Genomic DNA, 72,089 nt, shown 5'->3' with positions numbered 1-72,089 from the left:
CGCCCTTGGTTCCCACATGGACTCCTGCTTTGGAGGCCCAGGCCTGGAGGAACCATTCAAGAATGCCTGAAGAGGTCCTCTGAGTGGCCTCTAGTGTACAGCTGGCAGGCCCTGAGGCCCATTCGGGACAGTGGAGGTAGGGCTGGGTGGTAGGGCAGCCCCACAGAGTTCAGTCATTTCTGAAATTTACCTCCAAATCTGACCCCTAGATACCAGAATTTCAATGGGATTATTTGGATTGATTTCCACAACACCCAACTTTAACCCCCAATCCTGACAAGGCTAGTCTGTGCATGATATTCATTAAAATATTTGCCAAATGTCAGCAGTTTCTTTTACATTTATATACTCACCTATTCTTTCCAACCACCCTGTCAGGGCTGGAGGAGCTATTTCCCCACTTTAGAGAAGAGGAAATTAAAGCTCAAAGAAATTAACATGGCTTGGCTAAGACCCCACAGCTGGTGAGTGGGGGGAGTCAGGACTCAAACCTGGACCCCTTCCAAGATCTCATGTGATGCTCATTGGCAGGGAGGGATGTCATCACCCTAGGCAGAGCTACTCCACGCACAACCGCCTCCCCCATGGCCTGTCCCAGTAACCAAATTAGCATCCTAGACTCATCCCTTTGAGTAACAGAGTTGAGGTGTTATACATTGGCTGGTGTGAATTCATTCATCAGATCACCTCCTGAGATCACAGCACCTAGGATGTGGGCGTCATGCCAGGAAGAAAAGGAAGATGCAGGCAGGCAGCCAGGTGCTGTGTGGAAAGGGGAGACTTGCCAGGTGGGCCCTCCTGGGGGACTGAGCCCCTTAGGGCATGGGGATCGCTGGAATAGAACCACGACCAGCAAAATGACAGTAGGTCTGCCTTCCAACTGTGTCTAGATTCTCTGTCGCCAAAAGGGGTCAGAGGTCAGGTGCAGGCATGACCCCTCTGGCTGCATTCACCCACTTGCAATCCCAAGGCCAACTGTGCTCAGCAGAAGGACAAACATGAGAAAGGACAGCAGAGATTAGACATGAGATTGTCACTGACATTGGGGTCTTCCCTAAAGCCACTGACTGTCGGACTCTGTCATGATCTTAGAGAGACATTAGCTCTAACCATGTTTTTAGTCATTCATTCCTTCATTCACTCGTTCCTTCAAACAACATGCCCTGAGCCCCCCCATGCTGGCTTCTAGGGAGCCAGTGGGACATGGCCACACCCTCCAGGCCATCGCTGACTTCCCAGCCTCTTCCTAAAACCCCAAACTCCCTGGTCAACTTGACCCTAGAGTTTCTTAACCTAGGATCCATTGACTTGTAGAAGCAATCAATGGAACCCCTGCACGTTTTTGTTTATGACTATGAAATTTTCTGGGGAACAGCCCTTTCCTTGGCTTCATCAGAAACCCACAAAATGACCCGCTGCTGAGGTCATCCCCAGAGCAGTGTGGCAATGTTATTCTTCTGCAGAAACTTCCAACAATACACAGTGTGCTGGAAATCCTTCCCATTTGCAACAACAGCTTCTTCTATAAAAGGAATGGCGGCACTAATGAACCACGCCTGTAGTTTGACTTTCTCTATATAATAAGTTCATTTTTTAAACAAGGACTAATTTTATTCACATTTGGTAACAGGAAGCTAGAGCTGTCAACACAGACGTTTATACATGTCATGAAGGTCCTAAAATAGCACTTGAAGCCAGCCACTGGATTCCATACAGCTGATGCCTTAATGGAACCATTCTTCCCTTATTACAGAATAGTCTCCACATTGATAAACATGTTGTCAACTCCAGCAAAGAAACGTAGATTTGGGGTTTTTTAAAATAGTAGCACTGCTGTCTTGCAGGAATAACTGTTTACATTCTATTTTCAGATTAATATTAGATTGCTATATTTTAAGCAGAGTTTTAAAGGGTGAGAGCCTGTTTTCCTCTGCAGAAGTAAGATTCATTCACATTGTTTTAAAGAAATGAATCCAATCTGGTTTGATGGCTTCCCTGCCAGTTGCTAGCTATACTGAGGGTGTTAGCAGTTAATTTGGAAACTCAACAAAATCATAGCAAGTGAAATAACATACAGAACTTGATATGCAGATTCCCAATAGTATCTGTACTTAGCTACATTGCTTCCCCCTGAAAATTTTCTGAGCTCAGAGCAGGGGATTCACCTTGCGGCTAGCTTCCCAAGAATACCTGGTATCTTGAACAACCCTCAAGCAATTATTGAGTAACTACTGTATTGGGCATTACTAGAGGTGCTTAGGAAAAGACAGTTAAAATCTAGCTGTGAGAAGGACTGACATATATGAAACAAACAGAAAGCAATATAAGATGGTAGGTAATTAAGTATTAAATTATGACTCAGAGTGCTATTTGAGTTTAGAGAACAGAGATGGCAATGTTGGTTTGATTACTGTGATGCATTTGAAGTAGAGGTAAAAATTGAGTTGGACCTTGAAAGATGATTGTAGTGATAATATTAAAACCAGTACCATTAACAGAAAAAAATAAAGTAAACAAATAAAGTACCAATTTTTACAACCCATTGCCAGCAAATGCTTTGTATGAATTATCTCATTTAATCTTCAGAGCAACCCATTTCACAGACGAGGAAACTGAGGCTCAGAGAGATTAAGGACCTTGGCCAATGATGGAATCAGGTTTGTCTGCAACCTAAGCCCATGTTCTTTCCAACATACCACATATACCACCTCCCCAAATGTGGGCAACAGCATCCTTCCTCTTCCCTTGATGAAAATTATCTTTTAATATTTTGGAATTGTAAAACTAGAGTAATGAGACTCAAGAAGAGCCATCCTCTGGCTGCACCTAGACTCTCAAAAGGTAGACATGGTTCGTTAGCTGAGTCAGAGAAGATCTGGTCATTCACCTGACTCAGACTGTGTCCTAAATCCCCTAAGGAGTGGAGCGAGAGGTAGAGGACTTCCACAAACTAGAAACAAAGAATGGGAGCCAAAAGGAAGTAGGAAGAGGCAAAGAAATGTCTAGCTTTCTAGGAGACCTGACCCAACGCTAAGGAACTCCAGGTAAAGATGAGGGCCCCCAATGAAGCCACATGGGTACCCGGGAAACCAAGTCTACATGCTATTCACCTAGGATGACAGGTGATACAATCCAGTTTAACCATAGGATATGTGGTACCCAGCCCCCAAGATGGCCCCAATGATCCCACCTCCTGGATTCACACTCTGTGTAGTCCCCTCCCACATTGCATCAAGGTTGGTCTATGTGATCAATAGCATGTGATGGACGTGATGGGATGTCACTTCTGAGATTAGATTCTAAAAGACTGTGACTTCTAGGGGCTCTCCTTCTTCTTCTTCTTCTTCCTCCTCCTCCTCCTGCTTCTTCTTCTCTCTCTCTCTCTCTCTCCCCTCTTCTCTCTCTCCCCTTCTCTCCCTCCATCTCACTAAAGTCAGCCACCATGTTCTAAGCATCCCTACGGAGAGGCCACAAGGTGAGAAACTGAAGCTTGACAACAACCATGTGAAGGAGCTTGGAAGAATATTCTCCAACCTGAGTCAAACCTAACATGACTCTGGCCCAGGAAATGACTTCATTGCAAGCACATGAGAGACCTTGAACCAGAACCACCTGGCTAAGCCGTCCCGATTCCTGACCTCAGAAACTGTATGAGATAATAAATGTTAGCTATTTGAAGTAGCTAAATTTTTTAATTTTTTTCTTTGGTGAGGAAGATTAGCCCTGAGCTAACATATGTTGCCAGTCCTCCTCTATTTGCTGAGGAAGACTGGCCCCGGGCTAACATCTGTGCTCAGCTTCCTCTATTTTATATGTGGGGTGCCACCACAGCATGGCTTGATAAGCAGTGCGTAGGTCTGCGCCCAGGATCCAAACCAGCGAGCCCCAGGCCACCGAAGCAGAGCACACGAACTTAACCACTATGCCACTGGGCCGGCCCCTGAAGCAGCTAAATTTTATATTAGATTTTAGATAGCTAATACAGAGTGGGATGGGCATTAACCGGAAAGAAGAGATGCTCCTGACAAATACAGCCCAAGAGAGGGGAGTGAGCTGTGTGATTCTCCCACCTCCAGGTTCGGAAGCTCACTCTCCTGTTTCAGGTTTCCTCATGAGCGATTCCTTCTGCTTGGGGCATCTTCCTCCACACGTCTTCCCGCCTGCCTCGCAGGTCTAGACTGGAAATCACTCCTGCAGGAATCTCCCCTGGCCTCCTCTGCTGGGTTAGCTGCTCCACCCTCTAGCACCCCACTGCTCCTCCACACCCCGTGCTTCCTTTCGTCACAGCTGTGATTCGTTAGGGCCTGTTTACTTGTCTGTCCCTCACATTAAACTGTGAGCAACTTGGGGCAGGGCTGATCCCAGCATCTAGTTGAGTACTCAGCACATAGTAGGTACTCAGAAGGACTTCCAGGAGCTTAAAGCCATAGAGGCTCCTAGAGAAGAGAAACAAGCAACTGCAAAGCAAATGGAGACTGGCTTGGAAGCAAGGGAGAATCTTCGGGACACACAGGAAAGGGACTTCCTCTCAAAGAAGCCAGGGCCAGTGCAGGGGTCAAGGCAACCAGGCCGCCTGCCTCAGAACAGAAACACCATTCAGATGGGGCTGAGGAGGGTGACTTGGGGCCCAAGGCCCAGCCTGAGGCCAGGAAGCCAGCTCTGGACAGGACACAGCATCCAGCCAGGCCTGGACATTACGCCAACCCAATCGACCTTGGCCTAGAAGCCAGGCTGTCTTTATTTAGGATCCAGACAGAGCTGTCATGAGGGAAAGGAGTCTGGGGCCAGGTGTGCGATCAGCAGGGTCAGCCAGTCTAATCAGGACTAGGCCTTGGTTAATCAGAAACTAGGTTTCTAGAAGATGCGTAGGTATAGGGCAGTGGAGGAGGGGGGCAGTGCAAGGGAGAAGTTTTCCATTTGTTTTTAACTTTTAAGATTTAATTTGGGAAAACCCAGCTCAAACTCATAAGAAAGGGATTTTTCCTATATCATGATCAAGACACAGGGGTAGGGAAGGAGGTTATCCTGGGAATAAAAATCCTCTTGGGTTCCAGTGCCTCCCTATCTGGCCTTGATCTGCACAAATACCCTCAACCCAGGCAGGTGAGGTTGGTGGCAACAGCAGCAGCACACCAGCAGTCTGAGATCAAAGCTCCGCGGTGAGTTGATGATTGCATCTCAGTCCTGGGTGCGGCCCTGCTCAAAGGCGACAGGCTGTGTTATGATAAATCACTTCCCAGCAAGCCAAGCCCTCCGTGCTTAGCCCACCCAACTCCAATCACCACCCGCCGTCCTCAGAATGTATGTACCCTTACATCCCTCACCAGGCTCGGTTTTGAGACAACATAGGTTTATATTTATACCCTATTTCAGTTACTTTAAGGACAAGAGAAATCAAGTTATAAATATTTCCCCCAGTTTGTCATCTGTTTCCTTACTTTGCACATGGTATTTCTTTGCCCTATAGAAAATTTTCATTTCTATAATCAAACTTATCAGTCTTTTCTTTTTGCCATCTAGGTTTTATGCCATGTTTAGACAAGCATTCCTCATCCCCAAATTATATCTTTTTAAGTCTCTCATGTTTTCTTCTAAAATTTTTATGGTTTCATTTTTTAAATCAGTTTTATTGAGGTATAATTTACATACAATAAAATGCATCCATTTCAAGTATACAGTTCAATGAGTTTTGACAAATGCATACAGCCAAGTCAACAGCAATATGATTAAGAGCATTTCCACCACCTCACTGATTGTGTTCCCTCCATTGAGTCTCCATCCCCTTTACAGTCAATCCCCACCTCCAACCCCCACCCCAGACAGTCACCTATCTGCTTTCTCTCCCTTTAGATTAGCTATGCCTGTTCTAGAATGGCATACTGGAACAGTACAGTATGTCTTTTGTATCTGGCTTTTTTCACTAAGCTTAATGTGTGTGAGATTTAGCCATGTTATTGTTTGTACCTTCTTTCTTTTTTATTGTTGAGTAATATTTCATTGTATGGATAAACCACAATTCATTTATCCTTTCAACTGTTGGATATTTTCCACTTTTGGGTTACTGTGAATAAAGTTGCTTGGCTTCACTTTTTTGTTTTGTTTTGTTTCTGAGATTTATTCTTTTTTAATAGACTTTATTTTTTAGACCAGTTTTGGGTTCACAGGAAAACTGAGTGGAAAGTAAAGAGTTCCCATATACCGCCTGACTAGACACACACACACACAACCTCCCCCCATAGAGCGGTACATTGTTACTACTGATGAACCTACACTGACACATCTTTGTCATCCAAAGTCCATAGTTTGCGTTACAGTTCACTCTTGATGTTGTATATTCTATGGGTTTAGACAAATGTATAATGACTAGTATCTACCATTACAGTATCGTATAGAATAGTTTCACTGCCCTAAAAAAACTCTCTATGCTCTGCCTATTCATTCCTCTCTCCCCCAACCCCTGGCAACCACTGATCTTTTTACTGTCTCCATAGTTTTGCCTTTTCCAGAATGTCATATAGTTGGGATCAGACAGTATGTAGCCTTTTCAGACTGGCTTCTTTCACTTAGCAATATGCATTTAAGGTTCCTCCATGTCTTTTCATGACTGGGTAGCTTGTTTCTTTTTAGTGTTGAATAATATTCCATTGTCTGAATGTGCCACAATTTATTTATCCATTCACCTACCACGGACATCTTGGTTGCTTCCAGGTTTTGGCAATTATGAACAAAGAGCTATAAACTTCTGTGTGTAGGTTTTTGTGTGGACATAAGTTTTCAAATTCTCTGGGTAAATAGCAAGGAGCGTGATTGCTGAACCACATGGTAAAAGTATTTCAGTTTTACAAGAAACTGCCAAACTGTCTTCCAAACTGACTGTACCATTTTGCATTCCCACCAGCAATGAGCGAGAGTTTCTGTTGCTCCACATCCTGGCCGGTATTTGATGCTGTCAGTGTTTTGGATTTTGCCCATTCTAATACATGTACAGTACTCTCATTGTTTTAACTTGCATTTCTTTGGTGACATCAGATGTCGAGCATCTTTTCATATGCTTACTTGCCATCTGTACATCTTCTTTGGTGAAGTGTCTCTTCATGTCTTTTGCCCATTTTTTAATTGGATTGTTCGTTTTCTCATTGTTGAGTTTTAAGACTTCTTTGTATATTTTGGATAACAGTCCTTTGTAAGTTACGTGTTCTACAATTATTTTCTCCCAGTCTGTGGCTTGCCTTCTCATTCTCTTGACCCAGTTTCACCTTTTGTATTTAAATCTTTGATCCGTGTGGAATTTATTTTGATCTAAGAAGTGAGACTGGGAATCCACGTTTTACTTGTTTCTTGCAGATGGATAATCCAGTAATATCAACATGATTTATTGAACAATTCATCTTTTCCCCACTAATTTGAAATGCCACTTTTATACTAAATTCTCATATGTATTTGGATCTAATTCTTTTATACAATTCTCATATGTATTTGGATCTAAAAAACAGAATGCTTTTTAAAGTCTGAATCTAGTGGTTACCTAAAACAAGAGGTGCCTATATATTACCTAACACTTCTTCAAATTTGACAGGTACCCAAGTTATTTTCATGCATGTGTTCGCCATATCCTAGAGTTTATCGTAAATGGTGGTTGTGAAAACTACATTGGACTGGAATTTTCTCAAGGATGAACAGGCGGATCCCTGAGAACAGAGACGATTAGCCTGGGAGCTCTTTGAACTTGTCTGCTCTCTCAAACCGGCCCTTCCCTAAGGGCAGCAAGCCATTTACCTCCTCTATCAGTAGGCCACAATAAGATGTTTCTTCCTCCATCAGGGGAAAAGGCCCTTTTGCTCCTATTAAGATGGGAACAACCTGGGGCAGAGGCTGCTCCGTCTCTGAGAATCACTGGATACCTGCCCCACACTGGCCACTCCCTCCTCCTTGTTGACTGTTTCTCAGAACAGTTCCTGGCCCTGGGGCTCCCTGGGGAGAAGGTGGCAATGTGTGCTGTGGGCCAAGTGAAAATAAAGACCACCTCTGTTTGGCGTCCATGGCTGACATTTCTGCCGGCCAGCAGAAAACCACTTGGGGGTGGAGGGTGGCCTCCTCTCACCCGCAGCCAGGCAGCTCAGGTCAGGTTTCTCCCCCTGCTCAGTGGCTGGGGCAGGAAGAGGAGGTTCAGCTTGAGCCCTCCACGTCCCATACCCCGCCTCCTCCTGGACTGCTTCTGCTTTCCCAGCATTGCCAGCTGCCACTCTCCACCCACCCCCCCAGGCGTCTCCCTCCCTTTCTTTCTCTCTGCATATTTTATTTTCCTTTTCTTAAAAATAAGTTTGCAGCTCTCCTCAGGAGGGCTGAATGATGGAGCTGAGCAGCGAGTCCTCCGAGCGGAGTGGTTATCTCTGCTGGGACAGAGTAGAGGATCACGAGACAGAACTCACCTCAAAACCAGAATTGGGGAAGTGTCAGCACTTTCAAGTTTGCCATAAGTCAGAGTTACTCACTGCTCCCCAACTTTGTGTTAGCAAGAGTTCATGATCAACACTTCATAGAAAACAAATTAATAAAACATGCAATTAAATGTTCCTCTTTAGCAACGCTCTCGTATTAAAGGCCCACAGCCGCAGGTCTCCACTGTAGGGCTCACTCTGCCTGCAGATCTGGGATGGGCTTAGCTGCTCAGGGAGATGAAGGAGCCAGCAGCGCTCCTCTGAGCCCGACAGGGAGCAGAGAGCAGCCTTCGGAGGGCCCAGGGCAGGAGAAAGAGCAGGGTACTGCGGTGGGCTGTCAGGTGGGGGCTGGGGGGTTAGAGAGTGCATTTCCAGCTCTGGTGCTCACTGATGATCCTCTCTACAATGATGGCGGCATTCCCTCTCACGGAATTGTCTTGAGAGTGAAATGAAACTGCATATAAAGCAAGTATCTGAGACATAGTGGAGGCTCGATGACGGGCACTCATTATTCCAATCAAGTCATCCAAGACTCATTAGAATGACCTTGCTCTATTCTTGGAAAGTGTTCTACTCACAGCGATGATGGATCTTGGTTGAAAATTACATTTGTATAAAAAGTACCTTCTTCCCCTTCCCCACTCACCTGCTCTTCCCCTCAGCAGCCTACTCATCGTTTCCCGGAGAGCACTCTGTCCAAGCCACCACCTCGGTAGCCCCTGACGCATTTCCTGTTGCCTTTCTTGCCCTCCCTTCGTCCAGTCTTCACACACCATCAGAGTGATCTTTTGAAACTGAAAACTGGGTCCTTGCACCATTGTGCTTACAACCCTCCAGTGGGTTTCTACCCAAGAATGAAATCCTTGCCAGGACTTTCAAGTGCCTAAGGAGCTGGCCCCTGGCCTCCATCCAGCTCCATCACCAGTCTTTCCCTGCTCACTCTGCTCCTGCCCCACTGCCTTCCTTTTCCTTAAACTCACCCAGGGCCTGTGCACTTGCTATTCCTGGAAATGCACTTCACCCCTGTTATGGGCTAAATTGTGTCCTCCCAAATCCATATGTTAAAGTCCTAACCTCCAGTACCTCAGAATGTGACTGTATTTGGAAATAGGGCTTTTAAAGAGGAAATTAAGGTAAAATGAGGTCTTATGGGTGGGCCCTAATCCAATATGACTGGTGTCCTTATAAGAAGAGGGGACTAGGACACAGACACACACAGACTGAGGGACAACCATGTGAGGACACGGTGAGAAGGCAGCCATCTGCAAGCCAAGGAGAGAGGCCTCAGAAGAAACCAAACCTGCCAACACCTCGCTCTTGGTCTTCTAGCTTCTAGAACTGTAAGAAAATAAATTTCTGTTGTTTAAGCACTCAATCTGTGGTATTTTTGTTATGGCAGCCCTAGAAAATTCATACAACCTCCATCTTCAGATGGCTGGTTCCTCCTTATCATTCTCAGCTCTCAACATAGATGTCATATCCTCAGAGAGTATGTCCATCACCACTCAGTATAAACCACATCCTTCCATCATTTGTTTTTCTTCACAGTATGAAATGATTTTGTTTGTTGACCAGCACATTGTCTGTTGTACACTAGAATATAAACTCAGTGAGAGCTGGCACCTTGTCTGTCTTGTTGCTCTGCCAGGACAGTTCTTGGCACAGGGTAGGCACATGGAAAATATTTAATGAATGTCCTGGATGCCAAGTGCGAAAGAGGCTACCAACCTGGGGAAGTGTGGTGCCTGTTGTGTGCCAGGAATCCTGGCGCTCAGGGAGCGCATGAGCCTGAGGAGTGGACAGGGCCTGATCTGCAGCAGCCAGCACAGAGCTGTCAAAGCACAAAGGAAGGGAGGCAGGCATTCTGACACGTCTGAAAGCCCAGAGGAGTGAAACAACCATGTGAGTGTGAGTGTGCGCCGGCCAGCAGTCAGTTGGCCTAGAGGGACCTGTGCTTGTGGGAGGGGTGGGAGAGTGGGAGGGAGAGGGACTTCACCGTGAAGTGCCCAGCTGAGGGAGCTGAACTTTCTCTCTCCCCACTCCTCTCTCTCTCTATTCTTCCTCTCTCTGTCTCTCCTTCCTCTTCCTCCTCTTCTTCTTCATCTTCATCTTCTCTTTTTCTCTATCTCTCTCTCTGCCTCCCTCTCTCCTATAAGTATGAAAAAATAAATAAATCCAACCTCATAGGTGTGTTGTGAGAACAGAATGAGATAACATGTGTGAAAGCATCCACCAGGGGCCGGCCCCATGGCTTAGGGGTTAAGTGTGTGCGCTCCGATGCTGGCGGCCCGGGTTGGGATCCCGGGTGCGCACCGACGCACCGCTTCTGCGGCCATGCTGAGGCCGCGTCCCACATACAGCAACTGGAAGGATGTGCAGCTATGACATACAACTATCTACTGGGGCTTTGGGGGAAAAAAATAAATTAAAAAAAAAAAAAAAAGCATCCACCAATGTGTCAGATCGCTAATTGATAAAAGTTAGTTGCGTAACTGTAATAAACATTTCATTTCTTGGACTTGAATGGATGGTGCATGATTTCTCACACACACCCACAATTTTACCATCTTATCACTTGACCAATCACCTACTATTACCTACACACATCTAGTGACTCACCACATTCTGTTTACACATCCTCTCTTTGCCCATCTAAGAGTGGAATCACACATACACTTAATTTATAAGAATCAAATTATATGAGCAGTGGATGCCCCCCAGCCTGAAACAATCCTATAGTTCAGCTAACATGACAGTTCCTAATTTAATTCCATTGTGGTCGGAGGGCATAATTTGTATCACTTGAGTTCTCTTAAACTTCCTCAGATATAGTCTGTTGGCCCAGATTGGGGTCTATGTGGCAAATGTTCCCTGTGCACTTGAAAAGAATATGTATTCTGCTGTTGAGAGAAGTGTTCTATAAATGTCAATTAGGACAAGTTGGTTGATAGTACACGTTGGTTGATAGTATTGTTCAGAGCTATTATTTCTTTGCTGATAGTCTACTTGTTCTATCAATTATTTAGAGGAGGGTATTGAAATCTCTGACTATAATTGTGGATTTGTCTATTTCTCCTCTACAGTTCTATCAGTACTTTGTCTAATAATACAGCCACTCCAATTTTCTTTCAACTAGTGTTAGCACAGTACATCTTTTTCCATCTTTTTACTTTTAACATATTTGTCTTTTGATATTTAAATTATAGGCAGCATATAGTTGGGTCTTGATTTTTGTCCAAGTTGACTGCCTTCCTCTTTGAACCAGGGCATTTACATTTAATATGATTATTGATATAGTCAGTTTTAAGTCTATCATCTTGATATTTGTTTTCTATTTGTCCCATCTGTTCTTTGTGCCCTTTTCCCTTTTCCCGTCTTTTATTTGATTGCATATTTTTTATGATTCAATTTTACCTCTTTTGTTGGTTTATCAGCTATAACTTTGTTATATTAGTGGGTGTTTTAAGGTTTACAGTATACATCTTTAACTTATCACAGTTTATCTTCAAATGATACTCCTTCAGATATATATATAAGTGACTTATAATAGCATATTTTGGGTCATATTTTCCTGCCTCTCTGTTTGCCTGGTAATCTTTGATACCAGAAATTGTGAATTTTACCTTGTTGGGTGCTGGATATTTTTGCATTCCTATAAATATTTCTGAGCTTTGTTCTGGGATGCATTTAACTGCACACAGTTTAATCCTTTCACATCTCACTTTTAAGAAGTATTAGGCAGGACCAGAACAGTGTTTAGTCTGGGGCCAATTCTCCCTCCCTAGTGAGGCAGGACCCCTCTGAGGACTCTCCCCAGTGGCCCACGATTTGTGAGTCTCCATTCTGCCTGACGGGAATAGACACTATTCCTCCCTGTGTCAATGCCAAGTACTGCTCCCTCTAATTCCATGAGGTTTTTTCACTCCCTCAGGTAGCTTCCTCATGTGCACACACTGACCAGTACTTAACTGAAAACTGAAGGAGGACCCTCTGCAGGTATCTGGGGTTCTGGATATTCTGTCCCACAAACCCTAGCTGCCTTTGTCTCCCTGGACTTTCACCTCCATATCCTCAACCCAGACAGTCTACAGGCTCTGCCTGTTTCCATCTTCCTGCACTGCAGCCTGGAAACTCTCCAGGAGATAAGCTGGGGCAGTTGTAAGGCTTCCTTTGTTTGTTTTTCATCCCTCAGGAATCATTGTCCATCATTGCCTGATGTCAAGTGTCTTAAAAACCATAGGTTTATATATTTTGCCTGGTTTTTAATGATATTTCTGATCCCTGTTACTCCATCATGTTTGGAAGTAAAAGTCTTACAGAGCTAAAATTATGGGAAAGCTGTGAAAACAACTTTAAGTATTTCCCCATCAATGAAAAGATGAAAAACAAATTGTTTAGCTGTGGCCAAGAAATTGGACAGCAATGGTTTCACTGTTATCCCGGAAGAAGACATTCAAGGATTAACTGAGGAGCAGAGAGAAACATTAAGTACAAAAAGTTTTTAGTATTCTGTATTTCTGGGACATTTAAGGGCTTTTACAAGGTAATTCTGACGATGGGGTGAGGGTTTTCCCTTCCAGCACTGATCTTTAACCCTAACAATGAGATTCCAATTCTGTTCTCCATTTCCTTTCTCTGCACTCAACTATCAAGCAGCATGAGAGGGCATGGAGGAGGTGGAAAGCTGAAGAACCAGTTCTCGCCACCCCAGGCTCAAGGGAATTGGCCACTAGTGAAATGAAGCTGTTACCACTCTCTTCCTCACCAAACATTTGTCAACTGCTGCTTCTCATCGCATTGCTGCCAAACCAGAAGTCTATCCTGTTAACCCCCGGCCCTTGACCCTGGGTACTGACCCAGTGCTGACTCCTTGTTGGGTACTGTGGGGGAGAGAAAACATCAACTACACGTTTTGGCTTTGGAGGCTGAAAGACCCAAACCAGCACATGTGAAAGCATTAAAGAACAGTCCAAGTGAAACCAATGGACAGTTAGCCATTAATGATTAGGTGATTAGAGACTAAAGTTTTTTTGGCAATTATTAATTGTAGTCTTTACTTGTTCGCCCACACATTGTCAGCTGTGCTGCTTAGGCAATATATTAGGCAGTATAACTCCCACTAGGTTTCTCATGGATAACATCCCTGAGGCTTGGGTCACCATGGTAATGGATGCTTGAGTTGTTTTTCAGGAACTAACAGTCGACCCCTGGCCAGTTCAGGCCAGTCAAGACCACCAGCCCACCAACTGGGCCTGTACAGGTGCTCGATAGGTGAACTCCTGATGTCAGGGAACTAAAAACCCCACCCTCAGATCATGCTAACATCACCATTTTGTGAACAAGCATCCTGTGAAGAGCCATGAAGCTTGCCTGTGCTTGCACAGATCATCAATTACCTCACTCCTCCTTGCCTCCAATCACCTATCCCCACACCTCAGACCACCCTGCCCCTCTACCCCATAAATATCCCTAGCCCCCATTTTCAGGGTGGCAGATTTGAGATTTATTTTCCCGTCTCCTCCTTGGCTGCCTTGTGAATAAACCCCTTCTCTGCTGCAAACTTGTCATCTTAGTGATTGGCTTTTTGTGCGACAGGCAAGATAACCTGTTACCAACTGTTCGGTAACAATTTGGTGAGCCAGGCAGGAGGAAGGTCCAAATGGAACTTTTTCCCCTGGTTTGTTGGCCCCTTGCCAGCGTGGAGAGCCTATGGATGAGTCTGAGCAGCTGCCAGGACCACGTGCCCCAGGGACCATTCCGGGATTTTTCCCCAGCTTGTGCCGCCAACCCCCGCGTATAATTTCATTTTTTGCAATAGAGAAATGGTTTCTGGGTTTGGAAGACATCTTTTCAGTGAGTAACTTTGGTACAAGTGATCAGATTCTTACTTCTTCTTCCTTCTGGTTTGGCTTTCATTGTGAAGGTCTTGGTTTCAGGGACACCCTTTGGTTCAACTACTGAAAGAAAAGAATACGTGGTTTGGCCTTCATTGTGAGGGTCTTGGTTTCAGGGACACCCAATATTAAGGAAGAATTAGAGGATCTGCTCACAGAAGTTCTCTTAGTTGTGTTTGGTTTTTCGAGATCTGGTTCTAGCTGGAGCATAAATATACTTTTGATCTGCCATGTCTAAATTCTGAAACAATGGAAAACACTAATTTGATCCCCACATGTAGCCCCTTGGGCTGCATTCTCCAAAACTGGGCAACTTTCAGCTACGAGTCCATGAAAAGGAAAAAGATGGTATTTTTCTGTAACACAGTGTGGCCACAACATTATTCAGACTCCAGAGAAAAACAGCCTGAAAATAGATCCTTAAATTGTAGTACAATCTTGCAATTAGACCTGTTTTGTAAACGGGAAGAGAAATGGGATGAAATACCTTATGTTCAGTCTTGTATGTTGTTATACCAGAATAAGCCTATGCAAAGTAGATGTAAGATTATGGCTCAACAATAAGGAAAGGAAAAAAAAAAAACCTGTTTTGCTTGATTCCAATGAAAAGGAAGAGTTTATTGCTAATTCAGTCGAACACTCCAGCTGCTTCTCCTCCATCCCCATAAGGTGGTGCTTCCCCTCCGCTGCCACCACCACCTGAGCCACAACCCCAGGCTCAAGCCTCCCCGGTCCCCGAGAGTCAAAATATAGGAATGGTCTCCCCCTCTCATACCTGCCAGGGTCCCCAATTTGGCCAGGGAGCTGCCCAGACCCAGGCAGGGTAATATCCGTTAAGGCAAGTCGCTATCAGAGGTGTAGATGCTGTGACCCAGCAGTCGATGGAATTAATTTGGGTCCATTCTCCTTTTTCAACTTTAGACTTGTTTGACTGGAAGAATAACATGCCTACCTAAAGAAATGACCCAAAAGAATGGAAAATCTTTTTTCATCAATTTTTGCTCCCTGTAACCCAACTTGGGCAGATGTAGAAAACCTACTGAACACGCTACTCACTTCTGAGGAGCACCGGATGGTTTTAGAAAAAGCTAGAGAGGAAGCAAATCGGCTACATGCAGAAACCCCAGGCAACCCTGTGAGGGCTGATGTGACAGTGACAGTGCCAACAACTGACCCCAACTGGAATGTGAATGCAGGGGATAGAGCCAGACTTGGACATTATCGGGACTGTGTTTTGGCAGGGCTTCAGAAAGGAGTCCTAGAGCAAAGGAGCTTAAATAAAGTACAGGAGGTAAAGCAAAAATCTAATGAAGACCCTACGGAATTTTTAGAAAGAATTTTTGAGGCATACAGGCAATATTCAGACATAGATCCGGAGGCACCAGAGAATTTGGTAAATATAACTTTTATCACCCACAGCACCCCGGATACTCAGAAAAAACGACAAAAATTGGAAGGGGCTCTAGGGATGCCAACATCTCAACTAGTTGAAATCTCCTTCAAAGTTTTCACTAGCAGGGACCAGGTTCAAGAAAGAAAGGAGCAACGGAGGATAAAACAACAAGCCACCCTGCTGGCAGCTGCCCTGACTTGAAGACCACCCCGCACTCTGCCACACGGAAGAACCCTACCTAAGGCAGGCGGTCCTGGGCCCCAAACTTAAAATCGCAAGATACACCCTACTGTGGGACCCTGCCAATGTGCCTACTGTAAGAAGGAGGGCCATTGGAATAGGGAACGCCCCCGCCTAAGTGAAATTCTGGAAGAGGATGGTCAAGAGGCAGCACACCAAATGCCTGAGGTCACCAATAGTGATCAAAAATGATGAGGCCCAGGGCCTCCTTCCGACCTCACTGACCTTGTCACAATTTCCCACTTGGAGCCCCGGGCTACTATGACAGTGGTAAACAGACTTTTGGACTTTCTGATTGATAGGGGGGCTACTTACTCAGTTTCGAATGTTCAGCTTTCTAAACTCCCTGAAAAACAACGCTAGTCACTGGGGTCTCAGGAGAAAACTTGAAAAAGTCATTTCTCCAACCCCTAGATGGCCAAATGGGAAAACATACGGAAAATATAGTTTCTTGTACATGCCTGAGTGTCCTGTTCCATTGTTGGGATGAGATCTGCTGACCAAATTAAACACGAGAGTGACCTTCACGCGGGACGAATGGATATTAAGGTAACACCTTAACATGCTTGTGCCCTCCGAGAAGCGCTGTTGCAACAAACCAAGGAACCTCCAATAGAGATTCCAGAAGAAATCTTACAAGAGGTAAGACCAGATGTATGGGCAGATGAGAGGCCGGGCCGAGCAAAGACAGTGGTGCCTATACACATTAAAATTCGTTCCGAGTCGAAAATTCCAAATTTGAGGCAGTACCTACTACAGGAACATGCCAGGCGAGGTATGCAACCTCTCTTGACTGCCTTTCTCAAATATGACTTCATCTGCCCTTGCCGGTACCCATATACCCCAATTTTACCAGTGCAAAAGCCTGGCACACAGGAGTATCACTTTGTGCAAGACTTAAGGGCAATTAACCAGATCGTGGAAGATATCCATTCGGTGGTGCCCAACCCTTATACCTTGCTTACCACCTTGTCTGGAGATTTCAGCTGCCTTACAGTTCTGGACCTCAAAGATGTATTCTTTTGCAGGCCCTTGAGTCCTAACTCCCAGGAGCTGTCTGCTTTTGAACCGGGAGGATCTGGAGACTAGAGCCAAACAATAATGCTGTTGGATGGTCCTCCCTCAGGGCTTTAAGAATGCCCCCACTATCTTTGGTGAAATCTTAGCCAGAGATTTGAGAGGTCTCCAATTGAAAGAAGGAGCTCTTCTGCAATATGTGGATGATATCCTGATTGCTATGAAAACCAAAGAGACCTCAGACTAGAACACGATTCTGACTCTAAATTTCTTAGCTGAGCGAGTCTTATAAGGTCTCCAAGAAAAAGGTCCAGATCTCTCAGCTATCTGTTCAAATATCTGGGTTTTGAACAGTCATAGGGGCAAAGAAGCCTACTCCGTGACAGGAGAGAAGCACTGCCTAGGGTAGCAGTGACCACTACTAGGAGACAACTGTGAGGATTCCTGGGCATGGCAGGAATCCTCGCTCTAGGCCTCCCAGACATTAGAAAGTCATTTGACCTGTTTGTTCATGAGAGGCAAGGAGTTAGCCTTGGGGTACTGACCCAGAATCTGAGTAACATGAGAAGCCTAGTTGCCTATTTCTTGAAACAGTTGGATAGGCCCGTCTGCCCAAGAGCAGTAGCAGCCACCTGTGACTTGTTAAAGGAGCCAGAAAAGTTTACTTTGGGTCAGCCCACCACCGTGCACACTCCTCACTGTGTACTTTCTCTTTTGGAACAAAAGGGAGGATACTGGCTCTCCTCTGGGAGGCTAGGCAAGTACCAAGCCATACTGCATGACAATTCTAACGTCACTCTAAAAGCAATCTCGACCTTAAATCCAGCCACTCTACTTCCCACTAGTATTGAAGAACCTGGACATGATTGTATTCAGATAATCGAACAAGTTTATTCCAGCCGTCTCAATCTGACAGACCTGCCATTGGAAAACCCAGACCTTGAGATATTCATGGATGGGAGCAGCTTCATGGGCAAGGACAATGAGAAGCTGGATATGCAGTGGTAACCCATCAAAAGACTCTGGAAGCAGAAGCCCTGCCGCCAAGTACCTCCATGCAAAAAGCAGAACTTCTAGCTCTGACAAGAGTCCTCTATCTAGGTAAGGACAAGACAGTGACCATTTTTACTGATTTCGAGTATGCTTTCTTGGTGGTCCATGCCCATGGAGCCATCTGGAAAGAAAGGGGATTATTAACTGCAGAGAAAAAGGAGATTAAACATGCTAAAGAAATTTCAGATTTACTAGAAGCTGTCCCAGAACCAAAAGCAGTGGCCATTGTCCACTGACCAGGACACCAAAAATCAGACTGTGTGACTGCCCAAGGGAACAACCGGGTAGAAACTAGTGACCAGCTAGTGAATCAGCTGTGAAACTAGTGACCAGAATATAAGTGCCTAGGTGCCCGATAATGGCCCTGATTCCTGAAGTGGATTTGATGAAATGCACACAAAATACTCTCCTGAAGACTTAGAAAGGGCCAATGAATGGAACTTTATTGGGATCCCGCCTATTCTCAGGATGCCAATGAAAGGTACACCAAAGAAGGGGGATTTATAACAGACAAGAAATAATCTTTGTCCCTGAACATCTTACAGAAGATGTAATAAGTCATATACATCAGAGCACCCACTATGGGAGGGATGCCACCCTCCAACGGATTCAGAAATTCATTATAGGATGAAATATGCAAAGGACCATTCAAAAGATGATTCAGAAATGTATGCCATGTGCCGAAAATAACTCAAAGACGGGCCCCCACCAATAATGAAAGGAGTCCCATCCAGAGGCACCGGAGCTGGGGAAGGTTGGCAGATTGGCTTCACAATAATGCCAAGAGCCCTCTGGGGATTCTAGGTATTTACTGGTGTTTGTGGACACATTTACTGGCTGAGTAGAAGCATTTCCCTGCCAGTCTGAAAAGGCCTCTAAAATGGTTAAAGCCCTATTAAAAGAAATAATTCCTAGGTTTGGATTACCTATGTCTATTCAGAATGACAGTGGAGGGGCATTCATAGCAGGGATTACACAGGAGGTATCTGGTGCTCTGAATATTCACTGGAAACTACACGCTTCTTGGCAGCCACAGTCCACTGGCAAAACAGAAAAGATGAATCACACCCTTAAAAAGACTTGAGCTAAAATTTGCCCAGAGACTAGCCTAACTTGAGACAAGGCCTTGCCAGTTGCCCTGCTCCGGGTGAGGGTAGCCCGTAGAAGCAAGCTCCAGTTGAGCCCCTGAGCAATGTTGTATGGGAGACCCTTCCTATATGTTAAGTATGGCTTGGGGATCCAGAGGGAACTTGGATTAAAGAACTAGACACTGTCAGGTATGTACAGTCTTTGGGAGCTACTCTAACTGCTATACACAAGCACGTTAACGTATCGCACAGACATCCCTCTACGTCACCTGTGTCCAGGAGACTGGCTGTTATTAAAGTCCTGGAGAAACAAGAATCCAGAGGACCAACTCCACTCCCACCGGACTGGGCCCTATGAAGTGCTGCTGGTTACCCACTCCTCAATAAACTGAAAGGAATTAAGCCATGGATCCACCATACTCAAGTCAAGTTGGCCCCATGAGAACCGTCAGACTCACCATATCCTATCTACCAGAATGCCACAGGAAATGGGAACCATGCCATGGAAGAACATCATAGCCAAAATCATCCTAATCTCAGCTGGTTCCATACTCCAGACACTGACTTCTCCTCACTACCTGCCTCTTATTCTTGTGAACCCTTGACTGACTTAAAGTTATTTTCAGGAAAAGGAAGAAGTCACAAGAGAGATGTCCACAGTCGACTGGGGTTCTTACACCCTAGCCACACTTATTTTTATAGTTGCTCTCTTTTTCATACTTTCTCTTTCTTACAGACCAGCTGTGCATTCACCGGTATGCTACGAGGGTTGAACCATTTTCTTTGCAAGTGCTAGATGAGTAACTCTACAGCCTATTAATAATATTTTAGAACTACTCCTCTAACAATCATGATTTCATTAAGGTATGGCTTCATCTTTTCCCTGATCAATTATTTCATCCCTGTTTACTGTTGGAAAGACAATTACTTATGAGAATCTCCCAAGCCTTGGCAATGGCAGGAAATCTTTCCAGATGTTGGATATGTCATCCCAAACCTAATTTAGTACGTGACCACAGGGACCCCTTGATAATTCTGGTTTATAATGTCACTGGCCTCCCCTGCTTAGAAATTAAAAATGTAACCTATAAACATGTCACATACAGAGCCTGGATAGGCCACCTAGCCAATCAGACACAGCCCCCAGTTTGGTTTTTTTTGATGTGATGGTCCCTGTGTGGACAGCAATAATAAACCCCTTTGTAGAACCTTCCCCAGTAATGAGTCTGGATACCTCCCTGAATGCAAATATAATCCTTCCAGCCCAGACCCACCAAATTCTGATGACATCTATTTCAATATGACCAAAATGCCAAGGGATCGCAAAGCTGGCCTATGTGCCCCTGCTGGGTTTATCTTTTTATGTAGATGGGGTAAAAATAACTGGGCTCATCTTTGCTTAGGAAATTGGGGTATAGGGAGCTTATGCCTTATGGGAAGTTTTGCTGCCCCTTTCTCTATACATAACTATACCATGGCCCAACACTGGACTAGTTCCCTAAGATTGTTCTCTAGAACTAAGAGAACTGCTTACTTGCCTGGTTATCAAGAAGATGGATTTTGGTGTATGTTCAATAGGGTACTCCCACCATGGTGGGGAATTGGATCACATGAACACATATTCAGAAATCTTTCCCACTCTAGGTTTGATAGCCAACAAAACAGCAAAAGCTATAGCAGCCCAACAGAAGGCATTAGACTCCTTAGCAAGAGTTGTCTTAGATAATAGGATTGCTTTAGACTACACCTTAGCCAAAGAAGGAGGAGTTTGCACCATAGCTAACTCATCATGTTGTGTGTACATCAACACCTCATCAGAGGTTGAGACTCACATAGAGAAAATCAGACAACAAGCTACCTGGCTACAGCAAGCATCCCCAGAGGTACTGGGTCCAGACTGGTTTTCAGCACAGTTTTCTTGGATTCCAAATGAGTGTTAAACAGTTCCATTCCTCTAACCCAGATCTACACCTTGATTCAGCAGGAAGTAGCTAGATCAGTCATCACCCCGAATCCCTCAAGAATGAGGAATGATCAAAGAATAGGGGGGATTGAAATCGGTGGATAGTTGGCCATTAATGATTAGGTGACTAGTCCCTAAAGTTTTTTGGAAATTATTAATTGTAGTCTTTAGTTGTTTGCCCATCCATTGTCAGCTGTGCTGCTTAGGCAATATATTATCCGGTTCCTCATGGATACTATTCCTGAGACTTGGGTCACCGTGGTAATGTATGCTTGAGCTGTCTCTCAGGAAGTAAGAGTCGACCGCTATCCAGTTCAGGCCAGTCAAGACCACCAACTCACCAACTGGGCCTGTGCAGGTGCCTGATACGTGAACTCCTGACGTCAGGGAACTAAAAACTCCACCCTTTGATCATGCTAACACCACCATTTTGTGAACATGCATCCTATGAAGAGCCATGAAGCTTGCCTACGCTTGCCCAGACCATCAGTTACCTCACTCCTTATCTCCAATCATCTATCCCCACACCTCAGACCACCCTGCCCCTCTACCCCATAAATATCTCTGGTCCCAATTTTCAGGGAGGTGGATTTGAAACTTGTTCTCCCATCTCCTCACTTGGCTGCCTTGTGAATAAACCCTTTCTCTGCTACAAACTCATCTTCTTGGTGATTGGCTTTTCCTGTGATGGGCAAAACAAATCTGGTTTGGTAACACAAGGGTAAATCTTAGATTTTCATTTCCAAACTAAAGAGACCCACTGGGTACCCAGCACAATGAATGAAGAGACTCCACCACGATCATGGCACTTTGGAATGAAATTTCCCAAAACCAGAGATAAAAGAAAGATCCTAAAGGTTAAAAGAGCAAAAGCCATGTTATATACAAAGCTCAGAGGTACAAATGGAGTCAAACTTCTCAATATTAGCCCTGGAAGCTAGAAACCAATAGGGCAATGACTTAAGAAGTCAGAAGGAAAATGGTTTTTAATCCAAAATCCTACACTTAGCCAAATTATCAAATATGAAGATAAAATAAAAGCATGCAAGATCTAATAATAATGACAATAATAATAATACTTCCTATGTACCTTTTCTTTGGCTAAAGGATGTATTTCAACAAAAATGAAGTAGCAAAGAAAGAAAGAAAAAAGCATGAGATCCAGGAAATAGGTAGGGGATGTAAGTCCCAGGATGACTATTGTACAGCCAAGAGACCAACTAGTTCAGGGTAGGGCAGGAAGATGGAAGAATTCAGAAGGGAGGTGTCCAGAGAGAGGGAAAAAGTGGGATTGATAGACTGATATTTAAACATTTAGAAAATAATATTTTTAGGCCATTGATAGATATGATGTAGTATGTAGAAAAAAGTAAGGATAAGTATAGAAAATTAAGCAAAAAGGAAAAAAAGTGCAATTGTTAATCAAGAAAAGTAAAAAGTTATACAAGAAAAACATGTATACCATTTGGCTTTGGCCAAAATTTACATAGTCATAACAAGATAAATAATTGTTGCTTTAACTAAAAAATTGTGATACAATTATTGGGAAGACAGAGCAGGGAAAATGGAGAGTAGAGGAGACAAGTAAGAAAGCTCAATCCGCATCTATTACAACCTGAAGAGTAACAGATAATGTCTGAAATTAATAAACCAAGAAAAATAGCATGAACTGCCATTATTGAGAAATACGGAACTAAAGAAAAAGTAAAAAGCTGAAAGCAGTTACCTCTAGGAGAAAAAATGAGGAGACAGGGAAGAATGGGGTAGGGAGTCTGATGTTTTTCATTATAACTTTTCTAACGTTATATATTTACTTTTTTACAACCAGGTACATTGCTTGTATTATTTTTTTTACTCTGGTTAAATATCCATAACATAAAATTTACCATTTTAACCATTTGTGAGTGTACAGTTCAGTGGCACTAAGTACATTCACATTTTGTGCAACCATCAGCACTATCTGCGGAACTTTCCCATTATCTCAAACTGAAACTTCATACCAACTAAACACTAACTCTCCAATCCCCTCTTCCCCCAGCGCCTATTAAAATCACCATTTTACTTTCTTTCTCTATGAATTTGACTATTCTAGTATCTCATGTAAGTGGAATCACACAATATTTGTCCTTTTAGGACAGCTTATTTCACTTATCATAATGTCCTCACGGTTCATCCATGTTGTAGCATGTGTCAGAATTTCCCTCCTTTTTAAGGCTGAATAAATATTCCATTATATGTATGTTCCATATTTTATTTATCTATTCATCTGATGATGGACACTTGGGTTGTTTCCACCTTTTGGCTATTGCGAATAGTGCTGCTATGAGCATGGGTGTGAACGTCTCTCTGCTTTCAATCATTTGGGTATCTACCCAAAGGTGGAGCTGCTGGATCATATGGTAATTCCATATTTAATTTTTTGATAAACTGCCATACAGTCTTTCACAGCAGCTGCACCATTTCACACTCCCACCAGCTACGCACGAGAGTTCCAATTTCTCCACATCCTGGCCAACACTTGGTATTTCCTGTTTTTGTTTGTCTGTTCTGTTTTGTTTTTGTAATAGCCATCCTAATGGGGGTGAAATAGTATCTCATTGTGATTTTGATACGCATTTCCCTAATGATTAGTGACATCGAGCACCTTTCCATGTGCTTATTGGCCATTTGTATATCTTCTTTGGAGAAACATCTATTCATTTTTTGAATTGGGTTGGTTGTTTGCCTTTATTACTTTGTAATAGACATAAAGAATTAATGTTAAAAGCAAGATACAAATGCCAAGAGGCAAGCTGGGTTTCAAAGCAGGGACCCTCGCTCAGGCCTTTAGATGAGTTCTTAAGTGAGAGGCAGGGTACTACTTCTGTATTCCCAGGCACTGCCCAGACAAAATTAAAAAGCGTTACACCCTGATCTCAACAAAACCTATGCATTTCTTTGCAAGGTCTCCCCACACTTCTAATACTCCTGTCCTGGAGAACAGGAAAAGTCGGTTGTTGTCTTTTTGTTTTCAAGCCTCCTGGGACACATACCTGAATTGGTCCCTCAAGGATACTATTTCCTACAAGCAAACTGTTGATTCATTCTGGGGAAAATCCATTTCTACAAGCTCCTGACCTATCTCCAGTGCTAGCTCTGCCTATCACCTGTGTATCTAAGAAGAAACTTTAACCATCACGGAATAGAAATGTTACATAAGGTGGCTAACGGGAATAGTGGTTCAATGGGACATCAAACCCACATTCGGGAGCAAGTTCCCTCATAACTCCCTCTGGGGTTCAGATGGAAGTGCACATTTTGTCCTCTGGGCACCACATCTGCTTAAGTCCCTCCAAAAGCCACCCCGCTTTTTTTGTAGAAAATATAGCTAATATTCTCAAGCAACCAGAAAACAACTGAGATGGTGCAGAACAGAGGATGAGAGTACAGACTCTGCAGCCAGAATCCCTACATTTCCATCCCAACTCGGCTACTTGCTAGGATTTGTCACTTGACAAATCCTCTAACTTCTCTCAATCTCAGTTTCCTCATCTGTAAAATGTACCTCATTCAGTTCTGGAGAGGATAAATTTAAATACACGTAAAGTGCTTGCAACAACGCCTGGCCCATGGTGAGCGCTGGACAACTGTGAAGCTCTTTGAGATGCTTGCCATCATGGCAGAGAGCATCCAGAAGGACACCCACCCAGCTCTTACCCACGACGTCCTCTGAAGAGTGGGATTTAGGAAGGAAGGCTGATGAGAGGATTTTAATTCCTACCTCGTGCACCTCTTTGAATTTATTACTTTTTATTAAAAGCAAAATAAGGAAAAAATTAAATAAAATGGCATCTGGCTAAGAGAATATAAAACAATCTCTCTCAACCTGCTACTAAAATAGCTAAGAAGACACAAAGATTTAAAAACAAAATCGTACTCCACATTTAAAACTAATGTTGCCAATCCAAGGCTTGAAACCCATAAGAATTTTCGGTACCTACAACACCAAGAGAGGTTAGGCAGGAGAAAAAAATGGCATCAGTGGTCCATCTATGCTCTACTCTATAAATAGCTATTAAGGACTTTTCTTCAGCCTATTAGCAATTAAAACTCAAGGTCAGTACCAATCAGGAAATTGAGTAGCAATCCCCCCTACTTCACACCGGCTTATTTGTTTGTTTTGAGGCAAGCATTCAGTTGCAGCCATCCCTTGCCCATCAGTTTCTCTTTCTATATTCAGTAAAAACTACAACTCCCAGAAGACCCCTCAGCAGGAAGAGGGGGCTGGCGGAGGTGACGGTGTGCCTGCCACCAGAGCATGGTCTTAGCCCCACCTACCCTGCCCTAACGTCATTCTGGAAAAGCACCTAGAAGCTTGTTTGTGCAAGGGGCAAGGGCTCAAGAAACCTTGTCTTTGTGCTGGTCTTGAAGGAATCACTTAAAGATGTGCTCTAGTCAACAGGAATGAGGAAGGAAGGCTATAAAAGAGCAGGCAGATGACAGTTCTGTGGAGCCAACTCAACCCTGGAATTCCCTGCAAGAACCATGACCTCAGTAACCACACCCGAGTGGGCAGCCCTCGTGACATACCAGCTAGAACGTGCAGGGAGCAGAGTCTCCTTCCACGATGGCATCTGAAGGAGGTTCAAAAGGAAACGGTCACATTATGAATTGTTATTATTCATTATGGAAATAACTGTCACTGCACATAAGAACTCTGGCTCCCTCCTTACCAGTTCAGAAGATTTATTACATGTAATTACTACGGCATTGACTACATCTGAAACAAGGAGCTACAGCTACTGTCTTAAAAGAAATACATCTAAAATGGTGCAGTCACTCTGGAAAATAGTCTGGCAGTTACTCAAGGGTTAAACATAGAGTTATCATATGACCCAGCAATCCCATTCCCAGGTAGACTCCCAAGAGAATTGAAAACATGTCCATGCTAAAACTTATACACAAGTTATTTATGATAGCCAACAAGTGGAAACAATCCAAATGTCCATCAATTGAGAACGGATAGACAAAATGTGGAATCTCCAGACAACAGAGTATTATTCAGTCATATAAGGGAATGAAGCATTGATACATGCTACAACGTGAATGAACCCTGAAAACTTTGTGCTTAGTGAAAGAAAGCAGACACAAAAGGCCAAATATTGTATGATTCTATTTATATGAAAAGTCCAGATTAGGCATATCCAGAGAGATAGAAAGTAGATGTGGTTGCCAGAGGATAGGGGGAGAGGAGAATGGAAGTGACTGCTAATAAGTCTGGGGTTTCTTTTCCCGCAAGGAAAATGTTCTGGAATTAGGAAGTAGTGACGGTTGCGCAACCATGAGAATACACTAAAAACCACTAAATTGTATACTTTAAATAGGTGAAGTTTATAGCATGTGAATGATATCTCAGTAAAGCTGCTATAAAAAAGAAAGAAATCCTCCCCAAATGTTAATGCAACGGTTTTGGGGAAGTATGGCCAGCTGCCCACTTTTATTTCTACATTTCTGGTTTTTTTTCGAATTTTCCCTCTCTAATGGGCAGCTATTACTGCACCAACTGAAGCTCTGGAATCAGACAGATTCTGCTGGATTCAAATCCAAGCTCCTTCTGGATAAACTGGATAATCTTGGGCAAGTCACTTAATTACTCTACACCTCAGGCTCCTCATGAAAATAGGGATAATAATTGCTTACCTCATGGGGGGTTTGCGCGAGTTTAATAAGAGAACGCTGTAACACGCTTAGATCAGAGCCCGGCACATTAGTAACTGCTCAAGAACTATCAGTTGCCATTTTTGTTACTAAGAATACAGGCAGTAAAATACTACTACTATTATTATAGGTATAGAAACCACTAAATTGTATACTTTAAATAGGTGAAGTTTGCACTGCTGTAGGTGCTTTACAGGTTTAACGCATTTAGTCCTCACAACTACCTTGTGAGGTGGGTACTCTTATGCCCATTTTATGGAGCAGCATTTACCGTGGAGTGGGGGAACACTTGCCAGCAGCATGCAATCTGTACATTTTGTAGGAATTTAGGAGCAGGTAAAGAACACAGAGAGCTGAGGCAATCAGGGAGGACTTCGTGAAGGAAGTTGCCCTGTTAGGAAAGGAAGGTGGGCCCTGGATAATCCCACATGGGTGGGAAAGGGTGGTGAGGGCCTTGCAGGTGGAATGGAAGTTACCAAAAAGATGGACAATAAGAACATGTGTTCAGTGTGGGTGATGCGTAAAGATTATGTGTTATATTGCTTTCTGTACTCTTCCGCACCCTAGAAATAATTACTAATTAACAAAAATTAAAAATATTTAATCACCATGTTCTGGAGAAATAAAATTATTTTCTTAATCTTTGACCTTCTTATGCATACATACAAGAAACATTTGCCAGTTAGAAGAACGAGTAAACGCCAATTTTCTTTACTCTTTCTAAAATAAACCTGAGCGTTTTAATTCTATTTGCCTGTTTTAGTCACTACGCCTTGGAGATGTTCTTCCATATGGACCCACCTCACCCCTTGTCACGCTTGTATAATAGTCCCCAGTAGGAATGTTCCGTGATTTACTTCTCCATTCCCCTACTGATCCAATTTTCCGCTGTTACAAGCATCGTTTGTAAACATTGTACGGTTGTTCGCCATCCCTGTGCAAGCCTTTTCATGTATCAAGGGTTACTCTGAGGTTAAGATACCAGGAAGCAGAAATGCTGGGTCATAAATCCAATTTTTAAAAAGTGAATCAAACGGGGTAAATGGGAAATCTCTGTAGCTCCCTCTCCACTTCGTTGTAAACGTAAAACTGCTCTAAAAAAAGTCTTTTTTTAAGAATAGTAAATCGGAGACTGGGCACGCTCGCGCTCCCACTCTTGCTCGCGTACCCGGAATCCAGGCGTTTTCTCACGTGGTCGGGGGCCGGGAGCGCGGGCTCTGAGCCGTGGGCGCCCGCGGGCCCAGGCGGGCCGGTGCAGCCTGCCCGACCCCGGGTAGGTGCGAGGCCACGGCGACGTACTACCCTCCCGGTACGCTCTCGGGCCCGTTTCATTGAGAACCCCTGAGCGATCACGTGAAAGAGGCATGCGAGCCGCGTGACGTCACGCAGCGCGGGCCAATGGGAGCCTCTGTTTATGTCGGGGGTCACCGAACAGTCCTGCCCCCGCACCGCCTCCCTGCGCCGCCGCGCCGCTCCCAGCTGCGGGCCACAACGCGGAGTGAGGGCGGCAGGCGGCGCGGCTGCAGCGCCGCGGGGAGGGCCACGCGGGGGGCCTTCTGCAGCCGCGTCTCCGCCGCTCCCCTCGCCGTCCCTGGGGCGCTGTGCGGCTCCCGTCCGGGACCGAAGCCGCCGGCCGTCGCGGGCGGCCGGATCCGCGTCCCGCCTCAGCGCCGGGAGGACATGCGGGAGAGAGAATGAGCCAGAGGGACACGCTGGTGCATCTGTTTGCCGGGGGGTACGGTCCCGGCGGCGCGGGCGGTCGGGGGCGGGGGGCGCCGGCTGAGGCGAGGGCCGTGGCCTGAGACGCGGGCGGGAGGGGTGAGGGGGCTCCAGGCGGGAGCCGGGGGGTGAGGCCCGGGTGGGGAGGGTGAGGGGGCTCTGGGCGGGGAGGGTGAGGGGCTCGGGCCCGTGGGGGGAGTGAGGAGGGGCTGAAGCTGAGGGGGGTGAGGCCCGGGCGAGGAGGCTCGGGAGGAAGCCGGGGCGGGACCTCACGTGAGGCTTCGGGCCCACGGGGCCGGGGCGAGGCTGGGGCGGCCCCGCGGGCCTGGTGAGCGGCGGGCGGGGCTGGGGTGGGCGCGGGCCCCCAGGGTCGGTGCGGACCTGGGCCGCGCGCCTCGGCCTGGCCGGCGTCCGGGCGGCGGGGCCGCGGGCGGAGCGCAGCTGCAGGCCTCACGTAGGTTCCTCAGCCGGGGGCACGGGGCGGGAAGCGCGGAGGCCGAGGACAAAATGGGCGCCTCGGGCCCCGGGCCGCCGCCTACCCTCCTGGCCGCGCGGGCCCCGGGGCCTCACGTCGCCCCCGCTCCCCCACCCCCCGACCTCGGGCGGCTGATTTCCGGCTCCTGCGGGTCCTCGGAGGGCTTCCGGCACCGGCGGGGAAGGCGTGGGTGTCTCGCCCGCGGTGGCTGTAGGTGGTTGCTAGCTCCTGGAAAATGTCCTTCCCGAGCTTCTCCGGATCGGGAGACGTGGTGCAGAGCGGCGGTGCCTTTGGGGTCGGATTCTTGAAAACCGGCCCTCGTACACACCCGCTGCTTCTCGTCTGCTTAAAGGAGAACGCCGGGGTAGGGAGAGGTCAAATGCTTTGGCAGTTGTTACTCTTTGTGTAAGATTAGGACGAAGCCTAGAGCCTTAGTTCCCTGATTGCCAACCTGAGTGCTACAGATACTCTGTTGAGCCATTTATTCTCCATTTTAGATTTGTTCCTTCTGAATTATTTGGAGAACCATTGCGATTTTGAGTTACTTCTCATATGTAGGATATAAAGAGTTATCAAAAATGGCTACGATGAATTGTGCTGAGGCTCTTTTCTGCCTATATGACCATATAAAGTCACATCCCCTAAGCCGTACAGTTGGTTTTTAAATGGACCACTTTAAAGAATATCAAAGTGATACATACGCAGTCTATTCATAGTGTCTTGGTTTGAGTTGGATATGTGGAGACTATTGCCAACGATGGCTGTACTTTTCTTGGTTCGGCACATTCGTTCAGCGTTTATTGTATACCACTTATGGGCCAGCCACTGTTCTGGCATAAAAGCAATATTGTTCTTCTGATCCGTGAGACCCAGTTTAGGCAAAATGTACTTTCCATATTTGTGATTCGTTTACCAATAATCTTGGAAAATTAAGTCATTTTTAAAAAACCATTAGCCATATAGATGTTCTTATAAAGATGTCTTATTACCCAGATAATTGGATTCCCTCACATAATTTGGTCACAAGGTAACGCCTGAAAGTTAAGAAACTGAACATGTACTTATGGCCACTATTTTGATTTGAGTGAAAAATGAAGAAACCTTTTGATTTTAATTATGTCATCTGTAAAGTGAGGAAGTTGTACTGATGATCTCTAAGGCCCTTTAGGTCCTGACATTTCTATTATTCTGCATCCAAGATTCATATACAGTATCAAGTATTGTTAAAAGTAGGGCCTTCCCAGTTCGGATTAGACTCATCTGTCACTGTTACTATTAATACATGTAAAGGCCCTTCTGGTTAGCTTTTTCTTTAAGAACAAGAATGGAAAGTTTTTGCAGCATCTAAACACAAATAGATTTAGGTCCCTCGTGCCCCCCCCCCCCCAAAGAACCTAGCCTGTGCAGGTTCTTTAGAGTATTAAATGAGGTACTGGTATGTAGAGCTTGACACAAGATAGATGCTCAGCTGTGTAACTTTCCTTCCTTTGCATCTTGTCTTGATTTTACATTTATATGTGGTTACGTAAGTCATTTCAGTAAAACCTGACATCTTAGAGAACATTAGAACTAGGAAGGGTGATAGAAATCATCTGGTTCAGTCCTTTTAAACTATGGAAACATACTGAGGTGCAAAAAATTGACTTACCCAAGGTCAAGCAGTTTCTCATACACGTAAAATGAGAGGTAAATAATCTCTAAAGATTCTTCCAGCTCTATATTATATAAAAATCAATTCTGTAGAGTATTCTGGAAGTCTGTATACTAAGCATTGTGGAAATGCAAAGCAGGTTGTGTTGGTAACATTGTTCTAAATTGAAGATATCTAATTTTTTGTATCTCAGAGTTGCTTAGGCGATCATTTTTAGGACATTCTTCATAAAAAACTAGATTTCATTAATTTTTTTATCCTGATAGAATTATGTCAATTAGAAGTTAGGAAATCTGTTTTTACTTTAATAAATGGGGTAGAGAAAAGGAGAGAAATCTGTTTATTAGCTCTTGTGCCTTGAGCTACTTCACACAGGTATTTTTCGGGTTAGGTTATGAAAACTCATTGTATTTTAAAAGAACCAGGTAACCTTTCACAGTGACGTTTAATCTTAGGCAAAAAATTATCTGAATATGGAGCCTTTGGATTTTTTTTTCCTGATGATTATAATTGTATTTATTCAAGCTTATGTTTATCAGGGTCTCAGATTTCTAATAGCTGAGTAGCTATATTATTAAATCAGGAACATTTTAATAATATAGCTACTGGACCTTGGGTCTGGGTGACATACTCACATGCATAACTCGTGCTTTCTTTAAGACACCCTTTGGTCCCATTATGTTTTTGCCAGAGTTAATATTCAGAGTTTATAAGGTCATTGGTTAGGTTAATTGAGTCATGGAGGCAACTCATGGCAGCCTGCAAAAAGGATGTAAATAAGGTTTAATTTTAGTTGTACTTTTAATAACACTAGATGTGTGTATATTAAGATATAAGCAATATGAAATATACTTTTAAATTCTTTAATAGAACTATGCATTGTCTAGTTATTGTGTCAGCTGCATACATCCACCAAGAGGGAGTTTGTTTTTTCTTTTCTGTTTGAGAGAGAGACTGTCTCAAATGGGAGGAATAAACCTGCAAGTGGATAAATTTTTTTCTCTGTGGCTCCTATGACAGTGAGAGCTTAATACATGTAGCTAGTAGTATCTCAGATTATCTCAGAAACTTTATTTTGATATCATGGAATTAATTAGTTCATTCATTTATTACACTATTATTCATTTATTAATTCAGTAAGAAACTCCCATTTGGGTGTCAGATATGTTGATACTGCAGAAATTTTGCTATAATGATATTTGTTAAAATACTTCTGCTTCCTCACAAGATCAGGGCAGAAGTAGAATACTTAAAAGTATAATTAATGTGATTTATTTTTAGTTTACTCTGTATTTTTTATTAGGCTTATTTCTGTAGTTTTCACTACCTTTTCTTTTCCTTCTTTTTGTAAAAATGCATTCTTTCGTTCTTACTAATAGATTGCAAGACTAAAGGAAGTTGCTTATCCTGATAGAATAAGTAGAATATTCTCAAGGAAACTGTTTTCCTGTAGCTGGATTATTGTAGTACAACAGTGTGTGTCAGGGACCCCTGGGAGTTCCCAAGACCCTTTCAGTGGTCCAAGAGGTTAAAGCCATTTTCATAAAAATATTAAAACATTATTTGCCTCTTCACTGTGTTGACATCTGTACTGGTGGTACAAAAGCAATGATGGGTAAAACTGCTAATGCTTTAGCATGCATCAAGGCATTGTCACCAGACTGTACTAGTTAGTTGTCACTGGCACTTGCAATTTAAAAATGTTCTTAAAGCAGTAAAAATTATTAATGTTATTAAATCTTGACCCTTGAGTACACATCTTTATTTCATATTCTATGTGACAAAATGGGAAATAGTATACTTCTTCATACCAAAGTGGTTTTGCAATTGTTTCAGTCTCCAGCTGAACTAGCCTCTTTTTTTCATGAGAACCATTCCTGAAAGAATGATTGATAGGCTGTGACGATTCAGACTTGAATATGTGGCGGATTTGACCTCAAAAAATGGAGGAAGAGAGACTGTTGCTTCAAGGAACACCACTGATAGCATTTGTTGCCGTATGATAAAATTCAGGTTTTCTAGCAAAAGTTAGAATTTTTGAATCTTGGATGGACAGGAATTTTTTTTTTTTTTTTTGTGAGGAAGATCAGCCCTGAGCTAACATCTGTGCAAATCCTCCTCTTTTTGCTGAGGAAGACCGGCTCTGAGCTAACATCTATTGCTAATCCTCCTCCTTTTTTTCCCCAAAGCCCCAGTAGATAGTTGTATGTCATAGTTGCACATCCATCTAGTTGCTGTATGTGGGACGCGGCCTCAGCATGGCCAGAGAAGTGGTGCGTCGGTGCGCGCCCGGGATCTGAACCCCGGGCTGCCAGCAGCGGAGCACGCACACTCAACTGCTAAGCCACGGGGCCGGCCCAGGAATTTTTTTAATACTGTATAATAAAATGTATCAGCATTAGGAAGACTTGGATAACCCATTGAACCAGTATTTTTCAGATGACCAATGCATGGTGTTATAGAGTCATGCATGGGTAAAAGATTCAGAATGTAAGATAGACCAGTGGATTTTAATGTAACGATATGAAAAGTTTATTGGTATAATTCAGATTCCATATTGCAGCTAGACTTTAAGAATCTACCACTTGTCCAGTTTCAATATAATATCGAAGAATATCCACAATTACCTGAAAAAAGGGGATTGAATTGTCATACTAAGTAAATTATATCATTAATTAGAAGATGTTCAGCACTATGGAGACAGAGTGGAGCAGGATGAAGGGGAATAGTGGGAGTGCACTGTAGTTCTAAATAGAGGGTGGTGATGGGTTTGACTGAGAAGGTAACATTGGAGTAGAGACCTGGAGGGGGGACAGTTAACTCTTCAGAGGGAACAGGCAGTGAAAAGACCCTAGGGTAGGAGCACAGTAATGAGGCAAGCTTAGCCAGAGTAGTAGAGCCTTGTTAGGCTGTGAAAGGACTTTGGCTTATTCTGAAATAGGAGGAGTCAATGCAGGAGTTTTAAAGGCTAACTCTGGTCCCCATGTTTAGAAGAGACTATACATGGGGCAAGGGCAGAAGGAGGGAGATGATTTGGCTATTGAAGTAATCAAAATGAGAGATAATGGTCATTCAGAGCAGGTTGGAAATAGTAGAGGACATAACAGTGGTTCACAGCAAGTTGTGATGTGTTGGATGTAGAGTGTGAAGAAGAGTTAAGAATAACTCCAAGATTTTTAAATTTGGGCACCTGGAAGGAGAGAATTGCTGTTAACTGAGTTGGGCAAGTTTGCAAATGGAACAGGGTTGGGGTAGGGGAGGATCAGTAGTTCCATTTTAGACATGGTAAGTTGGAGAACATTTAAAAAGATAATAGAAAATTATCAGTGCATTGCATAAGGATAAATATTGTTCTGTGAAATGTTTGTGCTTGTGGGCATGCTGTGTCTTGATGTAAAATATTTCTCATGGGTTGAAGTCAAAGATTTAAAAGCCACTGATGAAAAGCCGGGACAGAATTGGATTAAGAATCAGGAGATATGGTTTGGTGTGTGTGTGTGTGTGTGTGTGTGTGTGTGTGTGTGTGTGTGTGTGTGTGTGTGTGTGTGTGTGTGTGTGTGTGTCTGTGTGTGTGTCTGTGTGTCTGTGTGTGTGTGTCTGTGTGTGTGTGTGTGTGTGTTTCCCCCTGAGGAAGATTTGCCCTGAGCTAACATCTGTGCCAGTCTTCCTCTATTTTGTATGTGGGTCTGTGCCAGTCTTCCTCTATTTTGTATGTGGGTCACTGCCACAGCATGGCCACCGACGAGTAGTGTAAGTCCACCCCTGGGAACCAAACCTGGGCCACTGAAGCGGAGTATGCCAAACTTAACCACTAGGCCACGGGACAGGCCCTTATGGTTTGTTCTTTAAGTGACTGACTGTCAACCTGGAGCGAATAAATTTTCCCTTGCAGAGCTTTTGTTTCCTCATGCACAAAATAAGGAAGTTGGACCAGTTAATACATTGTCTTCACCTCTTAAATCTTGAGATACCAAATACTACAGTGTTAATCCACTCAGTCAACACATGAGTGCTTGCTATGTCACAGGCATTATCAAAGGTGCTTGGGTTATAGTAGTGGATAGAAATTGCTGCCTTTCTGATCCTTGTATTCCAGCATAAGGGGACACAAGATAAAGTAAACAAAATATTTAGTATGTTAAATGGCAGTATGTGCTATAGAGAAGACTAGTGCAAGGAAGGTGGTTAAAGAGTTGGTGGCTGTGATTTTGTGTGTGGTGATCAGAGAGGACGTTACTGAGAAGTGGCAACTGAGCAAAGATAAGAAGGAGATGAGGTAATAACCTGTTCCCATATTTGAGTCAAGAATATTACAAGTAGAGTCAAGAATATTACAAGAATATTACAAGCAAGAACAGAAGTCTTGAGGTAGGAGCGTGCTTGGTGTATTAACCTCTAGTAATTAGAGTTAGAGTTACAGCAGAGGCCAGTGTGGCTGGAGCAGAGTGAGAGGTGGATAGGAGATGAGGTCAGAGGGGCCAGGGAAGAGCAGGTTGTGTAAGATGTTGTAGGCCATTGTGAGACTTGAGCTTGTATTCTGAATGGCATAGAAGTCTTTGGAAAGTTTTGAGCAGAGGAGTGACTTGATCTGATGTAAGTTTTTTTTGGTTGGTTTGTGTGTGTGTGTGTGTGTGTGTGTGTGCGCGCGCGCGGAAGATTAGCCCTGAGCTAACATCTGCTGCCAATCCTCGTCTTTTTTGCTGAGGAAGCTTGGCCCTGGGCTAACGTCTGTGCCCATTTTCCTCTACTTGGTATGGGACTGCCACAGCATGGCTTGATGAGCGGTGTGCAGGTCCACGCCTGGGATCCGAACCTGCGAACCCAGGCCACGGAAGCAGAGCGCGTGAACTTAACCACTACGCCACGGGGCCAGCCCCCGATTTAAGTTTTTAATACAGTCACTATGACTACTATATTGAAGATAGATTGCGGAAGATGGGGCAAGGGGTAGAAGCAGGGAGACACAAATTAGGAGGTTACTGCGGAAACCCCAATAAGATATAGTGGCTTAGACCAGGGTGGAAATGAGAAGTGGTCAAGATTCTAGAGAGTAGTCATGATTATTTTGGAGTTCTGAGTCAAAGACACTTGTACACTATACATGTCATTTTTTCGTGAGGTCCAATGAATCCCAGAAACGTCAGCCACGTTCTTCAGTTAAAAACTCCTGCTATTTTTTAAAAATACTTCTAAAATTTTGATAAAAAATTAATTTAAAAATAAAAAAATATATGCATGTTTGATGAAAAGATAATCTTGCTGAAAGGTAATAGCAGCATTCACCAGCTCCCCTCCCCCACGTCTCCTTCCTAGTGGGAACTTCCAGTAAGTCTTAGCTATTTTATTTGGAATAGGTGAGGATTTAGTGATATTATACCACTCCCTATTTCCCTCTTCTTTCCATCCTCCCAATGTACAGTTAATTATAGCACAGTTTTTTGTTAAATCAATAGTCAGTGCTTACCTTATTGTGATGATATAAATATTGTTCATAGCAAAGCTAAATTGTACATTGTGTTGACCTTTTCTTTCTTGAATAACTTCATTTTTCCACCCTGGAGTTAATTGCCCCACATTTTGAAATGTTGTCTTAGTTGTCTGAGCACTTATACTTGAATATTTATTTTCATATGGTCAAATACATTCATCTATCAGTCTTTTTTTCCTGCAGCTCTTCATCCCTCTGAGCTCTCTGTCATCCTAATCCTAGCTGGACTAGTTATTTTTCAAGCCTGACGTTTCACTATCATCCTAGGACTCTTGTCTCCCTCTCCTGGGTTATTCTGTTCCTACATTCACTGTCCCCCCACCCCGTTTTATTGAGATATAATTGACATTTAACATTGTGTTAGTTTTAGGTGTATAGCATAATGATTCGCTGTAGTCCCTCCTGTTTTTTAGTTTACTCCCTTAATACATCCTTTGGTAGTTGTGTAAGAAAGGGTACAGGTAGGAAGTTTCTCAAATATTTCTTTGTCTGCAAGTATATTTATTTTATCTGCTTGATAATTTGGTTTGGTGTAGAATTCTAGAATAAGTAATTTTCTGCAGTTGTTTTTAAGTCTGATGGCTTTTCTGACTTTTCCTATGTATGTGACCTTTTGTTCTTTCTGGAAGTTGATGAGATCTTTGTCTCCAGTATTTAAAAAAATTGCAGTAAGTGCAACTTTGTGTGGGATTTTTTGCATCCATTGTGCCTGTTAAGCCTGAGCTCAGAGATTCTTGAGTTCATGTTCTTCAGAGAATTAGGCTTCTACCATGGAATATAGTTTTACCCATTGTGTGTTGGGCGTGGTGGAGTTATCCCCTGGTATCCTACCTTTACTATATAGCTTTGCTATATCAGCCAGTCCTCCTTTGCCTCACCTCTATGTTGAGTACTTGGTGCCATTAATCATTAGGCCTCTAAGGGATTCTACCGGACAAAACTGTTTGCTTCTCTTTGGTATTCCCCTCTGCGAGCCTTTCTTCCTCTTTGCTAAGTCCCTTACCTTTCCCATTTGTTTCGTTGCTTGACATCCTGTGTCTGTTAGTTTCTCCTCTGGCTCTCTGTCCTTGTGGCATATTCCTTTACACAGTGAGATTTTTGACATGGAGAGGAGATAAATCTAATGTAGTTCATCCTGTTTTCATACGGAGAGATTTTAAATGTTTATTGACAACAGTGGTTTTGTTCTCTGCCTCAATTCTAATGATTTCAGTGTGCATAATAATTACTGTAAAATGACTTAAGGTGAAAGCAGCATCAGAAATACTGGAGTGTCCCTCCTGTACTACATACCTATTGCATTTTATAATGTAGAACTGCTTCAGGACAGCCTAAGTGCTTGTGCGTACATCCACTTACTCCACCCCCCAGCTGTGTACAATTCAGATTCTCATTTATTTTACTTGTTGAAGTGGCTTTTAGGAATCAGTACAGCCATGCATCGCTTAATGACGGGGATACATTCTGAGACATGCGTTGTTAGGCAATTTCTTCGTTGTGCAAACGTCACAGAGTGTTCTTACACAAACCTATATGGTATCCCCTCTACACACCTAGGCTATATGGCACTAATCTTATGGGACCACTGTCATATATGTGGTCCATCATTGACTGAAACGTCATTATGCAGCACATGACTCCATATATCTTGTCTGTGGTCTGGCCATAAAGTGTTTGTAATAGTTCTGTTACAAAATTTTAATGTTTATTATCAGTAATAGACACTGATAACTTCAGTAGCCAATATTTATTGAGTGCTTTCTGTGTACCACATCACGAAATACTTTACATGGCTTATATCATGTATCATCTTTACAAGTCTGTGAGGCATAGATATTGTTTTTTCCTGGAAGGTGACTTTCTTTGTGTAATGTGTGTATTTTCTTGGAACCAGAAATGACTGGATAGGAATCATAGTCTCTATGCTAACTTTGCTTTTTGTTTGTATTTATTTATTTTAATTATAGAAGTAATTCATGTTCATTGTGAAGATCAAGAATACATTTTTGGGTTTTACAGAATATAAAATCAAAACAATTATGAAAGTTTATTACAAATTTTGGGCCCGTTTGGGTTTTATGTTCAATAAGTTTACAAAGTAAATACATTAAACAGCCAAAAAGAAAAAAAGGTAGACAAATTCAAATTAAAAACAAGGATGATTTACTGTAAATAAATCCCTACTGTAGTGTGGATACAGTGTGGTCTACCACACAGGCTCTCTTGAGTTCTGCAGTGTATATACTACAGCGTGTACCAATTAGCATAAATAAACTTGTGGCTTCTAAGATTCTCCTTTCGACCTTATATCTAATTAGGTTTTAAGCCTATTTCATAGCTGTTTAAAAATAATATCTGGGGGCCAGCCTGGTGGCATAGCAGTTAAGTTCGCATGCTCCACTTTGGCAGCCTGGGGTTCGCAGGTTTGGATCCTGGGCGCAGACCGACGCACCACTTGTCAAGCCATGCTGTGGCGGTGTCCCGTATAAAGTAGAGGAAGATGGGCACAGATGTTAGCCCAGGGCCAATCTTCCTCAGCAAAAAGAGGAGGGTTGGTGACAGATGTTAGCTCAGGGCTGATCTTCCTCACACACATAAAAAATAATATCTGTTCCTTGTTTGAGTATAGATGTCTCTCTTGGATCGAGTTAGTTTTGTTTCAAATGTCTTGTAGCCCTACTATTTAAATGATGTGTTGATTTTTGACAATATAATTGTGGTTTTGATCTTTTGAGGGGTTAAATTTTTAGAATTTCCTATTTAAAACTATAAGTAGAATTTGGGGGAATTATTAAGTTTATTATGATTAAAAGTTTTACCTAATATGATTGTATTTGACTCCAGATAGTTCATATACTAGCATTTACTACTAGTTTTCACATATTTGGTTTTTCCATCAGATTTATCAAGGTACAGTATATATACAATAAAATTCACCCTTTGTTATTAAGTGTACAGTTCATTGAGTTTTGGCAGATGTGCAAGGTACTATAATCACTACTATAATCAAGATAAAGAACATTTCTGTTATCCCAAGAATTCCTCCATGCCTTTTGCAGTCACTTCCCCGTCTGCTACCTCTTGGTAACCACTGATCTCATCTCTGCTTTTCTAGTTTTGCCTTTTCCAGAATATAATAAAAATGAAAATGTCATATAATAAAAATGAAAATGTCGTAAAATGAAAGCCTTTTGTGCCTGGCTTTTTTCAGTTTTAGTATAATGATTTTGAAATTCATCCAGGTTGTCTCTTTCTGTTGCAGAATAGTAGTCTATTGTATGGATGTACCTCAGTTTGTTTATCCTTCATCAGTGGATGGACATTTCGGTTGTTTCTAGTTTGGGGATAGTAAGAGTAAAGCTTCTACAACATTCACGGACAGGTGTTTGTGTGGACATATACTGTATCGGGATTTCTCCTGGGTCAAAACCTATGAGAGGGATTGCAGGGTTACAGGACAGTTAATATGTTTAACTTTGTAAGAAACCACCAGACTTCCTTTTTTTTCCAAACTGTTTTCTGAAATGCCTCTACCATTTTGCACTCCCACCAGCAATGTATGAGTTTCCAGTTGCTCTTTATCAGCACTTGCTGTTGTCAGTTTTTTAAGTTTTAGCCATTAATAGATGTGCAGTGGTATCTCATTGTGGTTTTAATTTTAATTTGCATTTCCCAGATGACAACTGATTTTGAAAACTCTTTCTGTGTTTATTTTCATCCATATATCTTTTTTTTTTTTTTTTTTGCAGATATCTTTGTATTTTAGATGTGGTTTTTTTTTTCTTTTTATTGCAGTAACATTGGTTTATAACACTATATAAATTTCAAGTGTACATTATTATATTTTGATTTCTGTGTAGATTATTCATGTTCACCACCCAAAGATTGATTACCATCCATCACCATACACATGTGCCTAATCACCCATTTCGCCCTCCTCCCTCCCCTCTTCCCCTCTGGTAACCACCAGTCCAGTCTCTGTCTCTATACGTTTGTTTGTTGTTGTTTTTATCTTCTACTTAGAGTGAGATCATACAATATTTGACTTTCTCCCTCGGACTTATTTTGCTTAGCGTAATACCCTCAAGGTCCATCCATGTTGTCACAAATGGCCAGACTTCATCCTTTTTTATGGCTGAGTAGTAGTCCATTGTGTACATATACCACATCTTCTTTGTCCATTCGCCCCTTGATGGGCATCTAGGTTGCTTCCAAGTCTTGGCTATTGTGAATAATGCTGCAATGAACATAGGGGTGCGTGTATCTTTACGCATTCATGTTTTCATGTTTTTTAGGTAAATACCCAGCAGTGGAATAACTGGATTGTATGGTAGTTCTATTCTTAACTTTTTGAGGAATCTGTTATTTCTTGTCTTGTTAATTATAGCCATCCTGATAGGCATGAGGTGATATCTCATTGTAGTTTTGATTTGCATTTCCCTAATAATTAGTGATGTTGAACATCTTTTCATATGCCTGCTGGCCATCTGTATATCTTCTTTGGAGAAATGTCTGTTCAGATCTTTTGCCCATTTTTTAATTGGGTTGTTAGTTTTTTTGCTGTTGAGATGTATGAGTTCTTTTGTTTTTGTTTTTTGTTTTTGTTTTGTGAGGAAGATCAGCTCTGAGCTAACATCTGTTGCCAATCCTCCTCTTTTTTGCTGAGGAAGATTGGCCTTGGGCTGACATCCATGCCCATCTTCCTCTACTTTATACAGGATGCCGCCACAGCATGGCTTGACAAGCAGTGCATCCGGACCTGCGACCCCCGGGCGGCTGAGGCAGAGCGAGTGCACTTAACTGCTACGCCACCGGGGGACCCCGATATATGAGTTCTTTATTTATTTTGTGCATCCATATATCTCTTGTTCAAGTCTTTTTGAGTTGTTTTTATTATTGAGTTGTGTTTCTGAATATAAGCACTTTATCAGATAAGTGTTTTGCAGATATTTTCTCTCAGGCTGTGGCTTCTTTTCATTTCCTAACAGTTTCTTTCAAAGAAACAGTTTTCAAACTGGTTAATTTTGGTGAAGTCCAGTTTATCAATTTTCTTCTTTTATGATTTATGCTTTTTTTTTTTTTGGTTCATCTAAGAAATCTGTGCCTAACCCAGTCAAAAAGATTTTTCTCCAAATGTTTTCTTCTAGAAGTTTTATAGTTTCATGTTTTACATTTAGATCTGTGATCCATTTTGAGCTAATTTTTAAAATATAGTATGAGGTAAGAGTCAAGTTTTATTTTACATGTGGATGTTCTCTCTTTTTAATTTTTTGTATTAATTTTTCACTCTTTTATTAGTTGCAGAAAGTTTTTTTCAATTTTATTTTTTTGATAGCATGTACTCTTTTTGTGTGTGTGTGTGTGAGGAAGATCAGCCCTGAGCTAACATCCGTGCTAATCCTCCTCTTTTTGCTGAGGAAGACCGGCTCTGAGCTAACATCTATTGCCAATCCTTCCTTCTTTTTTTTCCCCCAAAGCCCCAGTAGAGAGTTGTATGTCATAGTTGCACATCCTTCTAGTTGCTGTATGTGGGACGCGGCCTCAGCATGGCCGGAGAAGTGGTGCATCGGTGCGTGCCGAGGATCCAAACCAGGCCGCCAGTAGCGGAGCACGCGCACTTAACCGCTAAGCCACGGGCCGGCCCAGCATGTGCTGTTAACATCAGTATGAATTACTCTTTCTTGTTTAATGTTTCTTGTCTTAAATTTTATTTGGAGTGATATTGCTGCCATGCCTGCTTTTCTTTTATTATATATTTTATGTATATGCATTTTTAAGATTCTGGAGGTAGAATTGTTCAGTATATTTCTGTGGTGGGCTGCTTTTCTTTTTCTTCCTTTACTGCCCATATTGGAGGTCCATGTTACCTCTGACACAGTCAGAGGTAACTTTTCTGTTTCACTGCAGTCAGAGTTCTTCCAAGTGATTTTCCTCTGGGTAGAAAGCAGTTCTCAGGGCTTCGCTGGGTAGCTGTTAATGCCTTAAGAGAAAATTATTTCCCACTCTTGGCTTTAAAAAGAATAATTACTCAGCCTATCTTTTATATACCTTTAAAAAGTTTAAATAGGGCCGGCCCTGTGGCTTGGTGGTTGAGTGCGCGCGCTGCGATGCTGGTGGCCCGGGTTCGGATCCCGGGTGCGCATCGAGGCACCGCTTCTCCGTTCATCCTGGGGCCGAGTCCCACATGCAGCAACTGGAAGGATGTGCAGCTACGACATGCAACTATCCACTGGGGCTTTGGGGGGAAAAATAAAATAAATAAAATCTTTAAAAAAAAAAAATAAAATAAATAAATAAAAAGTTTAAATAATTTCATTTGTTTAGAGCTTTTATTTTGTTGTTTTGGTGATCAGTCTTTGTATTTAAATTGGATTCTTCGAGCTAAGCCTACCCACTTTGCACAGATTTCCACATGTGGGCCTAACAGATACTGATTTTGAGACTCAAATGCTGTGTTTTTTTGTAGGTGAAACACTTCTGAGTACTTGGATATTTAAAATAGGAGACAGTGTGATTATCCATCAGTAGTTTATATCTTGTTGCTCTGAAGATCATTTCTTGAGTTTTGAAAAGTAAGATAGGAGTTTGAGAGAGAGGATATACCTCTAATAATGGTCTAGGTTTCAACACAGCCACAAGTAATATCTGGGTGAGAAGCACCAAATATACCCCTAGAACAGTATTTAAAGCTATGATGTGACTTACCAGTAAATTTTAGTAACAACTGCTGTTAGTAACGAAAGCAGACTAGAGTCTTTTAGCTAATTATTCTTGCTAGGTAGATATTAAGCTCAATTCTTTTTAGCTACTGAGGGTGTTGATATGCAGTCAAATAAATGAAACATTAAAAAATTTTCTTAGTCTCCTAAAATCAAAATTTATCTTAAATTTTAGTACCTTGGCAAAGCCCCAGTTGCCTACTTGTGTTACTGCTCTGCACATGTGTACTAAGTTAGGAATTAAGTAGATTTGTCCTTTTTGTTTTTTTGTAGATGTGGTGGTACAGTGGGAGCTATTCTGACATGTCCACTCGAAGTTGTAAAAACGCGGCTGCAGTCATCTTCTGTGACACTTTACATCTCTGAAGTTCAGCTGAACACCATGGCGGGAGCCAGTGTCAACCGAGTAGTGTCTCCTGGACCTCTCCATTGCCTAAAGTGAGAGCACAGTATTCCTGATTTTTTTTTTTTTAGTCTGTCTGTCTTAATGATGCCCATATGTTTGTTTATATTCTGCCATACTTGGAATCTTCTGATCCATAGTCAGACACGTTATCCATTGTGCCACTGGCCTGTTACTATATTCTGCCATATTTAAAAAAATTTTTTTACAAACTTAATGACAGAGTTACTCTGAATTATATTCATTAGAAATGATGATCCTTAATGGAGAGGAACAGTTAGTTGGATAATATAAAATATAATATTATTTCCAAATGATATGTATTTGGAATATTTTTTAGAAAACATTAGAATATTTGGATAATCTATGTTTATCCAGTGGATTTATTTTCTAAAGCTATTGTAGGCATTTTATTTTGGATTATTAATTCATTTATCCTTGAAATGTGATGGTATTAAATGCTAACTCTTTTTGTGTGTTTTTAATTTTCCAAGTACTCACACAAGTAAGTACATCTCATTAATGGCAGAGTGTGATTTTTATATAACCTCAACATAACTGAGATTTAAAGCAGAGTTCTACTGGTTTTAAAATGGAATTCAGTGTTTATTTGACATTTCTTGATGGTTTGAAAAAGATTTTGTTTTACATTTTACCATACTTCATTATGTTACAAATTGGATTTGAGATTTCAAAACTATTGAAATTAGGTTTTATGTGTTTAAATTTAAGTAGGTAACTGAACGCCTTGTGTGTCTGCCTTATCAGCTCACTTGGGACATAATCTATTTGAACTTAGTTCAGTAGTGTTTATTTTGTAGTAGCAAATAAACTCATACTGTGTGTTTACTTTCACTGTCAAGAGATTTCATCAGTCTTTTCTTTTTTCAAACTTGCCTAAGTATATGAATAGGTAGAATAAAATTGTTAACAATTTTGGATTAAAATGCCATAGTTATAGATAAATACTTCTTTTGATTTTTTTTTTAATTTTTATTTATTTATTTTTTTCCCCCAAAGCCCCAGTAGATAGTTGTATGTCATAGTTGCACAGCCTTCTAGTTGCTGTATGTGGGACACGGCCTCAGCATGGCCAGAGAAGGGGTGCGTCGGTGCGCACCCGGGATCCGAACCCGGGCCTCCAGCAGCGGAGCGCACGCACTTAACCGCTAAGCCACGGGGCCGGCCCAATACTTCTTTTGATTAATAGAGTACTTTAATATCATGATTTTGACATTTATTACCACTGATTACCTCTCCTTAAAATTCTTCCTTTGACCTCTATGACAATACTATATTTTTTATTCTGTTTTTCAATGGTTTGCCTTCTCTGACTTTCCTCACAGGAACTGTAGGAATTCCTCTGGGCTCTGATTTAATTTCTCAGTTTTTCAGGCCCTCTTATGTAAGTGTCAAATTAACGCGTTTTCACCTGTCAGCAGTATACAGGTGACGTCCAGGTCTGCATTTTCTTGCCTTAACACTACATCCTATGATGTAGTATTGTTCCCATTGTTTCCCTACTCAGGGGCTCTGTCCTAATCAATCTGTTTCATGGCTGCCGCTTCTTTTTTTCAACATCTTTATTGAGATATAATTGGCATACCACAAAAATCACCCATTTAAAGTGTACAATTCACTTGTTTTTAGTGTATTCACAGAGTTGTGCAACCATCACCGCATTCTAAATTTAGAACATTTTCTTCATCATCAGAAAAAGAAATCCTTGCCCCGATAGCAGTCCTCATTTTCTCCCCCACCCCCAGCTCCAGGCAGCTACTAATCTACTTTCTGTCAATATAGATTTGCCTATTCTGGACATTTTATGTGAATGGAATTAAACAATATGTGGTCTTTTGTGACTGATTTCTTTCACTTAGCATAATGTTTTCAAGGTTCATCCATGTTGTAACAAGTATCTTTTTATTGTCAGATATTCCATTGTATGGATATGTACCACAATTTGTTTATGCACTCATTGGCTGATGGGCATTTGGGTTGTTTCCACTTTTGGGGTATTATAAATAATGCTACTGTAGGGACATGTGTTTTCATTTCTCTTGGGGATATACTAGGAGTGGAATTTCTGGGTCATACAATAACTTTATGTTTAACATTTTGAGGAACTGCCAACCTGTTTTCCCAAGTAGCTGCATCGCTTTACATTCCCACCACCAATGAGATTTCCAGTTTCTGTACATCCTTGCCAGCGCTTGTTGATGTGTCTTTTTGATTACAGCCATCCTAGGAACTTTAGGAATCCCCCTGGGCTCTCTTAGTTTTATAGGTGGCTCATGGATGACCTTCAAGAGGTCTATAAATTAGATGAAATTGTATGTAAATTTATGAGTGTTTGCACATGTGCATTTTTTTTAAAAGGACACTTACCTTCCTAATTTCTCAAAGGGATTTATGGTAGAGAAAAGGCTATCAAACACTGAATCTTCAAAGTGTGCTCTATAATTGATCATTCTTAACTCTGCTTCTGTCTAATCTAGTTTTATCAAAAGTAGTTCTGTATCACCTGTTTCAGTCATCTGGAAGCATGGTAAAAATGCAAATTGCTGAGCATTGTCCAGCACCTATTGACTCAGAATACTTCGAGGGTGGGATCTAAGAAATCTGCCTTTTAAACAAATGCTCCAGTAATAATGATAATAATAATATTAAGATTTACAAAATGCTTATTGTGTGCCAGGCACTCTTTTAAGCTCTTTATATATTAACTTATTTATTCCTTAGAGTAACTCAAAAAAAGAGTACTATTTTTCTGTATTTATTGCTGATGAAAATAGGGATAAGAGAAAAGTTATTACTTGATGTTCTTACAGCTAGTTGGTTACCAAAATTGGTCTTGATATTGAGAAGTCTGGCCCAACAACTCAAGCCCTTAATTAACTGTTACGCTCAATTGCCTTTCAAGAGATCATTCTTAAGCGTATAGATGTTTGAGAACCACTAGCCTGGTCTGTTAACTCTGAATTAAAATACCTACCCTTCCTGAATATCTGTTTCTTCTTACCTCTAAAACTTAATTTAATAATTCACCCTCAGAAAGCCTTCCTTGACTTAGACATGTCTCTCTTCTTTTCTCTGCTGGGCATATATATCTAGCTTGTATAGTATTTGCTTGTTAATATGATCTGTTAAATTATTTGTTTCAATATAATTCTTTTTTTCACGACTGGACAGCAGATTTCTCAGTGGCAGGGGCCTCACCCTTTCTTTTCTATCTCCTTACTCTGCTTAGTCTTTATACAGTAAGTATTCAATGTAGTAAATGTTAACTGAGTAGAGGGAGGAATGGTAAGAGGCCAGCCGTTATAGTACCCTAAAGGATGTTAGGGTGATAGATTTTTGCCATAGCATTTCACTGGAATGATAAGATGAGATAATGCTGCAGTACTGAGAGAATTTTCCATTGTTGAAGAAAGGACCTCAAATACTAGGGGGAACTACATTTTTAATTGCGAATTGAATTTGCTAGTAAAGATAGTACATTTAAGAGATTAAAGATAAGAGTAGCATGATCATATGAAAATAAATGTAGAAATCTATATTGATATGTCTTTAGAACTTTTAGGAAAGAATCTGAATGGATTTTTTTTATTATCACTACTAAATCTATTATCAGTCTTCAGTAATTTATGCTGTGTTAAGAAAAACAAGGAAAACTGACCAGAGCTGCGTAACATAGTACAAACATATGGGATTTAGACTCTAAGTTTGCTATACAAATAAAGTACCAGACTTTGAAGGACGTTGCTTTCTAAATAATATTTTTCTCTTTCAGGGTGATCTTGGAAAAAGAAGGACCTCGTTCCTTGTTTAGAGGATTAGGCCCTAATATAGTAGGGGTGGCCCCTTCCAGGTAAAAAAAAAAATTTTTTTTAAGCAAAATTGTGTCAGTCTTTCTTGTTTCAAGCTTCAGAGGGGAGATGCTGAAGAGAAGTCTAGGTGGTAAGGATAAGGCACTGTGGTATAACAGACGAGTATCAGTGACCATCTAAAAGAATGGGCAGATTGCACCATGTAGGGGTACATAGGACCTCTTAGGGAGATACTTGTGAAGCAGTTTTTGCACTAAGTTCAAAAGGCAAAGAACAAACTAAAGGAACCAGCAGTAAGAAAGGGGAAGATCTGCATCTCTAGAACTAACCCTATTTTTTGGCTTAGGGGACAAGCCAAACAGAATGGTTTCATTCCCTGTTAAAGAAACTGAAAAGGCCTTAATACATTAATTTGTGATTTTTCTCTATCTTTTTATCTTAGATTGACTTCTTCTGTGATAGAACACTGTGTAGAGTTCACAGTCAGAGAGAAGATACATACCCAGCTCTCTGTATCCAAACAGTGTACCAGATCCATGTCTCATTATTCATTGTGTTTCAGCTTTTTGTGGGCTCTTTTCTCTCTCTTTAAAAAAATTATCCAAAATTCCATCCTTATTGTAAAACTAAAAGAATGTGTAGTATAAAGCTTGACATTTCACCTTAAACACAGCACCTCTCACCCCATGCACCTTCCCACACGTACTTAACTCGTGTCCCCTAGGATAACCATCATTAATAAACAATTTGGTGTATAGTCTTCCATTAATTTTTTTGGTTTATCCTGTACATAACATGTTTAATATGTATACTTATTTACATAAATTGAATCATATTAAAAATATTTTGCCAAATTTGTCTTGAAGCTTTTTTCATCAAAATATGTAGTTTTTTTAAATTGTATGACTATCGCCTCATTAATAAACATTCCTTTATTGATAAACATTTAAGTTTATTTCCAGATTTTTGTTATTAAAAACAATGGTTTTGTGAACATAGCTGTGCCTTTGTTTTTGAGTACTTAAGCAAGTATATTTCTCTGGCTACTTACCTTTAAGTAGAATTTCTCAATAAAAGGATATATGCACGTTTAAAGTAATGAATAATGCTCAATTGCCCTCTGAAAAGACATCCTATATTTTGATTCTCAAGTAGTGAATTAGTTGTTCTTTATCAACATATTAACAATGTTGGCTACTATCCATGTCTTTTAATACTTGCCAAACAGATTAAACATGATTTTTTACTGTTTTAATATACATTCGTTTAATTTTTGGTACAGGCACTCCCTTTTTGTAATTATTTGTATATCTGTTCTGTGAATTCCATATATATTATTTCCTTGCCCATTTTCTCATTAGGATGTCTTTCTTTCTTATTAATTTCTAGGAATGCATTGTTTATTTCTCTTCACAATTTAGCATCATTAAATGTATCCTGTTTTTTTTCTTTCTCATAAAGTAGAATGCTTCATTTTAAATTATATTAACTTCTCTTTTTTCTTAAGCACATTGAAAAAGGCACAACAGTGAGACTCTCCCCATTTCTACCTATTTGTCTACTCTGTCCATCATTGGACAGATAATCAGGATTGTTGGGAAATAACAGGTTATTTGATACAGCAAGCAAGCAAATCAGTGCCTAGAAAGCTAAACAGTGAGGAGGTAGTTGGCATCCATCAAGTCATAGTCAATAAGTTAACAGGAGAAATGTTTACAAACGTAATGGAATGTTTACTAATGTTGGAAACCATGACCTGACTTGATGGGGCTGATTTCTTTTAGAATTGTTTTGTCTATTTTAGGATTCTGTGAACTACTCTGTATATAGTATAGATTAGAATATACCACTGTATCTCAAAATTGTTTAACATATTCTTTGATCAGTTGGATCAGTACCACCTCCCTCTCACCACGAAAATAACCCAAAACATTTATATATATATTTAGATGCTCATACTACATTTAGTTAACTCAGTTAAGTGTATTTAATTTAGGCTTAGCATTACATATGCCTTCCAGCCTTATTCATGTCAAAATCTTAGACAAATACTTTTTGTTTCAGTTACTCAGTTGCCACTGAAGTATTGGGGTGAAGCGGGTGGGGGTGTCTGAGGATGCTTTACATTTGAGGAACTTTACATTTGAGTGTGTCTTTTTCTTAATGAGTCGATACAAAAAGTACTCAGAGTCTTTATGGAAAAAAATGTGTAAATTAACCTGACATTACATGAGAATGTGGCTAAGACTTTATGTTTTTGGATTTCTCCACTTTAAAATTTTTATAAAAGATCAATTTACATGTCATTTAAATCTTATGAATTAAGCAACATGCTTATTGATAAAATTTAAATCTTTATTTTAGAGCAATATACTTTGCTGCTTATTCAAACTGCAAGGAAAAGTTGAATGGTGTATTTGATCCTGATTCTACCCAGGTACACATGATTTCAGCTGCAATGGCAGGTATGAATATATAATATTAAAAAACAAAATTTTCTGAAACCTATAGACTTAATATTGAATTATACTGAATTTACATTGTAAAGTTAAGACAATGTGCTTTTCGTTAATTAGCATCTGCAAACACGATTTTTATATTTATTAGTATACAATAAATTTGATCAGGAGGTACATGTAAAATCTGTTGTCAGTTGGCATTTTTGTAATTAGGATTTTGTAATAACATACAGGTAGCATAGTATTTACATTGTCTTGTGTAGTTCACTGAATATTTAGTGATCTCTTTTAACAGTTCTAAGAATCCAACCATAATTACACTATAAATAAGTTATGGAGCTGTAATTTACTCTTCTCTCCTCAATTTCTGTTAGTGCCTTTTCTCTTTTTGCTGCATGTTTTGGCTTCTGTCTGAAATGTGCCGGCAGTTCTTGGTAAAGTATTCATTTTGTCCTGTGCTCAAATGCTGAAATTTTTGTGAGTGATGTATTATTGATAACTAAGAGTTACTATACTGTATGTATTTTGAAAAATACATGTAGCATTCCGTGTAAATCATACTAGATAGCACTTGAAATTTAGGCACTGGCTATGTGTACATGCTTGCTGTAGGAATGTTTCCAGGAACTCATCTATCATCGTTGATGAGTATCTATGATTCTGAATTAAAAAACAACTAGTCCTGCGCCTCTGCACTGCCTTAAAGGCGATCGGTTTGACTAGTCTGGTTCTGGAATCATTAGCTGCCATGCATGTTAGACAAAGCCATGACCTTTGGTTCTCATTATAAAATTCTCTATACAGTTTCCTGAGACTTGTTGCGTATTTAACCATACCTCACATCTCCAAATTATGCTATGACTTATAAAGCAAATTATAACTACTTTATCAGCTTTTGATCAATAAATTGAATGTCAATTATGTGCTTAATAATGAATGCCTTAAATTGTTAACCATTTTTTGTTTAGAAATAAATTGGATCGGTTTGAACCACATAACTTAATGAACTAAGTGTAAGTTTGAAATACTAATTTCTGAAAGGTCAGTAGCCATATAATAAATTTAGCATATACCTTTCAAATTGTTCCAGGGTTTTTAATATTTAGTAATTGTTGACTGACTCATTGAAGTTTTATAGCTAGAAGATACAACTTTAAAGATCAAGGTGGTGAAATACTCTTATTTACCAATGAGATCTTGGGCAAGTTATATGTGAAGCTCTATTACCTTATCCTTGGAATGAGTAGGTTGGTGTACATAGATTTGGATTTTGAGAATTATTTAGTGCCATAGAGATTATCTGGTTACAACTAGAATTATTTTTTAATGTGCTTTTTACAGATGTTCAATACAAATAGATATGATTTTCCCTCTACAAATTTGAGTGGGTATAAGGTAAAAGTGGCCAATTTCAAACTGTATAACCACTGTATTAGGATCTTTAAGAATATATTTTTGGATTACCAGTGTTTATGTTTTTGTTTTTTAACCCCAGAAAATTATTTTAAAAATATTAATCTTTCTTTTTTGAAAGCATTGAAATCAAGAAAGTAGATAAGCATCATTTTAAGTTGAGGATAGTTGTTACATATTCAGTATTTCAAATTTAGAGTTTCGGAATACCTTAATTCCCACTGGAACATCTTTTTTCATTGGAATATCTCATCAGAATTTATTACTATATTTGTATCGCTTTGCAAAGAATTTTAGTGCAATTGTCATTTTGCACTTTTTTCTCAAATGTGGGCAAATGTTAACTCATAGTTTGCTTTTATCTATTTGATACTATTTCCCAACTTGAATTCCTTGAATTTTGGTAAATTGATAGTCTTATACTTATTCAGAGATTATTACACTATACATTTATTATGTAATTTGAAAATACTTCTTCCATTTGTTTGCAGTCACATTTTTCTGAGAATTGTGCTTTCAGAGCTTCCTTGCACTATTCATGAGCATTAACGTTTAGCTTCACGGTTTTTATACATAACTGTGTGGTTGGTGAAACTGAATGGTCCCCTGCAGATTCATTAAGGTAGACTTTTGCCCCCTTCATTCTTGAAATAATCTAGACCAGATTGCTCTGGTTTTTATTCAGAATCGTTTTTAGAGGTCTTCTAAATATGAATTGAGGGTGCAAAGTGCTTAGAGGCAGTCATGTGAAAAATCATTTTTTAACTGGCTATTCAAAAAAAATGCTAACCTTGTCACTTTAGTATCCAAAAAATGCCATTAATGATATTGCCTGCAAGATTTTGCCACATCAAACAAACAGCACACACATTAAGGATTTAGTAACATACCTTGTACCTAATTTTAATTCTGAGTAACCTCTTAAGTCAGTTTAATTTTGCATTTTATCTATATGAACTAAACAGTTTCGATACTAAACCTTTTCTATTAAAAGGACAGTTTATTTAAAGTGGGTCTTAATTTCATTTGTTGTAGTGTTTCAAGGGAATACTATAAGAATTTGTAAATTTCTAAATTTGAGCTATAAATTTTAATGCTTTGAAAAATTTTTTTTCCAATTGCAAGGTTATTTAATCAAATGAAATAATGTTGGCTCTATGTTTTGCCTGCCTTTTTTTCCCCCTACATATGAGCTTTGTCAGACTAAATGTATCTTAGCTTTTGAGGGTGTTTGTTTTGTTGAGGATATTTGTGTTGTTTTGTTTAATTGAACTTGCATTTCCCTCTGTATACACCTAGACACAGGTGTGTATACAAAAAATTAAGTTTCTTCTTTCTTTATAGTAATTCCCAACTTGCAGAAGTTTTTATCTGGAATGTATATACTTTTATATATATTACAGATTTAAAGGAAATGAATTCTGACTTTTATTGGATTATATATTCAAACAGTTATTGCTCAATTTTTTGAATACCAATAATTAATTGTTTAACATTTACTACATAGCTAGTGGGTTTTATTTGCTTATAGCATTCACTGTTATTTTTTGAGATATATTTTTCTATTTGACTTAAAGTTTATTATTAAAGGTTAAGTTTTTACTCATTAAATAGAAATTTTGTCTTGCATATATGAAATATTTTTTAAAATATTTTCTTTGTCCATGGCAGTTCATTCAACCAGGAGGATGGTTGGATAGATGTTTTGTGTGTTTGTGTGTAAACATTCTTCCTGTTTTTTGTTTTTTAGAACACAAGAAATTAAATACAAAATAATCCAAAATATTCCATAAAAATGGATGTGCAATATTACTGGCAATAGTGCAAAAAGGTGAAAGGTACTATTGTAGCAACATATGTTTTATAAAAAAAAAATTTATGAATAGTTACAAAATGAAGTTACTTGAATATTCTGTTTGGTTTTTGTTTTTAAGATTTACTAAGTAGGCTAATAAAGAATAGAAAATTGTGATTTCAACTCTAATCATGGTAGATAATAACGGTAGGAAGATGGGATATGATAATCTCCTCTAAATATTTTCTTAGATTCCCCTTTGACAAGGTTAGCATTTTTTCTTTAAGGCAAAATTGATCTTCTTTTAGGTAAGTATTTGGACTCTGAAACTGCTACAGATGGCAGAATTTTCAGTACTCGGTGCATTTTTTTTTTTTTTTAATTTATGGCCCATTCTGATATTCTTTTCTAACTTAAAATTTTCAAAGAAGTTAGATCTCACAGTAAATATTTCTCAAATCCTTCCAATGGGATTCATTTTGTACACATGTTTCTGATGAGGTCACTGCTTGTTGTTATGATACAGAAAAGCCTGTGTCTATTTTAGGCATTTACTGTACATTTCTCCCGAGAAAAGAGTGAGATCGTGTCATCTCATGCTCCCCATCCGCAGGTCACTTCCTGTAGAAATATGGACTAACTTAAACCTCGTGAGTACTGATCTGAGCATCTCTTGCAGCCTCTAGTATAAGAAACACACCCTGGGAATTTATAATAGCTGTGGAATTAATAGAAGGCGGGAAATGAACTTTTATTTCCTGAATTTGTGTGTGCATTATCTGAGTATTTTATGAAACTTTAATTCTGATTCCTCTGTAATAGTCCTTCTAGAAGAAAGAATGGGATAATTTTTCAGTCATCATGTAATGAAAGCCTGGGATCTTCAGCTTGGCCATAATAGCCTTGACCTCTAAAGAATTTGATAACTGTATTTAAGATACACATAGTTGTAAATGGTATCATACCATCCTACAACTTCTAGAAAACATAGTTGTTCCTTTTGCGTAGCATAACATATCCAAAAAGTCTAATATCTAAAAAGTCTAAGACAATGCTTTCCATTCTCTTGTCTGTTGATACTTGGCTTTCTACTCTCTTGCAAATCATTGATCTTAATACCTACCCTTAGTTTCCAAATAAATGCAGGATAAGAATATATGGGATCTTAGGTGTCTTAGTTTTAATAGGTTTTTTGTGGGTTTTTTTAGGTTTTTTTTTTTTTTTACTAGTTTTAATACATATCTCTTAGACAGTTAGGTGGGCTTTGATCTTACAGAAGTTAATTAAAATAAAAAGTACCGAAAATGCAATACTACAGGTATCACTCACTTAATGAAATAGACATTTTCAGCAAGTTTACTGTAAGCTGGATTTCTGTTTAGTATGTTTTTTAATTGGTTTACATTATCAAATGGAGTCTTAGATGAAGCAAAACTTTAAAAATTGCATTTTAAAAGAAAAAGCTTTCTAATAAAATACTAACCACACTACTAACAATATGGCCAGTGTACTGCCACTTTGCTTTAACTGACTGTGGAACAATATTAGTTCTTCTTAACCTACAAATAGATCCTTCGTATACCTCTAAGTCAATTTTATTGTATAAAATTGGGTGCTCAGAATATTAATATGAATTAGCATATTATCAAAATGTAACCAATTTTAAATGCCAAAATAATTGGAAATTTCTAAATTTCAGGGGCACCATTCCCAATTCCTTGTGTATGTTTGTCTTAGAAGAAGTAGGAAGATAGGTTTAGCTTTGGCTGTTTGTCAATATCAGATTGCTTTGCCGTATATAATTCTAAGCTAGTGGTACATTTTTGTTTCCTCCCACTTGTTTTATTTCTTGAATTAATAGATTATGTATTTCTAGATTTAATTAGCCTAATAATGTCTACTTAGTTCATTAGAGTGTCTTTAAGAGAAAGTCATAGCCTAAAACTCAAGGACCAGCGTTTTAACCAGTAAAGGACCAATAGCTAAAAACCTGTGGATTGTGCCTAGATTCTTTATGTAACCTGATGGTTTGCTGGCAGTTAGGCTAGTGTCTTTATGAAGAGAGCCAGCTTATTATTGGGAGAGTTGAGCCAAAACAGCTGTTGTCAGCACAGGTTACTGATGACAGCAGTTATATGGCCCTGACATGACAACATTCTCTCACTTAGCTGAATTTTAATGTGTCCTGTTCCATAGGTTAATTTGTGTCTGGAAATGAATTTTAGTTAAGTGAGAAATACCTGTTGTTTGCTTCCTGTCATTTTTTATTAATATGTACAGAGAATAATTAAAATTATAATTTAAAGGTGTTTAAAATATTTATTCCTAATAACATTTATTAGTATTTATTGTAATATTTTAAAGTTCATATATGGGGTTTTTTCCAGCCTCTAATTGAGGGATTTTGTGACTTGGAAGAATATTAAGCTTGGGTACTAAGTTTATATTTTTAGAAAGAGAACTTTTATTTAAAACAAAACCTTGGTGCTTATCTTCTTTTCAAATAAAGTATAATAAATTGAATGAGAGTTTTACCTAAACAGGCTTTTTTTTAAAAAAGTTTCCTACAAGGATATTCCCAGTTTTAGGCTTTTAAAATTTAATAAAAAGCAAATATTTTTTCTTAAATTAAAAATTCCACAGAATGATTAATAAAAACCATTGTGAGTAATGCAGAGTATTTTGTTGGTTTGTGCTGGTTAGCAGCTTTTTGCTAATAAACCCATAATATTGCTGTACATTTTAGCTTAATACAAATATTTAAGTTTAAAAGTAAAGAATCATTAAATGACCAGAATACTGATATCCGATGCCTATTTGCTTTAAAATATAATTTTAATCTTTAGTTTGACTTTTTCCCTGAGAAAAATTATGTTCAAGAGAAGAAAAAAATAATACTCTTTAACTTTATTCTCACTTAAGCCAGGCCATGCAAGAAAAGTCTTTTCCAAACAAAATGTTTAAACTGGTCTGACAGTTTCTTTTTCTTCTTCTCTTTCCTTTTACTAAGAGTATATGCATGGAAAGAACCTCTTATTTAAAAATGTTCCTGACAACATGTCCAACACTTTAAATTTTTATTATTTTAGTACTGGCTGATGCTTCAAAATTGTTGGTCCCGTTCTAGTTTTACATGTATGTGTGTGGTATTAAAAGCACTTAAGAGAAATGGAGACTATGTAACCATTACAAAATTATTAAAGGAGTTGTCAAACCTAACTTTTATTCCATTTATCTTGCTTAATAAATAGATTCAGTTTGAGCATCCATTTGTGAAACATCTGGCTGTTTCTACAATGTTAAAACAGTGGATTAAGGGAGTAAAATTTGAGTTAGCTAGTTATCTTACGTTATAGAAGGAAAAAGAACCTGTAAGACTAAATTCCACTTGGTAATCAATTTAGTAAAATTATTTGTAGATATACCAACCCATACTAACTTTGAAAGCCAAGATAGGTTTATAATTGGTTCTGCACTATATGTTAACTTGAAAAACAAATGATTCCTAAGTACACCATGGCATTTTTGTTCCTGAAAGTACTTTACTCATATTAAATGTGCTGGTTATATTCTACCTTTCTAAAAATAATGTGCTTGACCTGCTAGTATTTGACAGAAAGTATTAAAATAGTTCAGATCCTTAGACATTTCTGCATGTAACTTTTCACTGAATTTAAAGGCCGACTGAATAAATGTAGCTTGATGTAAGTAGTTCTGTGATGTTTGTGTGCTGATCTTAAATGTTCACAAGCAGTATATTAAAACCCTGTTTCGTATAGATGAAGCAATCTTCATAAATTCCCATCATCAAGATTGCGTTTCACATACTGCTGTTTTTCCATAACACTAGGAAGATAGCAAGTAGAAGATATGCACTGGCCAAGAAATACACTGTTCCAGAGATCTGAATTTACTACCTGGAATGAGCCATCTTAGGTGACCACCCTTCTGCACTGATAGCTAGTACATAGTGCTTTAGTGTAAAGTAAACTAGAGCTACCTGCTACCCTGAATTTCTCTCCTCGGTGTCTATAAAAGTGAGAGGGAAGTTCCAATTTGTAACTTTTTGAACTTTTTGAGGTTTTGTATGTGTTTAAGTGAATGAAAAAGAGATCTTTCCTGTCAACCCTAACAGAAACCTTACCTCTGTGGTGCCATTATTTTAACAGTCTTAGTAAGTGTATGTTTATATAAAGTATTCATAAGGCCAAACAACAATCCTTTCTGTTATACAGTCAACTTAAGATAACATTTTAGTAAATGCTGACGTTTCTGTCGAATCCATTTTGTACATAGTGATTTGTGATGTTATTTGGACCCCACTAGCTATTTGTAGGTGAATTTGCATGCTAAAAAGCCCGGGAATACACAACATTTCTATGTTTGTAGAAATGGGTTTCACAATTCAGCTTAGAGAGTAGAGGGCGCCCCTGAGATATTCTGAATATGTTGGGAGAGGAATTTCAGATTTTGCTTTTAAAAGAATCCTTTAGTTATGGTCAGAATTTAAGAATGTAGATTGGAAGTAAAGTACAAATGTTCATGGCTGTATGGATTTGTAAAATAGAAGTGTAAAGCATACATCAGTTAATAGTTTAAATATTTATATGCATTTTCTTTAATATAGATTTATATAAGTTTAGAAACCTTAAAGTTAATAGTGTGTTCTTCATTTTTACCAGCGTTCATTTTAAACATGTTTGTTTAGGTTTTACCGCAATCACGGCGACCAACCCCATTTGGCTTATCAAGACTCGGTTACAGCTTGATGCGAGGTATGTTAATTCATTAAAACAGAATTAGTTAAAGTTGGTTTCAACTAATTTTTTTCTATAAATTTATATTATTGCAATTCAGTGCCAGATATCTAACCATGTTTTCCTCTTTTGCTGATGAATTTGTTTTTTTATTTTGTTTTGTTTTTAAAACTTGGATCTACCATGAGGAGCAAAAGTAATATGATAGTTGGCAGTATGAGATTTTCCAGGGAAGAGAGTGTATTATGTGTGTTTTTGTTTTTTTCTTTTTTCTTTTAAAAAGAAGAAGAAGAAAGAAATGGCTATATTAACCCAGTCCAAGAAGTGATCCTTGCACTACATGGGTGATCATAATCAGCCTCCCAACAGCAAAGTAGCCCACGTGATCCACTAGTCTAGACTGAATCTTTGAGGATCATTGCTCAAATTCAGTAACCTTATATACAGAGAGGCCTGACATGGGATTTAGCTCTCATATATTCATAGACTTCATCTGTTACCATTGACCACTTTATGGCAGCAAAATTCATTCATTCAATAAATCTATAGTGAGGTACTGCTAGGTTCTAGAGGTGTGCCAGGAAACAGTGGGGACCAACTTTAAATGGAATAGTCAAGGAATGGTTTTTTGAGTCCATTTTAAGCAGAGGCCAACAGTCAGTGCAGACCTCACAGGTGCTAAGTTTAGGGCCTTTGGCATGTTCTGGGAACTGAGAGAAGGCCGGAAGCAGTGCAGCTTAGAATCTGGCCATCTCAACTCCTGTTGGCCTTTAAAAAGGAGGATGGGGAGAAGGTAACACTTTTAAGTAAAGAGATGATCCTATCTGGTGTATAATAATAATAGTAATGTTAGTAGTTTTGAAATTGTTTTAGCCTTTCAGTCCAGGGTAGACTATAATGAGTTTCCACTGTTTTTTATTTTAGGGTTTGGGAATTAGTGTTGCATCTTATAAACTATAAATAAAACTGACCTAATAAATAATTAACAATTATGCCTGCTTAAATATCTGTTTTCCACATTCTATCATGTTGAACTATGTGCTATTTGGAGACTTGAAATGTCTGATTCTTGTTTGATCTGGAATAATTTTCAATGAAATCTTAAGTGGTGTAGCAAAACTCAAAAGTTCATTTTTTAAAGCCAAAGATCTGAAAAGTAATGGTAGGTAAGACTTAACCCAAAGGTTAAAAAAAATATGAGATGTCAGTTGATAGTATACTATTATAAACTACTGGCAGGTATGTTTCAGTATGTTATAGGATGTGTCTATAGGGGATCCAGGAAAAGCGTGGCTTAAAACTCTTTAATAGTATTTTTTCACTTATAACTGTAACCCAAGCCAGCACAATTTCTTAGGCTTGGGGATGGGGAATGGGATGGGGTTGGAGTATAGTGAAAAGTTGATTTGAGGATGCTAATTTATGACACAGATCAAGAACAGGGTGAAGGGTTCTGGCCCGGTCACGTAGTGGTTAGATTCACACGCTCCACTTCAGCGGCCTAGGGCTCACAGTTTTGGATCCCCTGCGTGGATCTACGCACCGCTCATCAAGCCACGCTGTGGTGGCATCCCATATACAAAGTAGAGGAAGATGGGCACAGATGTTAGCTCAGGGCCAATCTTCCTCACCAAAAAAAAAAAAGAAGAAAAAAGAACAGGGTGAAGTATTTGCCTGTTACTCTTGGGACTTGTAGTTCTTGTAACTTTCTCATGAGGAAGGATCCGATGGCAGAAACTAATTACAGTTCGTTGTATGGATCACTCAAATAAGAAGGTATTTATTTATTCAATATCATTAGTTGAGGACAGTTATTAGTTCAAGACAACTATTAGTTCATAAAACTGGAGGAATCTGTAGGTTATTAGGTAGGTGTCTTAGTTTTGGTTTTATCTTATGTGAGAAACAGGTTATATATAATTTATAAATAGGTAAGTTTTCTATTTTTTTCCCTGTGGGTAGCATTTAAACCCATTTCTTATAGATAAGGTTCTATTGGGGGAATCATTGTGTAAGGTAATAAATATTTTTACAGACTCAAAGTTGTGTACTTGTATAAGAGTAGCTGGGGAGCACTAAAGCAGTTTTCTCGGGCACAGTGCTTGGTAAATACTTGAGAACTGTAGAGGTCCTCATTCACTGTTCACCAGGATACGGAAACAAAAATACTGCCATTGACTTCAAAGGATCATGGGAAATTTGACTTTAGTTCACCCTTTTGGGAGGAACTGGGTAGGGTTGGAAGAGTCCCTGAGGTGCACAGAAATTTGGTTAATCATACTCCTTGCTTTGTGATGTACTATCATTATTGGGGTGTCAGTCATTCTTTTTATATGTTATTAAATACAAAAAAATCTAATGTATTAGAAGTGGATTTAATATAATTGAGGGTTTTTGTTTACTTTATTTTGTTTTTATCTTGAGCCATGGTTGCAGTGTATTGGGACTAAAGGGTTCTTTTGTTTATCCCTGCAATACAAACTCCAATGAGGACGTGAAATTGAAGATTCAATATAGTGTATTTTGCATTTAGTAAAATAAACTACTTAAATGTAACCCATCTAATATGACAAATTTGGGACAAAAGAATAGGATCTCTATAATGAGTGTTTTAAAATTCTGATTTCAGTTCTTCATGAGTTAAAGCGAATCATTTTTCTAGGGGCCAGCCCCGTGGCGTAGTGGTTAAGTGCGTGCGCTCCGCTACTGGCGGCCCAGGTTCGGATCCTGGGCGCGCACGGATGCACCGCTTGTGGGGCCATACTGAGGCGGCATCCCGCATACAGCAACTAGAAGGATGTGCAACTATGACATACAACTATCTACCGGGGCTTTGGGGAGAAAAAGGGGGAAAAATTAAAAAAAAAAAAAAAGATCATTTTTTATTACAGTGGCATATTTCTACTATATTTTATTTAAAAACCTGTACTATTTTATTTACATTAATAAGGTTTTTCCTTTTTGCTTTTCAGGAACCGTGGGGAAAAGCGAATGGGGGCTTTTGAATGTGTTCGTAAAGTGTATCAGACAGATGGACTTAGAGGATTTTATAGGGGCATGTCGGCTTCATATGCTGGCATATCAGAGACTGTTATCCATTTTGTTATTTATGAAAGTATTAAGCAAAAACTACTGGAATATAAGACTCCTCCTACAATGGAAAATGATGAAGAGTCTGTAAAAGAAGCTTCAGATTTTGTGGGAATGATGCTAGCTGCTGCCACCTCAAAAACGTGTGCCACAACTATAGCGTATCCACATGGTAAGAGGAGTTGAGTGTATGTGAGTCATGATCTATTAATTCAGAAATATTTTCCCAGCCAACAGCCCACTTTTTAGAGCATTTATAATTTTACTGAATTCTAGTGTAACAAAATCCAATTCTTAAGAGTTCATCATAATGGGATTAAATCTGTATAAGTAGCATAAGGCAGTTTTAATAGTTTGTGTATGCTATAGTAGCATGATGGTGACTTAGCATGTGCTGTGGGCAGTCAGATTTCAGCCCAGGAGTCAGATTCCAGCCATGTGACCTTTGGGCAAGTTTCTGTTTTTAAAAAAAGGTACAGATGTACGTGCTATGCTAGATACTTTATATACATTATTGCTGGTCTACATAAAAATCCTGCAAAGTACTTACCTTCTCTAAGTCAAGGTATGCTAGAACATAACCAGAATTGTCTTCTTTTTTTAAATGGGAAACAAGCAATGTTAAGATTAACTTGCTCAAGGTCATGTAGCTTACTCAGTGGTGGAGCCCAAATTTGAGTTGAAGTCTGAAATCCCAAAACCAAGCTATTCTATATTATTTCATGTTGGCAAATAAGTGTATATGAATAATTTCTTTTATTTCTGTCTTTATGTTTTACAATGTTAGCCTATTTCATTAATATCTAAGGAAATCACTTAAGAATTTGTCTGCAACATGTGGAAGGTTTTTTGTAGCTTTGTTTTGTTTAAGTGCAGTCTGATTCTGGTGTGTTTGAGGTTGGTGGTTATGCTGACTACCATTTACATTTGCCTTGTAAAGCTAAGGTTCTGCTGTTAAAGCTGTGTCAGGAAAAATAGAATGGGACCAGGAAATGAGTATTTGCTCCAAAGTGCGATTTATGAATAAAACCAAGTCTTGAACCAAGTTGCGCTGTGAAGTTAGCCCAGTTTCCTGAGGGAAGTTCCTCACTCACTTCCTTAAGTGGAGTCAAAGAAGACAGAGTCTGTAGTATTGTTGAGGTTCTGGCCTCCTGTGGGAGGACCAGCCTGGTCCTAAGGTGCGAGTGAGTTTTGGGATTTTAAGCTTTCTTCCTTCAAGTAAGATGATGTCATTACAAGAAGAGTTACAGTTTATAAACAGTGTTTTGAAGTGGAATATATAAACGGCAGGAATTTTTAAGACAGGACACAAGAGATTTCATTTATTAACATTTGCAGTAAAAATGGCTTTAGGGCATTTCCCTCAGGCCCGTCCGGAGTACTGTGTTGAAAAAGTTTGGAAATAATGGCTGCAGAAAGAACAGACTCTAGGAGGAAGCTCTGAGTTCTTGTCCCAGCCTCTACCCCTGACGAAAAGCTCTCAGTGCCCCAATTTCCTCACCTTTTAAAATGAAGAAAAATTCGACTGACTGTAATCTTTAAGATTCCTTTCAGCTCTAAAATTTTATGATTTTTGCTTAGTTGCCCCCAAAATGGGACCTTTTACCTGGCGGCCAGTATTTTAAACATTTTCAGCCTCAGCCATGTGAAATTTCATGTTGGTATATGTGGACCATTGTGAATAGATGAATAACTCTGTTTTCTCATTGTACTGTCCACTTTTTTAAAAATCTTTTCTGCTTGTTTCCCACTATATTTTCCTGTATTCAGCGTTCATACCAACTCCATTCCCTTTCCTGCTGCTTCACCTTCTTTTTTAATTACATCTGTTCTCTCTTTTATCTACAACAAATATACAACTTACACTTCCGTTTTATTTTGTCTTTTACCATTCAGGAATCTATGAAATTTTATAATTAGTATACATGATTTTAGCCAGCTATCTTAGAAATTTGGTGTTATTATAATGTGACTGGTTTCAATCAGTAACACATTAAAAATCATTCCTTATTTATCCTAAGCTTACACTTAAAGACTGATAAATGGGAGATGCTCAGTATTGGGAGGGTATAAAGATATCACTAATATTTAAATAAAATGACTTTATTTTTTTCCTAAACAGAAGTTGTAAGAACAAGACTACGTGAAGAGGGAACAAAATACAGATCTTTTTTTCAGACAGTATCTTTGGTTGTTCAAGAAGAAGGTTATGGGTCTCTTTACCGTGGTCTAACAACTCATCTGGTGAGACAGATTCCAAACACAGCCATTATGATGGCCACCTATGAATTGGTGGTCTACCTCCTCAATGGATAGCATCATTGGGCTGCTGTACTATAAAAAGAGAAGACCAAAAGATGATAGTGGACCATGGAGTATCGAAGCCAGGATGGTGGACAGAAGAAAAATAGTTGGGAACGTGTAACTATGCCTAGGTGGAAGTTTGGTTGTAGGAATTAAAGTAATCATAACCACATTACTTGGTCTTTTCAGTAATGTGAAAAAAATCTCAGCTGCCTCCAAGAAAAAGCTTTCAGAAGCACTCCTTCCTCAAAATTGCCATTTTCTCTACCATGTCCATGGGACACAAGTTGCATTTTGTTGATTTATGGCAGTCAGAGTATAGTGTTTATTTCATGAGCGCTTTTCCAGTCTTCTAAACAAAGCCATCCCTAATTATATACTATACTGTAACTATCCAAAGATAGTATTGAAAGTCATAAATTTCTGACTTCTGGCTTCTAATTCATGTAAAATTGTAAAATAACAAAATAATAGTGAGATCCTCAGTATTCATCTTTCCTTGAGAGGGTCTGGCACAATATTTTAATTATTTGGCATTAGTAGTCAATGTTTTTGACAACCAATGAAATAGTGTCTAAATATCGTGTATATATCTGGCTTTAAAATGTTTTGGTTTTCGCTGACAGATGCTTGATGTTTAGCATAATGTGGACACTCACGTTGTTAACATAGCAAACTCAAATTGTAATTGTTTGGGACAAAATAAACCAGTAAAATATTGATTCTTGGTCATTTCAGTAACTTGAGCATGTCTTCATGTCTTTTCTAACATGATACATGAATGCACTTGATTTTTGGCAATTTATTAGTTATGAACTTGAATTATCATGTGTCATACCCAGGTATCATTTTCTTAAAGTGGAAAAAATTTACCACTTGTGAATCTTTCTCTATTTGCTTTCACATTAAGAATTTGAATCTTTGAATTATTTCTGGAAGATCTATATAGATTGCATTTGTTTTGTAGAGAAAATGGTGATTTTTAGCTTTGCCATTGCAAGTTTTGGGGTTTTTTTTTTTAAGGCAACATAAATATCTGGGGCAATATGAACTTTATAGAAGAGGGCCCTCTGCTGTCTGATTGAGCTGGTAGTGATCCTAATTGACTTCAAGTTTTGTAAATGAACAAACCGCGTTTGACAAGAAATTTATTCTGTCCCAATTTCTTGAATGGTAACTCATAGAAAGAGTCAAGTTAATTCAGATTAAGTGTGCTAACAGGATATAGCTTTTACATTTTGCTGTTGAGTTCAGCTGCACCTTTTAATTCTTTAAATGTATTCTGTATGGCCTTATATTGTAAAGATGTTTGCTGTAACTATGGAGACTTTTGCTTGTGGGTGTTGCTGTACTAGTGTATAAAATTTCTGCAGTTAAGCTCCAGCGTAGTACTCACTTCAGTATACATGAGCGTACGTTTTGTGCAATGGCTCTATCTTGAGAATGACTCTTTGTGGATGCACCGTGTGGCCTTTTTTGGGGGATGAGAGTAGAGAGAACTCCGTGTTAAGATGATTTTTTTCAAACATTGGTCATGTATTAGGCAGAAATAGTGTTCATAACATTTTTCTGGGTTTTAGATATGTTGTTTTGGAGATCTTTAATATAAACGTTTTAAGTATTCTACGTACACTGTAGTGCCCCTAACGTAGAAAATTGTAGCATGTCATTGCAAGTTTTTTATGGTGTCACCGAAAAAACATAGCGCCCTCTTAAATTCCTCCACCTGCTTCACTTCCTGAAAATCAACAGTAGCTGGATGTTTTTGAGGTGCTTCAATTGGAATTAAAAATATTCCAACCTATATGGAGACCAAAGGCAAATTTAGTTTCATTACCTTTGGAATTATTCGTACCTTTTATGGTGAACTTCAGCTTTGATATTTATTGTGAGGAACATGCCAAAAAGACAATAACAGGGGTTTCTAACTCAAATCTGTAGAGCAAGTCTCAATCTATCGTGTTTGGCTTTTCAGGTGCCACTTATACTGCCTAATACAGTGCCATTTGCCTTGTGAAGATTCGTAAACGTTAGCTGTGTTGAATGTAGGACAGAGACTCTCCCTAATCTTAGTGATCTCAGTACTCCACGAATGACTAAAGATGATACGAAAACCAGCAGCTAAGGAACATTTTATTATTTAGTTCTAGCAAATTATAACAAGTGTCCTTCAAGGATGAAGATGTATTCTATTCTTATTTGTATTTAGCAAGTAAAACTTAACGTTGACCTTTAGTGCATTACATTCAGCTTTTAAAAGTGAGTATTCTGTATGTAGTAGAAGGAAAAGACCTTAGAGTCTCAGACTTTCTTTGTGCAACAACTGGAAAGGAGCGATGAAGTTGAAGTTTTTTTTTTTTCCCAAAGCACAATCTGCTGTAGTTTACTTTATGTATGACGAGATAATTTAAAAAAGAAAACTATAAGTAAAAGTTGTATATAAAGTTTATCTCTGAAACATTTCTTTGGACATTTTTTTGTAATTGATGCAAATGTTTAAAAGGAAAACACATACTGAAAGCATTGGACTTTTTTTTAAACTGTGTTTTGTTTTTATCTGTTTTCATCAGATAACTTTTTATTTCTAGTATAGAGAGAGTCAGCATTCTTCAGATTGGTATGAACTTTTATTATAGAATCTTCCCAGAAAATTGCATTGCACTTATTCAGGTTAAAGCAGTAGATACTGAAAGAGCATACTCTCACAGAGCAGCAGATAGAACTCTAGTACCTGTGGTTTATAGAAACAGTTTCCTAAATTTCAGAGTCTAAATCTGAGAATTACCAACCCTGTGATTGTGGGATACCATATAGCGCTTTTAAATCCAGGAAAAAACTTATCACCAAAGCTTTGTCTTAATTTTCATTATGTATGTAACTTAGTGGAACCACCCTTACTAGATGGGGCCCACAAGTGACTGAATTTGTAACTTTGAAACCAAGATAGAAATTAGATTATTTAACCCAGCCTTTGTCTCCTTAAGCCTAATGCCCATTGTGGAATAGCATTATTGTATTAGGACCAGCAGAGTTTGGGTGGTTAAAAATAGAGTGTTTACTCTTTTACTAGAGTGTAAACATGTCAGCATTTTTAGATTTGTTTTAAATCAGAAGAATTTTTATTTGACCTTGAAGACTTTAAGTGCTAGAGATCAGTCTATCCTTAATTCTCCCAGCATCGTTCATGCTTGTCTTTTGTTGTTTCCATGCTCTTCTGCCCAGACTCTTAGTACTATAGGGACCCCCTTTGGGCTGATAAATATAGTAGTTCAACCTTTTTCTCCTCTGATATTGTTCATGACTTTAACATTCCTAAGAATATAGATATTTCTGAATGATTTAAATTAGGGAGGAATTTTAATTATATAAAAGTGTTTAATATAATGTACTAACTTTCTCTCCACTCAGATCTCTTCTCCATCATGCCCTTATATTTCTCGTTAATCTATACACTGCTTTTTATGCTTACTCTGTTTAGAAACTGAGAATTCTAGTTTCACTCAGTTTTTGTGTTAAATGTTTTGAATGTGTACCCCTGCATATGTGAACAATTAAATTATGACCTCAGTCGTAGCTAAATAATCAACTTCAAAAAGTTGACATCTTTTGACCATTTGTATGAGGTTTGCTATTATTGCCTTTCTGTACATGGCTGTACATTATGTGCATTTACTCTGTATTTATGTTAACTAGCTGAATTTTATTTGAATTGTTAAAATTCAAAAAAATTAAAATATGCTTATGAAAATATGGGGGGTTTTTTTCCTGTAATGTATTTTAATACTGTGGTATGGTGAGAATATAATCACACTTGCTTAGGATTATGTGTGAAACATAATAAGTACATTGCCATTTTCAAGGTAAGTGTTAGGCTCCTGTCTGCTAGGCCTAGATATCTCTAGGAATCAAAAGGTCAAATAATCTAACTCCCTTGTAGTTCAGTAGGAAATTTTTCTTCTTCCATATTTTCCGCAGGTTTATTGAACTTGAAGTCCAGTACTTTTCATGTATCAAAACATCCAGTTGGCAAAGAACATCTGAGAAATTAGAGCCTAATTCGGTTATTTGATTGATGCCTCGCTAGGTTTTAATGGTTTTTTTTTTTTTTTTTTTAACATTAGGAGCTTTTTTTGTTTTAGTTTTGGCCTTTAGGAAAGCTAAGAATATTAAAATTAAAAGAAAAGAGCTGGAAACTTGTTAAAATGATGAATGAAATGAATCCACGTATGATAGGTTGAAATACAAGTGACAGAGATAAGTGTTACGTGGTGCCTACCCGCTTTATATTTTGTCTATTTTATTTTTTTTAAGTTTTCTCAAATTGTAGCTACTATCAAACATCACCTGGTTTTATAGGTGAGGAAAACACGACAAATTTGTCATGTTCCGTTTCTCGAAGTTTAATGTAAACTTCAGTCGGTTGGCCTACTAACAGTACTCTTTTCACCGAAGACTGAAATAGTGGGTAGAGTGAAGACAGTGGCAAAGTAATGGTGGAGGTTGCCCTGGCTTAGCTCATGTCCAAGTTTAAGTTGTGTGTATGTGTGTTCAGTACTGAATATCGGGAGCTGTGATAGAGAAAGGAATGTGTGAGTTGATGATTTCTTAAGGTTCAAGTGTGACCTCTACACAACTGATGACACTCAGGCAAGCAAGCGAAGTATAAATTATTTTAATTTTTGCATTGCACACCAGCTGGCTACCTTGATATATATGGAGTCAGTTCAGTAATTGAACTTTGTAGAGTGCTATGTTTATACAATGATTTTATGTGATTTCCCAGCAGCCTATAGATGGGGGGAATAGACAAGTGATATTTAGAAGGATATTAGTCACAACTGGGCTTTCTTGACTTGGGTGTTCTGAATCTTAGTCTTGTGTTTATTTACTACACTATGTTATTCATGAGCACTTGAGATGAGACTGAGATGGTTAAAAAAAAATCTCTTCATTTAAAGGAAAGACCTATGAGGATTGGCTCAGAATGAAACATACTGGGGATAATGAGCAGTGGAGCTAAGTATGTAAATTGGAACAGTATGAACTGTCTTGGAAGCTGAGCTATATGGAGTTTAGATTATATTCTGAGGCTACTGGGAAACCAAAGGATGTTTTTTTCCAAAGCATCCTTGTGACATTGTAGAAAGTCAGACTTAACAAATGTTAGGTTCAGTTTGTCTTGTGTAAGCTGCACTCAATTATACTACCTTTGAACCTCAGGGATGTCCTATGTCTCTGGAAGTGTTATGGTGATTATTATTGAAGAAAGATTTGGAAAAGTTGCCTGGAGAAAATAGTGTTTTAACCAGGCTTTGAAACAAGGATAGAAATTTGACAGGCTACAATGGGGAGGGTCATTCCTTGTTCAAACAAAGGTCAAAGTGTTTCAGTAGTCCAGCAGGAGAAATAACCCATTTTCTTTTATTCTTTCCTGGGAATTGAGTAAAAAAAGTAACTTGCTATTTTTAAACTAGTGGTGGACGCAGGATTCTAAACCTAGTCTAAACCAAATAAGCTCCTCACATCCAGCCTAACAGAATGTAGTGCTAGACCCCTATTTGGTGGTTCCCAGTCCCCTATTCTTCCAAAGCACCTCATAATTCATCCTTGACTCTTGTTGTTGAGGATAAATAGCCCATTTTCAACCACTACTGAATGTTAGCTCTCAACGTTATCCAATATGATTGATCTCCGTTATATGAACTTAACTGAGGTGTCTTAGTGGCCTAGGGTATTTGATCTATATGCCTTCCTAAATTATATACTGGTTTTTGGTTTTTTGTCTCTCCCACCCCCAGTAAGTGTGCTAAAGCAACTAGACATCAATATGAATAAAAATGAACCGTTTACCTTACCAAACACAAAAGATGGATGATAGGTCTAAAGCTAAAAATTTAAATTGCAAACCTAGAAGAAAACAGAATTATCTTTGCAATCTTGGAGTCGGCAAGGATTGGAGTTCACAGAAAGCACTGACCATTTAAAAAAAAAAATCAAAAAAAGACACTGTTAAAAGTAAAAATGCAGCCACAGACTGGGAGAAAGTATATGTGAGGCAAAAACCTGAACAGTCACTTGACAAAATAAGTGTATGAAAAGATGCTTGGCATGATTAGCAATAGAAATTAGAACCAAAAATGAGAGACCCTACAGTAACAGCAGTGGACACAAACAGCTGGGACTCCTACATGGCTGTCGAGGGTGAAATGGAACAGCTACTTGGGAAAGGAGTGGCTTCTGAGGAAGCTTAAAACTATGTCCACTCTGTAACCCAGAATTATTACTTGGGAAGGGGTACTGGGGGAGGAAGGAGTTTTCAAGAGAAATGAAAATGTGTCCACATGTTCATAGCTTTGTTACTAAAGGTGGTCACCAAGAGAAGGTCAATTGTAGTATATTCATACGATGGAATACTACATAGTAAAACAAAAAGCAAAATGTGAATTATTGATGCATCCAATAACATGGATGAGTATGAAAAACACGTTAGGTGCAAGAAGCCTGGCGCAGACTAGAATGTATGCTATTCCATTTATGTAAGAGTCAAGAACAGGCCAAACTAGTCAACGTGCCAGAAGTCAAATTAGAGTTTACCCAGAGGTGGGAAGGGGGAATGGGCCTGGAGTGAAGGAAATGTCCCACATGTTGATCTGGGGAGTGGTTAAACAGGAGTGTACATAATATGAAAATTCATGAGCTGTTTATTTAAAATTTGTTCACTTTAAACATGTTTTTTCAAACTCTAATAATGCAAAATGCAAAATACTTGAGGAAAAGAGGAAATTTGAGTGCAAGCTACAGAATGAAATTCATGAAGACTGGAGATCCTAGAATTATCAGAGCATTGTTCATAAAATAGGCTTAATATGTTTTAAGAAATAACATGGAGGTTTTAAAATGAATGTCTGGTTTTGATATCGTGAGTAAGCAGGACCTCTGAGCAGCTGACCTCCGTGACAACTAGATCTCAGAACATACTTTTTGAGACATTGCTCACAAAAAGTAGAAGTGTTCCCCAAGGACTTTTTCCCCTTTCCTCCCCCACCTCAACCCCAAAGCTTAATAGAACTGAATCTGGATTAATCAGGGTAGGGACAGGTCCTGGGGTGTAGACGGCCAGGAGCAATATCTGGGTTCTGAGGCTTGAAGAGTAGGGAAGTCAGAGCAGGCTGACGTGCTTCCAGGATGGGGATACTTCCTGGATACCAGTAGAAGCAGAATCAAATCTTTGGAAGGAACCTTTCCAAGTTAGGCCTATAGAACTCCCATAGCATTACTGGATGATTCCCAAATGCATAAGACCAGCCACTGAGTGATTACAGAAACATGGAAACAACAGATTTTATACTGGCAAGGACTTAATATGTTCCAGTTGTCAGAGATAAAATGCAGAGTACCTGTAATTACAAAGATGAGCATACAATAGGAAACTATCAGGAATAAACTTTAAAAGTTAACAGTAGGGCCGGCCCCATGGCTTGGCAGTTGGGTGCACGGGCTCTGCTGCTGGCGGCCTGGGTTGGGATCCCGGGCGCGCACTGATGCACTGCTTCTCCGGCCGTGCTGGGGCCGCATCCCACATGCAGCAACTAGAAGGATGTGCAGCTATGACATACAACTATCTACTGGGGCTTTGGGGGTAAAAAATAAATAAATAAAAATTTTTAAAAAAGTTAACAGTAAAAATCAAAAATAATAGAGACTGAAATCAGAAATTCAATGGATAAGTCAAAAATGGGCTAGACATAATTGAAGTGATTTAAACTTGAAGATATATCTAATTTACCTAGAAGACAGTAAAGACAAAGAGAAAGACTGTATTAAAGGAAAGTTAGACATGGAAGATAGAATGAGAATCTCTAATATACTTCATTATATTAAGTAAATGAAGAGAATGGAGAAGAGGCAATATTTTAAAAAGTTGGAAAATTCCCAGAGTTGATAAACGTGAATCCATAGCTCCACGAATCACAGTGCATCCTAAGTAGGATTAAAACATGCCTATAAATGTAGTGAAACTGAAGAACATCAAAGCAAGGTGAAGATCTTGATTTCTGCTACCTGCATGATGGGCTAGGTTTTCAGGTCAATGCTCCTAATGAGTGCAATTAAAATGCTACATAAAATATTCTAAAAATCTTAACATCCAAGAGTAACATAATAATGAGGAATGAGCAAGCCAAAATCTAAGACATGATAAGTACCTAGAAAGTTAACACTCCAAACCACTTAAGACCTAGAAGCATTTGCTGATTGAACTATAATTTTGATAGCCTTTCAGAACAAGGGAGACAGAAGTAGATGACCAGGCCCCACCTAAGTTGAGGAGTCTGGTAGACCCTACCCATTACATTGAGACCCCAGAAGTAAATTTGGATTCTTTCTTCCACCCCCATGGGACTAGACGCAGTTTCCTTGGTGCTGAGCACAACAGAGGAGAAAAAAAAGGAAGAGAGCCCATCCCTGAGCCGGTGGATCAAGCTGGCCCTTGCGCAGTGTTAAAGCCCAAATTTGCATTGCTGGAGTGGGGAGGGGCCTCAGGTCATGAATTAAAGTCGTTCCAGACATAGAATCCCAAGTGCCCGGTAGAAGCAACTCCCATTCACTGCTGGAAAAATCAGTCCTCATCCCAGTCATGGTGAAACCGCATCGATGACTTTTTCAAGGACTGAAAAATCTTTCAGGAGCAGCACACAGTCAATAGTAAACACTCAAGGAAACCGCACCCCTGGTGACAACCCACAAAATAGAGGCAAAAACAGCCCACTCTCCCCGAAACACAACAGATTCTGGAGTTATCAAATATAGATTATAAAATGCAAATTAGCACATTTTCAAAATATAAGACATGCTTGAAAATAACAGAATGGGACACGAAAAAATGGTAGAGCAGATTTGAAAACCAAATATAACCTCTAGAAATGAAAAATAAAATGTAAAGTGCAGTTGGACAAAGCTGAAGAGAATTGTTTAACTGAAAAATGGAGCAGAAGAAATGCAGAATGCAGCAAAGAGGAAAGAGCAAGTACAGAGGAGACAGTAGAGCAGAGAGGATACACAAGAAGTCCAGTCTGGGTCTGACTGGCATCCCAGAGAAGCAGGGAGAGGACGGATCAGAGAGAGCATCTGAAGCTATAAAGGCTGAGAATTTTGTAAAACTGATGAAGAATACTACTCCACAGATGCAAAATCCCAGGTGATCC

General features: G+C 39.6%; 1 protein-coding gene across 1 annotated transcript; it reads left to right on the top strand.

Annotated features, from left to right (window-relative positions):
- The first annotated feature begins 28,292 nt into the window (after positions 1-28,292).
- On the top strand, positions 28,293-66,634 carry SLC25A36 (solute carrier family 25 member 36). The gene is made up of 7 exons (XM_087430473.1): positions 28,293-28,518; positions 43,109-43,273; positions 47,032-47,109; positions 49,433-49,533; positions 57,444-57,510; positions 60,465-60,754; positions 62,705-66,634. Exons 1-7 carry the CDS (start codon positions 28,478-28,480, stop codon positions 62,896-62,898), a joined length of 936 nt encoding a protein of 311 aa, XP_087286599.1. The 5' UTR covers positions 28,293-28,477; the 3' UTR covers positions 62,899-66,634.
- The last annotated feature ends 5,455 nt before the right edge of the window (positions 66,635-72,089 follow it).

Source organism: Ceratotherium simum, chromosome 5, assembly GCF_057802395.1.
Source record: "Ceratotherium simum simum isolate JZ-2026a chromosome 5, ASM5780239v1, whole genome shotgun sequence".
In the NCBI taxonomy this organism is placed as follows: Eukaryota; Metazoa; Chordata; class Mammalia; order Perissodactyla; family Rhinocerotidae; genus Ceratotherium; species Ceratotherium simum.
This window is presented reverse-complemented; position numbering and strand designations above follow the sequence as displayed.

Excerpts from the sequence above, each read along its gene's own strand:
- SLC25A36 (XM_087430473.1), top strand. The coding sequence starts at position 28,478 with ATGAGCCAGAGGGACACGCTGGTGCATCTGTTTGCCGGGGG. Across the intron at positions 57,511-60,464 it reads CGGTTACAGCTTGATGCGAG|GAACCGTGGGGAAAAGCGAA; the intron begins GTATGTTAATTC and ends TTTGCTTTTCAG. Across the intron at positions 60,755-62,704 it reads AACTATAGCGTATCCACATG|AAGTTGTAAGAACAAGACTA; the intron begins GTAAGAGGAGTT and ends TTTCCTAAACAG.